At 40.5% G+C, this 60,948-nt stretch overlaps 4 protein-coding genes across 9 annotated transcripts; 3 read left to right on the plus strand and 1 right to left on the minus strand.

The window, feature by feature from the left end:
* The first annotated feature begins 5,381 nt into the window (after positions 1-5,381).
* On the plus strand, positions 5,382-6,744 carry MC3R (melanocortin 3 receptor). Its single transcript, XM_008497848.2, has one exon. It carries the CDS (start codon positions 5,529-5,531, stop codon positions 6,504-6,506), a length of 978 nt encoding a protein of 325 aa, XP_008496070.1. The 5' UTR covers positions 5,382-5,528; the 3' UTR covers positions 6,507-6,744.
* Positions 6,745-36,372: 29,628 nt separating this feature from the next.
* Positions 36,373-43,538, plus strand: FAM210B (family with sequence similarity 210 member B). Its single transcript, XM_030463333.1, has 3 exons — positions 36,373-36,674; positions 39,241-39,413; positions 40,491-43,538. Exons 1-3 carry the CDS (start codon positions 36,492-36,494, stop codon positions 40,705-40,707), a joined length of 573 nt encoding a protein of 190 aa, XP_030319193.1. The 5' UTR covers positions 36,373-36,491; the 3' UTR covers positions 40,708-43,538.
* A 486-nt stretch (positions 43,539-44,024) lies between these two features.
* Positions 44,025-50,320, minus strand: AURKA (aurora kinase A). 2 transcript variants are annotated; one of them, XM_030462937.1, is made up of 9 exons: positions 50,291-50,320; positions 49,648-49,735; positions 48,494-48,776; positions 48,081-48,183; positions 47,448-47,639; positions 46,687-46,825; positions 46,163-46,311; positions 45,379-45,553; positions 44,025-44,753 (listed from the first exon to the last, which is right to left on the minus strand). In XM_030462937.1, the coding sequence occupies exons 2-9, from the start codon at positions 49,723-49,725 to the stop codon at positions 44,562-44,564; spliced, it is 1,311 nt and encodes a 436-aa protein (XP_030318797.1). In that variant the 5' UTR covers positions 49,726-49,735; positions 50,291-50,320; the 3' UTR covers positions 44,025-44,561. The 2 variants fall into 2 exon arrangements, with proteins under 2 accessions (XP_030318797.1, XP_030318796.1); XM_030462936.1 differs by lacking the exon at positions 50,291-50,320 and adding an exon at positions 49,983-50,002.
* A 124-nt stretch (positions 50,321-50,444) lies between these two features.
* CSTF1 (cleavage stimulation factor subunit 1) lies at positions 50,445-58,933 on the plus strand. 5 transcript variants are annotated; one of them, XM_030462931.1, is made up of 8 exons: positions 50,445-50,523; positions 50,775-51,366; positions 51,929-52,099; positions 52,824-53,019; positions 54,340-54,617; positions 55,428-55,625; positions 56,200-56,590; positions 58,040-58,933. In XM_030462931.1, exons 2-8 carry the CDS (start codon positions 51,247-51,249, stop codon positions 58,297-58,299), a joined length of 1,614 nt encoding a protein of 537 aa, XP_030318791.1. In that variant the 5' UTR covers positions 50,445-50,523; positions 50,775-51,246; the 3' UTR covers positions 58,300-58,933. The 5 variants fall into 5 exon arrangements, with proteins under 5 accessions (XP_030318791.1, XP_030318793.1, XP_030318790.1 ...); XM_030462933.1 differs by having other exon boundaries at positions 50,453-50,523; positions 50,803-51,366; XM_030462930.1 differs by lacking the exon at positions 50,445-50,523 and adding an exon at positions 50,584-50,675.
* Positions 58,934-60,948: the final 2,015 nt, after the last annotated feature.

Consider the following 60,948-nt stretch of genomic DNA (forward strand, 5'->3'; position numbering starts at 1 on the left):
AGGAATTGCATTGAAATAAAACTCACCTTTAGGCAGCTTCTTTTGGACCAGGCTCTGGAAAAGCATCTTCAACAAAAGAGGCCTGGAGGCACAGTCCTGGGCAGCAGCAGCAGAAAACTTAAATGGGCTAAATGGAGACCCTGCCCTGTCAATTTTCCCTTCAGGAAGTATTCATCATTATCCTCTATTTTACAAGGTAGGGAGCACTCAGCTGTACTCTCTTGTATTTTTAGCCATAGCTGTTATTTAGAAACCTTAGCTACCAATGCTTGCTAGTGAAAAGAGCTTTCTGAAATTCCAACCTCCGTGTCACTGAGTTTTCATCACCAAGCTATTTGCTGGGTGTTGGAAAGAACAAGTGGAAGTCTGCAGATCTTAATGGTGTTCAGTCCTCACTTCTCACTGAGGATGGAAAATGAAGGAAGAGGTTTCAAGAAAAATACCTGCTCAGCTCCAGAGGAGAAACAGGAAGCTCAGGCACAGAGATGGAATGAGCTTACTTCTCTGCCTTTCTCAGTGAGGGGGAAAGTAGAATTACACCTGGAAAAAGAAGTATTTTGTGATTAAGATGCAGGAATGAGGTACCTTGGCACTGAACTTCATATCTCCACTGCAAAATGGTAAAAGCAGTATTTTATTCCACTTCTTGCTCTGACATTTAATTAGCCAGCACAGGAACAATAACCCACTAGGCAGGAGTATGTATTTATAGCAGTGACAGATCTCTGGACACCCTGTTAGCACATGGTGTCCTTCCAAACAGCCCACACAAACCTTTCAAGCTGGTATTCCCAGGAGGTGAAAAGGCAGCACTGGCTCATATAAAGAAAATCCTTAGGAATATTAAACCCAGATGTTGTTAATAGATTTAGACAAGTTTTTAATATTTATATATAAAAATTAATTGATAACAACCAGTTCAGAAGACAAGGGGAACAATCAAGCACAGATTGGAAGTGAGTGGAGTCAGGGGAAGCAGGAGGAGTCTGAAGGTTCATTCTGGCCCTCTGCAAAAGCTTGTTGGATACTGGGACAATATGCTTCAGGTGACTATGAAAACGGAAGCTCCTGAGGTTAGGCTTCATTGCCTCAGGGTTCTGTGTCCCTTTTCAGGCACCTGTGTCCTCCAAGGCTCTGGCCTAGAAGAACAAGGTTACAAAACATTTTGAGAAGTTTCTAAGCAGTCTAAGTGTCCCTGGTGAAATCAGCTCAAATTCAATTATTTCTGCCATCAGAAGCTGTGTAAGATGAGACAGATGTGATGTTTTCATGACAATACTTTTTCTCATCATAACAATATTCAGTACAAGCTCAATACAATCACTTCTAAAGCTTACCAATAAGTCTTACATTTGTCTTTAGTGCCAGGAATGATGCAAGTCAGCAAGGTTGTATTATTAGGTTTGAAAGGCCAAATGCACCCACTGCTCAGCACCAGCACCACAGGACAATGAGATTTATGAAGACAAGGACTCCCAGGGAGATTAGGAAGATACTCCAAGGATTCCTGGCACTGGTGAAGCTGAATAGAAAAATCCATCTGGCTCAATCACGTCTGCTTGTCTTTCACTGTAAATGAGAGGACAAAACTGATACTGAATGTTAGTAGTGTGAAGCACTTGAAATTCCTTGAATATGACAAAGCACCTGCAGGTGCTGGTAAGTGCTTTGCAATCAGGTTTGCTTTGTCTCTTTTTACCCTTGGATGAGAAGAAAAATTGTATATAATGTCCAAAAGTTGGATCTGTTGAAGTTAACCTGTTAACTGGATGAAAATACAGAAACACTCATCTAAAAGCCACCTCACTGCAATCACTACTAGATATTCCTTTTCCTCACTAATCAGAAAGGTTGGCAGGCCACCTCTTCCTTTGCAGTACTGGTGCTTTTTGCCCCAGCTAGAGTTTAAAGAAAATTCAGTAAAAATTCATCCTAAATGAAGCAAACTGCTAGTGCTCTGCTTCAACAGGATTTCAGTTCATGAATCAGGGGAGGATCTACTCTTGCAGTCTGAAAATCTCTTCCATTATTCTGGTACAAATGTGCAACTTCTACTGACCTCAGCTGATGCTAGATTCTTTCTTGCCTCAAATGACAGTGAGCATCAGACTATAAAATGAAGTTATTAGCTGTGGCAATTACTATGAAGGATATGAACCACAACTTCTTGGAAGAGCACAGTTGAAATCTTTCCAATATTGCATCTGATATCTAAAATTGTAAGTGTTCAGAAGTCTCTGATTCTGACAGTATTAAAAATTCTCTTAGAAAGATGTTACTTTGAGACATTCAAGAAAATACACAGCATTTTAGTAGACAGCACTTATTCATCTCAGTGTTTAAAGCAGTGGCTTGGTGTGTTCTCTTTGCCAGATTCTTATGAGGCTCCTACTTAAAGTTTTGTTGGAGTTTCACAATCTCCAGGAACAGCCCAAACCACACTCCCAGTATTTATTGTAACTAGTGATATCTTCATGACTTCAGATAAAAATACCAAACAGTTTTTTTCTTTAACTAAGAAAATACTCAAGAGGTTCATGATCAACAGACCTATGGAAAAGAGGATCTGAAGTTCAGCTTATCACATTTGTGAATGCAAATATTTGACTCTATTATAAAAAATTAAAAGTCCACTAAAGCTGCTCTTCAAGTAATTCTGTATGTCAGAAAAGAGCCAGGTATGCATCTTGAAGTGCCAGGTGATGAAGTGATTGAAGTGCCACATGTTTACAGATATTTCCAAATCAAAGTCTATAAGGTAATAGGCACTCCAAAAATGTGCACAGAATTCAAAATTGATGTACTTTGCTTTTACTTTGCTAAAATAAAATATTTGATCTGCTAAATCCTTTCCTAAAAAAGATCAGAATTGAGGAGAGGTCTCCAAGGGTATTTTACTATTTTATCTACTCAGAACTTCAGGAGAGTAGTAATTACCTGCTGCTTGGGAGCAATGGGTGCAACCACTTGTTTATTATCTTCTCTCTTCCTTTAAAATTTCCAACTTAATCTGGAACAAGCTATTGTTGAAAAAGAATGAAAATAAAGTAAGATTATATGCATTTATCAACCATTATAGTTTTTTATTTTGTGGCAAGTGTTAAAATTTTTCACTCAACAACCTCACAAGGCAAGTCTCTCCAAAAAACCTCCATTATCCACTTAGCAGTAGATGATACTTTTTTCTAACCTTCCCTGAAAATGAAAATGTTTAGCTAGGGAAGAAAAGGGTCAAAACCACAGAGATTTCTTATCACTTATCTGATTATTAGAGATATAATTGTCTAACTGAATAAAGCTTGTGCCACAGTTTCCCCTCCATCTACAAGGAAAAATACAGCTCCAAGATCTGGGGCTGGAAGTCGAAAGAATAAACTATGAGAATAAGATTATATAATTGTCAGTTATACCTAAGAAAGCAGGAGATTGATCTTAATGCTGAAACAGATGCTTTCCCTTCCTTTTGCACCTATTGTTTGACCTAGGGCCCCAGCTGCTGTCTGACTCAAACACAGCATCATGAGCTACAGAGAGAGGAGGTGACAGTTGCATAGCAACTACTGGGGCAGAAACCAAGGACTTCTCTCATTCAGCACACCAAAAGATTAAAAAACAATGTCAATATTTCAACAATGAGTTTGTGTTTTGAGTCCAGTGAATAAACAAGAACACAGCAGAAAGATGACACCATTCCCTAGGTGTCAAATAAACACACTTTCATAACACCTGGAGAAAAGGCTGTGAAAAGTAACATTAATCATGGAGTCCAGAGCTCAAGACAAGAGGTGAGAAGACTGTTTTACTCAGTGATTTAAAATAGAAGATAACACTTTCTGTGAATTAACAGAGATGCAATGAAACATTCAGACCTACTGTGAGCTTACTGGCTCACTATGACTCAGTAAAGCCCAAAGATTTGAAACCTAGACTGATCCCAATCCAGCCACATGATTTCCATTCTCTGAAACGGCCTGAACACATCCCAGGCAGCAGTTTAGAGTTCTTCCTTGAGGCCTTGTATAGAAGAGGTAGGAACAGATATGCAAAAGGCAAAGTTTGTATTTCTAACTTTCTAGCTTTGTGCAAACACAGCTTCTACCCAATTCTGCAAAGAGTCAGTTTGAACTTGCAATCAGACACACGAGGCTCTAGCTCACTATTTTTATCACATAATGAAAAAGCTAATAGTGCCATTAACTCACTTTGGTACATAACATTCAATTTCCACTTCAAAGTGCATCTCAATGCAAATGGTAGCTTGTTTCCTGTTGTCAGATACCTTCAGGAACTCATGATGAAGCATGATTCATGACTTCTAATTGTCAGATTCAACTGAACTGCAAGGAAATTTGTAGCATGCTTTTGAAACTGGGGGAACAAGGGATGAAGCATCCTGGAGTCAATATTTACAGAACTAATGCACGGTGCTGCTGAGGATGACAGGACCAGGATGGAAATGGCAAAGCACTCCTGTGAAATGGTTTACATGCAGGTGCCTAAAACAGAAGTGCCCCTTCATAGGCAGGTAATGCAGAGCCAAACCCAGAAGGATGATGTTTCTCCAGGGTGAGCTCTTCTCCATCAACGGGAACTCTGCCTTTGATCCTGCCCTCACCCAAGGAGGATACAAGCTCCAGCTGCCACTTCACAAGACAGTACTCAAGGACAGAGCCTTTATCGTGACCCATACCAGGACACTTGGCCATCTGTCCAGCTTTGCAAAACCAAGCTTCTACTCAGCTGGTAAGACAACACTTAAAAGGTCAGTGATAGTAATTTTGTCTCGAAATTACTGTCTCGAATGCACTCCCGCGGGCATGATCTGGCTGCTGAGAGCACGCATAAAGTTTTGCTGAATGAAAATCACATTTTTCGGAGGAATTTTAAGGCAAATCCATCTTATTCACTGTCTGCAGAGGGCGCCAAACAGATTTAAATCTAATCTGCTGCCGGAGCCGGCGGCGGGGATGCTGTACCTGGTGCTCGCAGCTGTCACTCAGAAAGGTACTTGCTCTCTAATGGCCACTGCTCTGCACCGAAGATTAAGTAGGAGTTGTTTTTTCTTTCAAGCATGTATAAATCCCTTAGTTCTCTTTTCCTTTCTTGCCACTGAAATAGCAAGAGATACTTCACTGAGCTGCAGCATACTGACAAAACTGCACTGGCCCCAGCTGATGATAGCAGATGAGAAAACTCCTTGCTTTTCATCATCAGGAGAGCTAGAACCAGCAATGTGCTGCAGATGATTTTTTCCTTCAGAGAACAGTATCTGAAGCCTGCAAGATTTCAAGTTCACTTTCTTATAAAGGAAAAGAGCAGCCTGTGACTGAGACAAAACTCAACGTTAATGCAGATTTTTTGTTTCTACTTGTAAAAGTGACTAAAGAAAAGTCCTAATTGATTATATCCCATGTGCACAGCAACAGCTTGGAAGGACTTCTTTTCTTTTTTTCCCCCCTTTCTGTTTTTCTTTAACCTGTGCTCTTTCAGATCCATACTCACTTGCTAATTCAACTCCTTTTCTGACTATGAATAACACACACTTGGCATTTTCATTTCAACCTGTGCTGCTTAATGTCACTGAAGACTTCAATGACTCCATTCTGAACAACAGAAGCAGCGATGGATTTTGTGAGCAGGTCTTCATAAAAGCAGAGGTCTTCTTGACTTTAGGGATCATCAGCCTACTGGAAAACATCCTGGTCATTCTTGCAGTGCTGAAGAATGGAAACCTGCATTCTCCCATGTATTTCTTCCTCTGTAGCTTGGCTGTAGCAGATATGTTAGTGAGCATGTCAAATGCCTTGGAGACTATAATGATTGCAATCCTGAGCAACGGCTATTTGATCATTGATGACCACTTTATCCAGCATATGGACAATGTTTTTGACTCAATGATCTGTATATCTTTGGTAGCCTCAATTTGCAACCTCTTGGTTATAGCCATTGACAGGTACATAACTATTTTCTATGCTCTCCGTTACCACAGTATCATGACTGTGAAGAAAGCTTTAACCCTGATTGTGGTCATTTGGATTGCTTGTATCATCTGTGGCATCATATTTATCGCCTACTCAGAAAGCAAAACTGTCATTGTCTGTCTCATCACTATGTTCTTTACCATGCTCTTTCTTATGGCCTCCCTTTATGTCCACATGTTCTTGTTTGCACGCCTGCACGTTAAGCGGATCGCGGCCCTGCCTGTGGACGGGGTGCCCTCCCAGCGCACCTGCATGAAGGGAGCTGTCACCATCACTATATTACTAGGGGTCTTCATTGTTTGCTGGGCACCTTTTTTCCTTCACCTCATCCTCATCATCTCTTGCCCAATGAATCCATACTGTGTCTGCTACACTTCACACTTTAATACCTATCTGGTTTTGATAATGTGCAATTCGGTCATTGATCCACTCATTTATGCTTTCCGGAGTCTGGAGATGAGAAAGACTTTCAAAGAAATTGTATGTTGCTGTTCTGGCATGAGTGTGGGACAGTGCATGCTGTGAGCCTCTGGCTTTGTGTTGAGAATAGAGAGGATACACACAATAGGTCTATGACTATATATATCTATATATATATGTACCTTGATACATAGTAGTTCAACTTTAAAAGCCATGCTCAAAGGAAAGGCACAGGAAAGAATAAATAACCTTGATGCCTTGATTCATACTTTTCAAAATGAAAACCAGATTCAACTAAATTATTCAAAATTTCTTAAATAGTTATGACAAGAGGAAATCCAGAGTAGCTTACAAAATAGCTTAAGAAACTTACTGGAAAAACGAATCCGTAAGAGGAATATCACCTTAGAGAGACTGATATAATATTCTCTCTACCATTTATTTGTACCTTTTGCTTTCTCTCTAAGCCACTAAAAGAAAATCAGTGTTTTCTAAAAGATTCCATTACTAACCTCTTTGGAAAGACACAAGACAAATCAAAACACCAACAGGGAACAACATTGCTCTACACATACTCCTATGCCTCCACCTTTTATTTAAATAATGGATTGATATTTTTGCTGCTTGCTATAAAGCAAACTGAGTAAAATCTTTGAAGGGTGAAAGTAAACATTGCTCTTGTACTGAAATACTCATACAGGAGAAATTAGCTAAGGGAAAAGGAACAGCTCCTATGTCAGTGATTTGATTTGCTGATTTGAGCAGCCTGATAGAAGTGACTCATATGAATAAGGCATTTACATCACTTATTGTGATACAGCAGTGTTATATCCTGAAATTCGTAATTACTTTTATCTGAAATGCACTAATCAATTTACAATTTGATATGTTAATAAGGTTAGTAACAGCAATCTCCTTTTGATAAATTGTCACCAATGAGAACCATCCCTAGAAAATTTTGAAGGCTCCACTCCAAACAGAAGGAATTGCTAAAATGCAAATGCTTTGTGTAAAAGCTGCACGGAACGGTTAAAGAGATCCATTCAGCTAAGTCGCATTCCTGGAAGAAATAAGATCTGTATGGTATTGAGAAATACATGTCATGTGTCAGTCTGTAAGTAAAAAGACTGAGTTCTGTGGATGGCCACTCCTGCACTGGAAACAAGAAAGGAAAATGCTGTTTGCAATCATTTTCAAACTCTGTGTGCAAGTTGATGGCATGTAAAGCCTGCGACTTCAGCTACAATAATTTAGGTTTTGCCTCTGCTTTTATAGGAATAAACTATCTAAGTGGACTTCAAATAGCTTATTGTAACTGAGCAAAGGTTAACATCATTTGTATATAATACAATGTATAGTCAGTAGCACAGGCAGTGCCAGAATAAGAAAATTCTAAGCCATTCAAAAGTCTACTTAGAACCTTCCCAGCATCTCACTTTTAGGAAGGGCAGTAATCTAAAACCCTTGGGGTTGTCTGTAGCTTTCAAAAATCTAAAAGACCTTTTTCTTACTACTTTTTTTTTTCTCCTTTAAGTTGCTAGGTGGTTATTTCTGGGACTCCCCTCTGTTGGTTTAGGAACAGTTATCCAGACCAGAGCTCCTGAGTCTGCTCTGCCTCTGTATTCACTTGTCCTGGTACAATCCAGGCTGATGGTGTTTCACTGCTGCTGACTCCAGAACCCTGTTCTGGACTGTTCATGGGGAAGACTTGTCTCACAGTTCACAAATACTGCCCCATGTTGGACTGTATTTTATTCTCAGCATCCTAGAATCTATGTAGGGAGTGAAATAACTTCCCAGTTGTTTGGAGGGTGTAATTTTCATGGGGCCAAAACCATCTCTCCCTGTGCTCTAGCCACAATCTGCCCAGACCTCATGGTCCCTATTTTCCTTGTCCTCTGATGACACTACAAATTCCCTAATCAAGTTCTCATTTCCTCTTACAATCCCATACTCCAGACTTCCACCTTCACAACACTCCCAGTATTCCAACACGTAACTAATATAACAATTTTTTTTAAAATGAAAAAAAAAACTTAAACATAAAAAAACCAATAAAGTCACTGTAAAACATGTGGCAGAGCAAGGACAGAAAAATTATCACATGTTTTACAGACCAGAGAAAATCCAAACAACTGGCAAGTAAACTAAACCTGTATGCTTTCAGCTTTATCTGTGCCTCACAAATTACAGCTCAGCAGTACTAAGATTTGTTCTGTTAGCTCAGCCTGTCTTACTTCTGCAACACCTGATGTAGTGCATTAAGATGAACTGAAACACATGAGCATAAGATACCACACAAGTGGCCTTTTGTGGTGTGGAAATACTGTGCCTACTGTTGTAAAGCACCTCTAACTGTTGTCAGTGTTATGTACCTTTATACTCTGGAGTATGGCTTGCCATGATATTCTGCCTCGGGTTACTGTGTATTTATTTAGCTTTCCTTGTACCTGATGTCCTACTTTTTTCTAGAAGTGATTTTAGATGAGACTGATTCATACTATGCTTTGTCTTTAAGCAAAACATACATCTCTTGAATAAAAACTGAAGACATCACTTAGAATCCTGTTTGATTCTGCCATAGCACCAAGCCACATCAAGCCACAGTGCTGGTGGTCTGATTCACAAAACTAGAAATAGAATCTAACACTGGGCAAAAAACTAATTCTTCATGCTGTCCACAGAGCTAGACAAAAATAAGGAAAAAAAAATTCAGACTTCTCCATCCCACGAGCAAACATGATGGAAATAGGATCCATAAAATCCCTCAAAAATCTCTCACACTTCATGGCATGAATCAGTGAAGATGCAGCTCCTCCCCCCCAGTTATCCACAGCTTGTCCAGCCCCCAGTTTCAGATTCCCAATTAACTCATACTTTGGAAATCCATGCTGCAGTCTCCTGCACAGCAGCCATCACCAGCCTGTCCATGATGGGAAAGGGAAAGTCTCCTTAGGACTGAACCCCACAATAGGAGGCAGCGAATAAATACATAGCTCCAGCTCCAGGTGTGAAATGGAAGAGCAGGGAAGAACAGGACAGGACCCTAAGGAAATGTTACTGCAACCAGCTGCTGTGTGCCAGATCTTAATGCTTCACTGAGTAGGGAGGCCTGGGACTGGTGTTCAGCCACTCTCAGTCCTCAGGGACAGAGCTGAGGCTCCAGTCAGCACTCAACTAAGAGGCATACAAGGACTGGCACATCAGCAGACACCCTGCAAAACATTTCCCAGCAGTGTTCTCTTTAGATGTGTACCTTAAGCAGAACAAAGACATCAGAGCAACACATGCTAGCACAGGGCAATGGCCCTTAACATAGGCTAGTAATCAGAACAACATTTCTGGCTGCAGAGAATCTGTTCCTGTTTATAATTGCAGTGAAATGTGAATGCTGCCAGAGTTGTTACTATTAAGCTAATGTACAATACAAATCATAAGAAATGTTTCCTCCCTGGTGAAAGTGCTGGGCTGAAAAAGATAGACACAGTTCTCCCAAGATAATGCAAGGAATGACAGAATGAGATAATATCCTCTTTATCTGAAGGTGCCATTTATATGGATTTATTGATTTGTGTTTTCTGCAAGAAAATCAGGCAGTTCACAAGCACTGTAGGATCACTATTTGCTCAAAGAATTCTTAGAGAACGCTCATATTCAGACAAATATTTGAATTAACAAACCAGGTTATCCCATTAAGTCAACAGGATATTCTGCAAATTACAGCCAGATTTGCCTCTTTCACATAAAATTCAGCACTATGTATGCAATTGTCCCAGCAATATGTGTCTAAATATAATTGAAACCATTTGTCCTAGTGGATAAATTACAGGGTCCAAGCACAAAATTCTGCAACAAACCAAGGTCATCAGTGGAGTGTAAATACTTTGATTATCTCTTCAATGAAATAAGATGTTTCTATTTGTTGAAGCCCAGTTTGAGACTAGGGCTAGCTCTTTGGTTTGGTAATTTTACCAAACCATCTCAACTCACAATCCTGCTTCACAACACACACTGGAAATCCCTTTGCTGGGCAGCCCAGCCCAAACTTAGTTCCACACCTCTGAGACAGCATGAGAGAAACCAGTTAACCTGGGCACTGAGACACCCAGCATGGGTACAGCAGATGGAACAGCTCCAGAACAGCTCCTTCCTTCCTGTCTCCACCACCCAAGAGTAGAGGCAAGGTGCACTCAGACAAATTGATCCAAGATGACCCCTTCTGAGCAAGGCATAAGAATTTGGACAGCATTCAGGGAGCTACAGGTTGTAGCTTGCATTAGCAATCTGTGAGTCAGACCCAGATATCACTGTAAATATTGCTAACAAGTCACAACAGGGCTGTTGCTTCCCTCTTTAGAAGAGCTCTGGGTACAGGCATGGATGTAATTCTTTATCACACTCTGACACAATGCTCACATTCCATAGGCTTCAGGTGGAAGGTGAGGGAAAGAAACAGCTCTCAGAAAACACTACAAAAAACAATAAAAACTCTTGCCCAAACATATCTGTACCTGTGAAGAGCATTCATATGGTACTGTTCTGCTTATTTTCGAAGGTTAACATTTGAAAGGTTAAAATACAACCCTGCTTTGATGAATAATGCACATTAAGTGGCTCTGAGGCATTGAGGAAGAAAGATAAAGCAGATTTTTAAGGCTAGAGCTACAGGTGAAACCCATTTGCCCAGGGGAGGCTCACTACACAGAGAACAGCACAGCTGCAAATTTCATTGTGTTCTTACCGAGGCTGCCACATAATGGAATCACAGCTCAAGCCAGACTTTACACTGATGAATGAAAACAGGCTCCATCAGAATCATTCCAAAGAGAAAAAAAAAAAAAAAAAAGCCTTTTGAGGTTTTACATCTACTTGGAAAAAAACATTTTTGTGACCATGTATTCCATAAGAGGTAACATAATGATCTTAATATCCCCCACTTGAGAAACCAGCTATCGCAACTCTAGCACATGTGTAGGAAATGGGAATGTCACAGAATGAGGTCTAAAAAAACAAATAAAATCAATAATTTACATACACATATGTATATAACTGGCACAAACTTGCTATTTCTAGAAATAAACCTGTGACTATGTGGCTGGAGTTCATATGTTGGGATATCATCACTATTCTTGCAAAAAAAGCAGGTGTGTCAACCATAGGAACTCTGAGAAGCTTCCTATAGAATAATGTACTTTGAAGTGTACAGAAGCAAACATTTAAAATCAGCTTAGGTAAATGCAATTAGTCAATAAAACAACATATGGGATTATTTATTAAATTGAAAAAGTTGCCATTGATTAAAATCAGATGAGATGAAGCAGAAAAAGTTCCCCAAAAATGTTAGTAAGTGTGTGTGTGTGTACAAACTGATAGTTACATATTTCAAGAGTAAAAAGCTTTTTACTAAGGAGCAATTTTTCTGCTAACAGTGTTTAGATCAGAAAGTGTGGGGGTTTTTTCTTCAAACTAAGCAAGCTGAGGTAAAACTGAGATTGTATTCAAACATGAACAATAAGAGCATACACAAGTTGACTTGTGGGTGTAATAAAAATGCAAACATTGTTTCCACCACTGATTCATATAATTTAACCTTTCCATGGGTGATCTGGCATGCAGTTTGATAATTCTATCACATCATTATTGCCTAAACTGCATATATTATTTAGTTAAAATTATTTTAAATTATAAACCAGATATGTCATAACTTCTGCTGCAATGTTAATAACTATGAAAGCTTAAATTTTAAATCAAAGAAGAAATTGGAATGACATTGGAAAAAAATCAAATTCTCTAGGGCCCTGGCTTTCTAGAAACAGAAAAAAAAAAAGATTGGTTTGGGGTTTGGGTTTTTTTAGAATTTCCACAGGTAGGCAGTAATTATTTATAGAATCTATTGAAATGAAATTGTGCATACATGGAATCAGATGGTGCACATATAAGTTATTAAATGTGCTTTTTAAAAATTAATTCACCAAGTGGAAAACCATTATTTTCTCAGTTTCAATTTACTCTCTCATCTCCTACAGTACTACTTTAAACTGATTTAGGTAGATTCTTGCCACCTCTGAGTATTTATGGTGTACATAGGTGTACATGTACATGGTGTACATAGGTGTATGTACATGGTGTACATAGTATTTATGGTGTCACAAGGAGCTGACATGTTACTATGATTTCACGTTGTAAAGACTTTTTTCTCTTGGATTAAAATAATTTCTTTGGTGGCTGACAGAGAACTATGTCAGACGCACTTTTCAGACTCATGTATTTCCCAAGGCTATCATATAAATGAGCCCATTTATATGACTTTATGTAATTTTACCAGAGAACAACAGCTTCCAGCTGGATTGATGGGAATTAGTTCTAACTTCTCCTGACTCCCAAAGGAACAGGAAAAGAAAACCCCCAAGGAATAGATGAAAATTTTGCCCTGTAGCTTTCACTTCTATTTCTAAGTATTCTTAATTTGTGCTAGCTAAAAACACATTGTACTTGTAAGGGTTAAATGACAAACAAGCCAATAACATCCTTTAACACTTAAAGCCTACACAATAAAGATATTTATGGCAACCAAGACCAAATAACAATATTACTTAAAGTGAAATATCCACAATATAAATTCTGTATGATAACACAAGTGCAGCAAAAATCAATGCTCTCTCTCTTAATGAGACAGGGTAACCAAAATGGACCTAATTAATTCTCAGATGTGATGGATTTTAAACATACTTTTTTTACTTAAGTGCACATCCTTATTAGAATCTAAGAGTAGTGAAAGTAATAACAATCTGAATGCATGAGAAATATGCAAAGCCCACACATTTATTATCTGAAAAGAACCAGGCAAAGATGTATTGAATATTGTGTTAGATACTTTTGTTTTGTTTTGCTTAAGGAAAACTGAAGTACAAGGCTTTGTTTGTCTGGCTTACAGACCAGAACACTACTTAATTGGTACCACAGGCAGAACCATCTTTCGTGTACTTTCCCTGCTGTTGTCCCCACGTAAATGAACAGAATTTCTTATTTAGCCGCCAAAACACATTGCTTGTGAGTTTTCACCTTTGAAGGATTTGTACAGCTCAGGGAAGAGACAGAGAAAGATGCAGAGGGACATTTCTTAACATCAAATACTAAAGACTGCAAAGCCAGCAGGAACAATGTTTTTTTCAGGGAATAGTATGTTCAGATTGTAACAGCCAAGAGGTAGCTCAGGGAACAGAATTTTCTAGGATAGCTGGAGCTATGTGACAGTTTAGTGTTTTGTTTCCTCACATGCTGTTCCTTTGGTAGTTCTCCTTAATTAAAAATTATTCTGATATATTGAAGTAACACTATACTTCTAATGTGACAGTTATTCCCAATTTGTTGTATAAATACTAACAAGAAAAGAAAGGCAAATAGCTTCCTAGACATATGCACAAATATTGCTATTTAGAAAATTAATTCTCTTATGAACTGCCCACTTTCTTGTTCTATTGGAAGCTGATAAGGGTGGAACATGTAACACAAGGTTTTAACATTACTTTTCCTGAAGAGATAAGTGCATTAAGACAGCTCTGTAAATGGTGAGCAAAAGCTCTTCATGATCAAAACCACCAGAGCGAAGAACTCTGACCAACAGGATTTTCTGAATAAAGAAAAAGATTGAATTAACTAAGAATACAGGTCCCGTGTTGATATAGCAATTAATACCAGATTATTAAGCCATCTGCAGAATGGGTGAGACTGTATGAAAAGAAAAAAGTTATTTCTGTAGGAGAGAAAAAGTCTATAAATAAGCTGTATATTACAGCTTATTACTCTCTACAAAATATGTATTTCTTTCAAAATATTGCTTAGCATGGTCACGTTAATGTTGCAATAAATTAATTTTACAAAATCTTCTTGTTTACACTGCAAATCCAACAGCACCTTGCCCATTGTGACAGCACCTATGTAATCAGACCCACACTGGCTGGGCACTCATGGTGTCTAAGCTAAAATGTGTACTTTCATCTCCTACAATTAGTAGCTTACAGTAAAGTAAAAGTAGCAAATCTAATGCAGCAAGTGAGCATTTCTGAAGAGCCCAACATCCTGTTTTGAAATAACAAAGAAGTGACAAGCCTTCTGAGCAGCCTGGCACTGCTCCTCAGAGGAGCACAAACCTGCAGTCTAAACTTAGTGGGCAAGTGCAAGGCAGAGAAGGATGATCTGCCTTTCAGTACACACTCATCTGCAGAAGGTTTGCACATCTTTTCCCCAGATTGTCACACATCAGCCTGTTCACAGATGGCCACCACAAGCAGGTTGATGCTGGGAGCAGCAGAGGCAGGATCAGAGGCACTCAGCAAAAGCACTCACAGGAGGTGCCTGAATTTGAACAGATCTAATCAGCAGCTCAGACAGGGCTGCCTGCTCCACCTGGCCAGAAGGATTTCTAGAAAAAAACAATATGCTAGTGTATCCCTGACATTCATGCTAATAAACTGTGGAAGGAAATAAGCATTAGGAAGCAAAACAACATATAATTGCCATAGACAAGTACTGCAAAATAGCCAATTTGTCTGTGATTCAAATGAAAAATTACTATTACTCTGCCTTCATTTGCTACCTTCTGTATCAGAACCTGTTATTAATCATATTACTAGTCCAGACTCCAGGAATAATACAGTTTAATATCCAGCAGGAAGTGGTTATGCTGATATAATAACCAAAGTGTATATTTTTTGACTGAATAATTAGTTTCTTTTAGGAGAGAAAGGTGATGGAGCCTTGTGAATCTAGCTTTGACAAAAACAGCTTTAAACAGACTCCTCCACTATGGGAAGAAGCATTCAAATGGAATAATTATTGGATGCAACAGTGTACATTAAACTGTAATTAGAGAAGTTTTATATTAAATAATTAATAATAATAAATAATAATAATAAAACAACCAAAGCCAAGACAAAAATGCAAACCAATTGCCATTTACTGTCAAGCATATGAAGCTGTGAGACCATGGCAAGTTTTTTTCTGTTCTATATAAGCAAATGCTTCAAGCCCTGTCCATTTCATAGAATCATAGAATTGGCTGGGTTGGAAGGGACCTCAGAGATCATCAAGTCCAACCCTTGAACCACCGTTGCGGTTGCTAGACCATGGCACTGAGTGCCACATCCAGGCTCTTTTTAAATATCTCCAGGGATGGAGATATTTCACTGGACACCTTCAAACCTCCAAATAACCTCCAACAGCAGTAACAAAAATGCTTGAGAATGTCACCTAAACTCAAACAGGTGAGTTATTAATTGAGACAAACATCTAAATAATCAAAAGTCCTCCCTGGAAAAATTACCATGCTCAGTGGTCTGGTACCTTGCTGTCAGGGGCCTCTCCATCCCATTGTTCAACAAGATATTTCTGAAAACTCAATCAGTGGCTGCTCCTTTGCCTGAATTTGGGATTGATCCACACTGCTGCAGACTGAGGCAGTCATCTGCCCACATGGAGCAGCACAGAAATTTCTATGAAGAAAAAAACCCTACCTACAAACAAGTTAGGCTCCAGTGGTGACATCTTTTAACCACCTGCAGCTGCCAAATTCCACGAGAGCAAAAGGCAGGAGCAAGAGTTTAGAGAGAAGCACATAAAACCAGCCTGCCTTGATTCAAAGCCAGTGACACTACAGCATCAGGGGTCTTTCCATTTAGACTTTTCTGAGCCAAGTTTTTCAAAAAAGAACAGCTCTGATCTAAGCAACTAAACAAAAAGTTCACTACTGACAACATCATCACTGCCCAAACCTGTCAGTATGCTTTCCAGAGGTCTCAGTCTGCTTCTGGAAGCCTCACTGGGAAAAGAGCCCTGTCAGAAACACTAACCAGTAAGAGTGAGATGAGCTAGAAGACACAACAGCACTACAGGTGTCCCATTTCCCTGTATTATTTGATTGTTAAAATAAAAGTATCTACAACTGCTTTCTCGGAATAAAACTAAACTGCCTGCAGCTGATTGCCAACTATGTTGAAGAAAATGTCCATGGTGAATGGAGCAAAGACATTTTCAAGGCATCCACATTTCTTATCCTCAGTGATTTCTTTTTGTGAAGCTTTTACTCTCTGTTGATATCAATTCTACCTTTCTCATCTGTTCAGAAAGCAAAGATTTGTACATGAGTTATCTCCTAGATGCCCTTGTTTATAACATGCTGCCATAATCCCAGAGTCATGCTGCCAATTCTACTGTTCTTGTTAGCATAGGCTTTACTTTATCACCTTCTCCCTGGGGTGCTCCTGCAAAGCAAAAAGACAGATGAAATGAGGCTTGTGCTGTTGTTTCAGAACAGGCAGAGGTGATCCATGCTCACTATAATTTACTCAGGCTACATCAATCTGCTAACACATTTCAGAGGTGTTCTCACTTAGTTTTGACATAATGCACTTGAAAGGTGTTTTTTTTTTCTCCAGATAGTTAAATGAGAAAAACTGAAAAGTTACTGCCCTTTCTGTAGACAAAAGCAGGCTTCATACACAAATTCATGCTGAATTTGTTCCAAGAGACCTTTCTGGTTCAGTATGTTGTTCCAACTGCCATTGCAAAACAACAGCAAGAGCTACAATGCATTTGGGGCTAGGAGGGAGGAGGAAGCACTTTGTAGATTTTCTGGTTTTGGATGGTTGGATGGTTGGTTGGTTGGGTATTTTGCAACACTCCTAATGACATTATTTGGTAGCCTGATGAGTTAAAGGTCAGCTCAATTTGATTATCAGTTTTCTATAAGGGTCTGAGATAGCTCAGTTCAAGAGGAGCTGCAGGAGAGTTCCCATTGCATTAACTAGAGCAAGTGGAGAGACACAAAGCAACAGCCCTCCAGCCCCTCCAGAAACTGAAGAATTAACCATTTTCCTGCCCTTCCCAAGGCTTTTGGTGGTCTTTGACACCAAGAACTCCTCTCTGATAGTTGTGGTTCCAATGGGTTATGTCCTATTTGGAAAAGCATGACTGTTCCCAGCCTATCCTTGATGGTACAGCTCACATCAAAGACACATCTCCTATCATGCCATGTCAAACACCAGCAGTTTCATATCAGGACTGGATACAGTTATAATGCAGATAGGGACAGTTGCAGGACACAGATCATGAGTAAGCATGAAAAGCACATATGGTCCCCTCTAGTAGATTTTTAATCCTTCTCTTCTTGCTTTATTTCTGTCATTCATTTAATTGCCAGCCTAGCATTAAGCCAGGACAGTTTCCCCCTCACTCAGGAGATAAATTCATGTATCATGAAGGTATTTCTATGCTACAGGGATAAGGACATAATGACAGAGTAAAATACTCAGGAGAGGCTAAAAATTCAAAGAACCATGAAGTCTTGGTTGCCTTCTTTTCTGGGATATACTGAAGCAAAATCCTGGAGTGTATGTTTGATTTTAAGACCTCTACTATCAGTGGCAAGGATCTTTCACCTAGCAGCTTCATCAGTAGAAGATAATTGGAGGATGTAACATAGCACAGTGTCTTCAGGGAAAACTTTTTTTTCAGCTACTTGCTGAGCATCATAAATACATTCACTCTGGTTATGCTGACACAGTCAGTCAAGCACAGACCTCCAGCAGGGACTGTTCTTCTCACTGACAGGTGCTGAAGATGCTTTCATATCATCTTTGAATGTAACTCACTAATGAACATTACTAATTTTCTGCAGTTGCAGGAAAAGTTGGTTTGGAGTGTACACCTGGTGCCAGATTGCACAGCTCATTACCAGTGCGTAGGAAATAGAAACAAGACAAATAATTCATGTAGATTGGTTTTCATTATGGTGAAAACATGATTCTTCATGGCACCTTCAAGTCAAACACTGCCTCAATAATCATGAAAAAACTAAAGATGAGGAAATACTTGTAGTCATATAGTTATATTGCACAGCACAAGTAATTGACCTCCACAACAAGAAAACCAGATTGGTACTCAGCAGCCTCATACTGGGCCTCATACAGCCTCATACAGTCAGGTGGTGGAGCTTTGGAATGTGTCTGGACCAATTTTGGAGACTGCATCCAGGTAGTATCTGCATTATTCCTTCACCAAAGAAGTGGTTTCCTATTGCTCTGAAAACCTTCCAGCTTCTCTTGCATCAGCAGAGGCCTTGACATAAAAATGACAAGTGGCCTTGTCATTATGTGAGTCACCTCTTTTGAGGACCTAGAGAGGGAGCACAGAGAAGTCCTGGTCCCTGTTCTTTTCCAATGGCAAGCACCCTCACCAAAAAGTGACACCATAGTGTATCACTGCTGTGTCAAGACATGGTACTTAAAATGTTATCCACCAAAACTAAGTAATTTTCTTTATTTTGCTCATGCATTTTACTGGCTGTTCTACAATTATTAAGTGCATCTTTCTTATTTCTTTCAGAATCACAAATACATTCTAAGAAAAAACCCTTTTTTTTCTGTTTTGCAGCATCTACAGATATTTTTAGTGTAAAAGTCAAGAGCTAGGTCTTCCCAATGTCTTTTAGATTAATGGAAATGTTCCAAACAATAAAGCTTTTTGTTTCCTGTAGAGATGACATAGATGTTATGGCAGACTGCAATCTAAGCCACTTGTAGTAATCATGTAATGCTTCAATTTTTTCCATTATATGTAATTTGGGACTACTGGGCAGTAGGGAGTGCATGGACAACCAACATATTTAAAAGCTTTGCAATTAGCCCAGTACACAGTCTGATACAATAAATGTTAGAAAGAGTTTGGACTTACAGTTTTTTAAGCCAGCTCCTGAAACATCATGAAGTAGTTCACTTAAAATAATTTAAGTCTTTTTGTTGTCTCAAAATTCCCATTGTAATGGGGAAACTCTGAAGTAGGTTTCTTTCTACTAGCATGAGTGTAATTGTAGTTGCCCTGATACTGCTGCAGAAAGTGTTGGGAGAAGAATGTGGACCTTTGATTTTCTGTTTATTTGAAACCTAGGTCAAGTTATCAGGCCCTTTTACCCTTTAAAAGCTTCAGAAAATTGGGAAGTTTTATGAGAGAAGTGAAATAATAAAATGAAGACTTGTTAATCCTCTGACCCACTACATTTCTAAACTCACCTAGAAATGACCAGACCATTCTTCTTTGTCTTACTGAGCTAAACAGCCCTGCTAAAAGCTGCAAAAGTTACCAGCAAAGCCTCTAAAAGCAATGCTAGATACTGTTCAAATGTTTTGAATTATTAATGAGGGAGGAAAAAGCAGTTCATTAAATTTCATGGCCCAGTTAGAAAAAGAAGCAATAAACAGATCCAACATTCACACTGCTCATAAAATATGGGATCAGTGTGAGTTTGTCTAAAGTCCTTTTTACCAACTTGTCACAATTTCTGCTACTCTTTCTGCAACAGAATTGGCCATTCAGCTCCAACTAATGCTCTGCTTTTATGTGCTATCCCCTGGCTGCTGCAGCCTTGTCTTTTCCTCACAGAACATCCCTAATTTACTCTGTGTTGTATCCAGACTACAAAGGGATAGGGAACTAGAGGTAATGCACAGCTTGCATTCAAGCAGGGAAGAAGCCAGAAACAAACTGCTCGTGCAAAGTCAGACATGGAGTGTGGGAAGTGGGAGCTGCAGACATCCCAGCCATAAAGGAGTGAGTAATGGCAAAGCTCAGAAGAAATCAGCAATGTTTGAAGCATTTTGTTGGTGGTACAAAACAGAGTAGCACCAACCCAGAACAACAACAGTAAACCATAAGGCTGTCCTTTAAATCTGCATGTCCCAAAGAGCAGCTATGTACAAGAGCTGTTCCTTACCCATAGCCATGTCTGCAAAACTTTAGCTTAACAATTACACTCACAGTGATTACAGCCTAACTAGAACTTCCATTTTTTAATCTTTACTTAGTAAACAAAGTGCTAATGAGCTTTATAAATCCATCGGAAATGAAAAGCTGAGTCACCTCTACCCTGTCAGTTGGATTGTAGTCTTCAGACACTCAGCTTCATTCTTTGTTCCCTGTGGACTACATGGAACTCTTATTCATAAGAGGGAGAGAAGAAATAGCAGGAGTGCCCTCACTGTCAGCCACTTCTGTGGCAAGAGCCCACCATTGAGAGCTCTTGTTAATTCTGAAAGAACTTGTGCAATCTTTCCCATTATTTAGGAAATGGCCTCCCGAACACACCAGGTGCCTCCTTCAGAAGATGCAGCATTACCAACAAGCAGAATATCAGACTCAGGAAATGACACACAAAATGGAAAACAAAAATACTAGGAAAATATTTTTTCCAGACTTAGTAAGGTACTGCTGGAAAGACAGCTAATCAAGGTGTCAGCACAAGCAAATCCAAGTTTGCTAGTTCAAACCACTTATATGGCTCCTGGATGCAAAGTTGAACTGATTTGCAGTGATGTGCATTAACAAACTTCTCAAGTAGTGCCCAGATCGACTCAGAAAGTTCAGTCTTATAACTAAAAATACTCTCTCTTGTTCTCATCCTCCTCAAAGTTTTCAGCAACTCTGCCCTCATAAGGAATAGCACTAGGTTGCTTGAAACTTAGTGGGAGGCATCTCAGAGTGGGGACAGCTATATGGATTTAAAAGATTTCTGAATAGAATCAATCAGAATGAAGCAGACAAACTGAGGTGAGTATGAACTCATCAGCTTAATCAAAATAATAATTTAGGCACATTAAAATTCAGACAGAAATAAAGCCTAGCATGTGAAGCACTGTGCAATTAGACATCCTTTCAAGTAACATTGATGTTTCTAACAATCTGGTTAACACAACTGCTTTAGTCATTTATGTATGCAAATCTAATGGTTCTATTCTCATTAATAAATTGTAAAAGAAAATGACAAAATATGTTAAAACTGATTTTATACAAAGTAAAATACACAGCATTTACTGCCCTTTTACCAGCTTAAGTTGAAGACAGATTGAAGCAAGATCAGTCAATTGTTGCAGGTATTGGCAGAAGAGCTTTAGGACTCTTGCTTAACCTAGGAAAAACAAATGGGGTTTGGCCCTCATTTGCTGTGAGTGAAGTCTGAACTACCCACTAATGGCCTAAGATTCCTGCTGAATCCTGAATATGCTCAAGATTTCACATCAAATGCCCACTGCTGGTTTTCAGGGAAGATGAGATTGTTTCTACAGAACATGATGTTAAAAGGGTGTTCTAAAAAGCAGTAAAAGAAATCCTCCATAGGTCCAAAGAGTGTGTGGGGACCAGAGGAGACAAATTCATCAGACCTAAGATGAATTTACCATACCTACAAAATAAACTTCACAATCTGATCATCACATATAATCATCACAATGGAAAAAAAGTCTCAAAATAATTAAGCCCATGTACATATCAGATTCTGAATCAAGCAATTATGCTGAACTGAGCCTAGAACTGAAATTATCTTGTCTGTGTATGACTAAAGGTTACTGCCCTCACAATTCAAATGGAAAAATGTATTAATCAAAAACATATCTATTAGCTTCACAATAGTAAGCACTCTGTGAATCCAAAGAAGTTTCTTAGGAATAGGTAATACTGAAGGCTTACCCAGAAACTAGATAGCTGCCAATTTTCAGAAACTATTACTCAATTTGCTAGGAAACAGCTTTTCTCTTGGTGCTTTGGAAGGAGAGGCTTGGTTCTAATCACACACTAATGTCTGTGTTTGCAGCTCTATATACTTTGGTATTTTTAATTTTCTGGTAACTCATCTTGATATAATTTTAGAGAGTCTATTAAGTATTTTATATAGCATCTCATTGTAAATCAATCTGCAACATAATATACTAGTATTTCATATAAATATTTTCCTTCAGCTCAAAAACATTTCAATAAAGCTCTAAAAGCACTGGCAATGACCATCCACTGCTGTGCATCACCATGGTAATGCTTCAGAAAATAGTTTTGATTTGAGGTCAGAAAGATCAAACATTATAATGGATTGAAAGTACAGAGTTCATCTTGATACAACATAAAACTATCATGCTCTAACTATCATGTTCTCAGGTGCTGAGCTTTGTGCAGGAGGAAAGATTCAGACAAGAATGCTGATAGATGCTAAAAGGATTCAGACCTTCAGTAAACAAGACACATGCAGAAATTCTGGGAGTGAGGTTTCCAGTTTCCCAGAGCTAGGCTTGAGAATTTTGAGACAACCTGTATCAAAAGGCAGGATTATACTTCAAAAGAATGATTTTATGGATTGTCTGTTTCTTCATGTATCATTTAATCCTTCACTTAATCCTTAAACTATTCAGCTGTACTGTGCTGGATAAGTAAGCACAGTAAGATCTATCCTACATCCATGTAAACTGAGATAACAGAGGTTAAGCATTTCTCTCTGCCCTACTCAACACCCTATCTCAACACTGAAGCCAAGATTTTGTCCCTTAATTTCCCCAGCCCCCAGCTAGTTTATTAGACAACAAGGTGAAGGACATTCAGTGGGTACAATCTTTGCCCAAAATTTAAATGGCACACAGTGTACTGTCACCTGAGGATCACATCAGGCATCTCAGCCTTAGAAGTGCTCATGAGATGTGCTTTCAATCACTTAAATCCATGCAGGATTATGATTTATTTTGTCAGCTTTACTGTACTGTTCTTTCTAGTCTCATTACTTGTAACTCCAAACTGGATGATTCACTGTCTTTACTCTGAATCTACAGCATATCTTGAGAAAGCTGCTTGGCCTTTCTTTGGTTCTTCACCTATAAAAGAAGGTTAAAGATTTTATACATCTCTTTAATACATTTTATAGATTTAATACATTTTATACTTTTTTTTTTTATTCCTTTCAGAACTATAAGTGAGAAAGGCTACAGAGTGCTGGCAATAGTATTGCAATGGTATTGCAGGAGAGGGCTGAGACATGGTGCTTGGTTTGGATGTGAAAGTCATCCATCCATGTCCCTTAGAAAACAGCAAGTTATATTTAACACTTTTGTTAAACAGCTCCCTTTTCATAAAGGGATCAAAATATCAAAAAAAAAAAAAGGTGTGTTTGGGCTTATAATAAAACAAAGGTTTTCTTGACCAGAATAGTCTTGGTTTGCACAGTTCACTTATCGTTTATCTCCCTTTCCTCTCAGCCACACTGCTGAGCTTCTCCCCCTGGTGGAACAGACGAGAGTGACAACTACGACTGGTTGCAGCTTTTTCTAACAGTCAAGATTCGGGAGAGAACAATTACACCATTATTATCCCAAGCTGTTTGTCTATCTTCCAGATTAGCTGAAGAAAACACAACATAAAAGACTAGTGCATGCTGCAGACCTCTAAATTAAGGAATTAATTCATTTTTGCAGCCAGATAGCTGTGTGATTATGTGGTAGCACATCACATCATTAGAGGACTGCCAAGTTATTTATATGACTGAAATGACAGGATGCCAAATGTTCTGTTTGAATACTGATTACAGCACTGAGTCATTTAGCAGCTATATTTGTATGAAGTACCAGGGTAGCCACCCTTAGACAGCAGGAGCAAGATTTCATCAATGCAAGATGAGAATCAAACACAATAGACAAAGAAACAAATTATCTGCAAGTGATACAAGAAGAATTAATCAGAAATGTTTAACTTCAGGTTGAGGGTGATTATGTTCCAGAATACACAAAAGAAAGATGTCAAGCTCCTGGAAAATAGCATTCCATTAAAATACTCACTGTTTCTTCCAAAAGTTTACAAAGTTTTTCAGTAATATATTCCTATATAAATAAAAAAAATAACCAAGATTATAAGAATTACCTTCAGCAGTATGTAGGGCTAGGAAGCAGGAGAGTTTAAAGTGCACTTTCCAGGCTACATTCTCATCCAGACACCTCAAGTGAAAGATGAAACTTCTCATCCATTATTGTCAGCTCTGTAAGATGAAGAGATGATTTATTTATTAATACTCTGTAAGATTATGACTTCATCATGGAAAAGCTAGGACTTAGTATGAGCTTTGCTGTGAAGAGAGTTGCAGGATCAGACATTCAACTTCTCCCTCTCTCCCCTCAAGGTTTTTTAGGTACACAGTACAGCAATATGGAAACCAATTCTTTCCCTTACTTGTTCCATTATAACTGAGTGGCTGTATGAAAGGGCCTTATTAGTGAGAAATCCTTGAAAATAAATGTCAAGGTCCAACACCACATAAATTCTAGTTATTTCTGATTAAAACTGTTGTGCCAGTCCACAGAGTTTGCTAACAGCACTCAGACTACAAGCTCCCACTGCTCTTTAGTTTATTGAATATGAAAAGCCAAGAGATTTTAGAAAACTTAAGTTCTAAACATCAGAAGATGGTCCATGCTGTTTTAATCAGGATACAACTGATTAAACAGAAACAAAATTTACAATCAACAGATGGCAAGCCATGTCAGGTGAGCCTCTACTCCTTTTAACCACTAAAACAAGTCCAAGAAATGTTCATTTTATAATTATTATTTTTGAAGGGAAAAAAAGAGAAGAAGTTAGGTTAAAACAAACAGCCAGGTATGCCAGACATGGCCTGTTATTTTGCATTCAATTAACAAAGAAACTGGAAAGCTCAGCTCAATGCATGGTAAATCAGATTTCCTTCTGATTTGCTTCCACTAAGCAGCCCAAAGAACCCAGGGTTTTTTTTAAAGATTGAAAGTGTTCAAATAATTTAAAATACTTTGCTTATTTCTATGTGAAGTTCTCTCTGTTCTGGAAGATAGTTTTTTGTCTTCACCTCACTATATTTGAATAATTCCAGCTAAAGGCAGATTATCTCATAATGGATGAGTCACCTCTAGGTCATTACCAACTATATCTCCTAAATTTCTCATTGAACTTAAATAAATTTTAAAGGAAATTGTGTTTTTCTCCTTCACCTTCTCTGTCTGGTGGTAAAAAGAGTGTACATACACTAAGCCAGGACCCCAAAAAATAAAACACAGCACTAAAAGAGGCAGTTGCCTTCCCTAGAAGCTTGAGTCAAAAGCCTGACTTTTGTCAAGGCTTCTGATGCTCAGCCACTACCAGATCATTAATATTTCATTAAAGCTCAGGATCTGAATATTTAATTAGCTGGCCAGCAAAAAACTGTCCCACAGCCCCGTGTTAAAGCAGCAGAATGAAAGCAGCTCAGCACTATAAACATCCTGGAGAGAGCATTCTAAACCAAACTTGCTTTTTTAAATAAGAATAAAATTTCAGATGAATGATGAAGGAACTAAGTTCAAAATATTTTTCAGCAGTGGACAAGTATTGCTTCTTTTTTTCAGAGCCCCAAATACTGCTATGAAGTACCTGCTGACCAAAATAATTCTTATGTGAGTTAAGAAATGTGCAGAAAGTCACCGAATCCTTGAGGCACAATGAAACATCTGCCTGAGAGCAGCACAGAGTATTTTCACACTGTGTTTTAGGAAAGAAAGTGAAGAAGAAATCTGTGTCCTTTTGAAACCACAAGACAACAAACCTGTTAATCAGACTTTTCCCCACACAGCTTTGTAGTTGCCAAGGTTCCAAACCTTTGAGCATGGAAATGTACAACCTTCAGGTCCTTTCATACTAAAACAGATAACAGGGATGGAGGTGTTACAAATTCTGAAATATTTATAAAATGTACACCTATATGTTTGGAAGAGAAAAATATTTGGCAGTGTTCCATGATTTTCAACAAATTTTTAGAAAGATTAATATCTTTTGTGCTAGGCATTCTTGCACCCAAGTAGTAAACAACTGCAGAAGGAAAACAGCAAATTGGTACCTGGTAGTCTACAGCAGGAAATATCAAGCTGGACAAGGTGGTGGGGGGGATAATTATCCTTAAATTTTTTTCGTAATAGCAATTTGCAGCATTTCTAACTACAAAAAATAAACGCATGCAATACAGATCATAATTTGTGAGCACACATGGTTAATGCTTCTGGAATGCAATTCAGATGTTGATAAAAAAAATTTAAACATAATGTACCTGCAGGAGGAAATTATTCCAATTTTTATCTTCAGTCAGTTCCATTTAGAAGATTTCAGAAAATTATTTTTAGCCATTTTTTTTAAGCTTCAGTGGCTTATGCAAGAGCTCCTATTGTTAACCTAGATGGAAAGTATTTTTCTATCTAGCATTTTACAAAGTTTTTTAAAAAATCTATTGCCAAGCATGAATTTCAATTTTATTAGTATTGTTCACGGAAGTACATACTGCAAACTGATTATATCTTCATTCCTCTAAATAAAGATCTGAAAAGTCCCAAGGTTTTTCAAGTGTCTCTTGGAGCACACGCTGAGCTTGTCACAAGGTCAGGCCCTAATTGCCCTGCTTGGCAACCTGTACCAAGACAAATGTTCCCATGTGCCTCAAGGGTCACATTTCTGTATCTCTTCCATCATAGAAGAGAAACTTTCTGAAAAAAGTGAATTTCCTCTGGCCAAGTTTCCAGCCTGCATGCAGGCAGGAGATGCTGTATGCATGGCTGGGTGCATGGATGCTGGACACAGATAAAGTTGCATCTCTGCAGAGGCAGTTCTGGACCTGCATCCTCTGATGCCTGAGGAGAACATCCTATTGCAAGAGAATGAACTGTAAGAGAAGAGAGTACCATAAAGTCAAGAATATTTCTTTCCAGTCTCTGGCGGTGCTCAGAAAATATATTAGGTAAGTTACTGATCTGGAGTCTATAAGCTCTTAAAAATTAGTGTCTGGCAACGGGATGTGAGAAAGTCTATTCAGGTATTGCAGCTGGAAGACACTGTCACTAATAGTGAAAGACAGCTGACCTGGTTCCTAATTAACATTCCTGGTTTCTATTAGCTTCATCAGATCGAGCACTAATGATGGTAGTGGAGCAACAGTGACCCAATTCAAAATGACAATGACAAGGCATTTTTCAGATCTTGTTGAAATAATAGTTACATTTTCTGTCAGCCACTATTCCCTGGCAGCTTGTAACAAGATTCTGTTTCTTGAATCAATCCTGCTCCCCTTTCCCACTCTGTTCTTTCTCTTCCTTGCACCTTGCAGTTACCCACTCTACAAGCAGAGTTACTGCTGTTTTTTCCCCTCTTTGTTCACTCTTGGTTTACATGCTGGTTCATTATTTGAGGCTATTTGTGAATGCTTAATGCCCCAGCTTATTATGCCTGTGCCATTTTCTCAACTTAAAAAAAGTCCACCTAAATTCCTGGCTTTATCCTGATAACAAAAAAGAAAGAAATTATCTTAACTTAGCCTGATCTCTTTTGTTCATTTAGAATTAGATACTAATATTAAATATTTGCTTAGAAAAGACTGCAGTGTTTATCAAAGCAGTTTGTCTGTACATCAAGTGAAGATAAACCAGAATGATAAATGTTCATATAACTTCTGTCTGCACAGTGGTTGCCTGTAACAAGTACTTATAAATACTTTACCCCTAGCAAAAGCAGAAATAAAAATCTCTGTGTGGCACTGTGTCAGTTTGTGAACTGCTTCACACAAGCTTTTAGAATTGATTACTTTCTATAAAAAAATATATAAAAAGACATGCTCGTTTTTCTTTCTTTCTTAAATAGCTTTTAATGCTGTTCCATGGAAACTGATTACAACCACATGCCTAATGTTTGTGTGTTCAGGCATTATCCAGGAAAAATGCCAAACCCCCAAGGCTGCATCAAAAAGCTGAACTCATACAGACCATTACCAAGAACTGATAAACACTGATGTCCATTTGCTTCATGAATCAGTCAGTACAAAACAGCCCTGCTCAACCTAGTGAAGTTTTTAGCAGACAGTTATTTTCTCCAGTACAATTCCATTTGCCTGCAGTCCTGTGGCTAAAGGCTTTTCAAAGCCTAGGCAAAATTAGTTTTTTAGAGCCCCAAAGATGAGAAACACCTTATTTTCAGGCCAGCAAAAGTCAGTTCCACTTTGTCAGCAGAGCAGCTTCCCCAAAATCATCATCTCTTGGCTACCTGTGGTATACCCTTTAAAAATCTGACACTTCACAAACAACTAAGAACAAAGCAGATAGCACCATAGGATGCTGATTATTTCTGATTATTAGCAAAACCTTCACTTTTTCAAGAGCTCAACACTTCTGACCCCCAATTAGAAGTAAAATGGACAACTAATTTATTATTTTTCTTAACTTGGAAGTATTTCCAGAAGATAAGTGATCTATTAATATGTAGGAGATGATGCACCATAGAAACCACTGGGGGTTTCCATAGGACTGAGTCTGCTGTTCTGGCAGCCTGGTAATAAAGGCACAAATCAATCTTTGATTTATGTCAGTTTTATACCATTGCAACACTATCCACTTAACTGCATCCAGCTAAACAAAGAATGTTATCAGGCTGTTTGTTGAGGAGCTTTTGGAATCAGGTTTGTTTTTTAAACATCCAGGATTCCGGAATAAGAGGAGCTGTTCATAGACAGCTTTTCTTCTAGACCTTCCCTTTCACTTTTTTTCTGTTTCTTCTTTTCTTTCAATCTTAATAGTCTTTACACAAGATCCTTATTGTTTTCAATTTCTCAGCTCTCTTTTCTGATTCTCCACTTAAATTCACATTGCTCTATCTTCTTGTTCTTCTCTCCTAATTTACAGACTCTAGACTTACAACAGTGCAATTAAGAATTTGCCTCAGTGAGCTCAAGTGATAAGCAGTACATAATAAATAGGTAAACTTGGTAAATCCATGAATAATAAGTGAATTCTCATGTATTATCCCATAGGAGATCAAATAATGAAGAATGTCTTATTATTAAGAAATAATGAATAATGGAAAGTAATACAGTGGAAGAGCTTTATTCTCTCTTTCCATAGTGCTGAGGACACTTTAATGAAAATTCCTTGAAGGAAGGAACTCTGAAGGAGAGTTGATACTGTAGTAAATTTTATATAGTGGTTCTTGAAAGAATATTTAGGCAACTGGATGTACATCTGAAGAACAAGTAAAGAACCTTCTGCAGCAGTAAAAAAGCATACAACAATTTATTCTCAGCAGATATGCTCATACTTGGCAGTGGCTCCAAGTTTTCTTAGAAACCAGGTAACCACATTAGCATGGCCTCAGGCCTGAAGTAATACAGCTTTTTCTCAGCAGAGCTCATTAGCTCAGAACAGAACAGCTCCATGACTTACTGTTGTCTCAGAGCCCAAGCAGGTTGAGCTCTTATTAGTAAAATGTACTGTAGGCCTTCTCAATTTAAAAAAAAAAAATAAAATCCCACTCTGTTTTCTGTACCCACACAGGATGAGGTGCAGCACCCTTTTTTCCCAGTGAGAACCTAGGAGTGATGAATGAGGACTGGCTGAGGACTTGGTTAGATTTCCCTCCTACATCTCTGCACTGGCCCACAACATCTGCTCTGTCTTTGTTACAAGGCAGTTGCCTGCATAACTACTACTTTAGTAACCACTTTGCAATAGCAAGTTTTCAGACATGGTTTAGCCTGAACAATGAGTCATAAATACTTTGCACAAGCCAGCTCCCAAAATGAGACCAGCTGTGAAAAGGTCAGCAGTGCCATCCATTGACCAAACCCTGTAAGGCATGTGCTTGGCAAGGGACAAATACCCATCAGTAACCAAGCATCATCCTTCCATTCTGCCTTCTTGCTATTCCAGATAATTTGCCAAAATCTTTGTACATTAAAATCTGGTCCCAGACAAGTTCCTACAATGCCTGCTTACCAGCAACATCTGCCAGACCTGTTAAAAGACTTCATTCTATTACAGACAGAACTTCTGCATTCACAGTGGTTAACTGATGATGGATGGGTGCTTGCATTTAACAAACACCACCATAATGCAAGATCAGATCAATAACATGACACTAGTAATACAACTAGTAACAGGGTGATCACACACCCAGAGCCCAAGAAAAGTCTCTTTATTTTGTAAGATCTCAAAGTTGACAACCCTATACAGAATGACTATTTATATTGGTCCTACTATACCAAATTCTGCTTAAAAATAGCAAATATTTTATAAGTGATAGGTTAGATGCTTTAAAATAATATTCCCCATGTTTAGGGATTGTTACAAAGGTCAGCAGGCTGAAAGGCTCCTTAGAACTGTTGTTTGTATTTTACAATACTCCATAGCTAGGGGCTCATATTTTATGCTACTCACACTATTAAGTGCCTGTATCAATGCAAGTATTGCTATTACTATTTAAGGATTGATCATTTAATTTTGGGTGCATCTCAAATTCTGGCTGAAAAAAGCAGCAGATGAAGGCACCAAATGATGGCATGTTCTCCCTCCTGACAAAAGCTTCTCCTAAGTACTGGCTCTGTGGAGCAGGCAGGAGTTAAAGACCACCTTGGCCTCTGTGCTTTTAAGGAAGTTCACAGAAGGTTTTTTTCCTGATGGCCAGTCATATCAGAACTTCTTTGGCAAACCAAAGGTGTGTTTTTAAAATCTGCAAGGTAAACTCACTTGTATTAGAGTAGAGAATGAGTTCGTCACGCACCTTGAAAGGCCATGTTCCAGTGCAGCAGCACAACCAGCTGAAAGATGTAGGAACAATTTCCAGTAACCTCATATAAATAGGGGCTAATGACTGCGTTTAGTAATTCACATCAGCCTTTTCTGAGTACACTGCAGATTGAATACTGCATTGCCCTGAGTTGTTTGGCCTGAATCTCATTATGGCATTATGCAGTGAGAGGGAGGAAAGCGGGAACGTGGCCTTGACTGTTCCTTGTTTTGTCTAAACAGGCTGACAATTTGCGTTATTGCAGTGCTGGTCAGGAGCAAAGGGCAAGAAATATGCACTTGAGAATCTGAGTCATGGGTTGCTACAACAGAATGTTATCAACTATTTACTTAGCCTTTAAGCCTGGAGAAGGAGAGGACAACTGGCAATTTGAAATTGCTGAACATTTAGAAGAACAAACACAAAACACGACCCTTGCATAATTTTTCCTCTGTTCTCATGAAGCTAAACTACTAGTGAGACAAATAAAAAATAAATCTAAAGGAGACTGTACATATCTGAATGCGCATGGCAATCAGAAGAGGTGTAAAACAGCTTGAGGAGGCAAAGCAATTGAAATATTTGGCTTTAAAAATTCAGTACCATATTTTTTCACTTCCCAAAATACCACTTTAACCATTTTAATAGCAGCACACATAAAAAAAAAAATAATCAGTAAACAGTATTGTTTTTCATCCCTCTCTCTGTTATATTCATCAGAACTTTCATTGCGATAACTGACTTCATCTGTTTTAAAAGTCTGGCAGCTCTTTTCCAGAGGTGTGGGTCTAAAGCCAACACCTCTCCTCAGAGTAGACTGCACTGAATGATAAATTAAATAGCCAGCTGGAATCTTATCCAAATGCCAAACCCCAGGTACCTGAATGAATTGTTTGCACTACACTGCAAAATAAATATCAGCCTAAGGGTAGAAGATGGTAACTTCATCACAGATATGAGGAATGGAAATTTTGCTGGATACCAAAAAAAAGGTGACTTAAGGGTTGAAGCCTTGTGAGTGTGAGTGGGTACATGGTTACATATCTCAGGGAACTAGCACTGAGTTCAGCAAATGTTGATAATCACCAAAAGGTGAGGACAGTGACTTCTAAGTAGATTTTGTGTGTCTTCAGTGGCAGCATTGTTATGCAGAGATAAAAAGAAAAGGCCAAGAGCAGCTTGGACAAGGAGACTAAGATACCTTCCATGTTCAGGTGAAACATTAATGGGTGCTAAGGAAGATTATCCCACCACATCTTTCTAATCTGGGCCACACATGGTCCTGGGGACCTCAGTCCCAAACATTCCAGTACAGTCAGGGTTACAGTTCAGAGAGCCACAAAGCCTACAGCTCCAGGGAGACTGGGTCTGGAAAAGGCATGCCAGGGGGAGCACAGCCATTCCCTGTAGTTTATCTCTTCTGTGAATAAATAACCTAGCTTTGCTGGGGCTATCAATCTAGCAGGAGACATTGGATGGAATTTTCACTCACACATCCAAATGGCTGTACAACACAGCATTCAAATGAAAAAAACCATCTCATCAGAAGGTTACTGAAGAGGACTCCTGTGTAGAGTAGCACTAATGCTGCTAAGGTGCTGTATCAATAATGCTTTCTCCATGAGAAAGAGAGCAGGGACCTTCCCTGCTCACCAGCAACACTCTGCTCACCCACACGTGTGCCAAGGATGAGCACTTGAAATCATCATCTGGTCACATAAATACAAGCAATTTGGGTGCGTTCACTTCTCTTCTGTTTTTACTTTACAACCCTTTTTGCTTAGCAAGACTGGGGCATCAATGAGCAAAGAGCAAGATCTAGTTAGTAGATGAAACTCACCTTTGTGCAGAGGCTCCTACAGCAAAGTGCAAGATTTGCTTTTAAAGGGTTGAAGCCATAGTTCCCCTTGCTTGGACAACCAGAGCTCCACAATGGAAGTTCCCATACATCCCCAAGGCACTGGAATGAAACAAGGTTACACAGCCCCACTTTTCAAGGATTCCCCAGTAATTAAAGCAGGTAAATCATTCTCTGCTGTCTTGTTTGGAGTTTATTCTCATTCTGAGTTCCTCTCAGAGACAAAAATAGCTGGGCTAGCTTCCATTAGATTTAACTATCTTAGCAGTGCAGGGTCCTCCCACTGAACAGAAGACACCAGGTTTTCAAATACCAATAAACAGGTGCTGTTTGATACTTTGCACAGATACAAATTTTAATTTCAAGGGAACAAAATTTCCTGATATTCCTTTTCTGATATCATTTTACTTGATGTTCACCTTATCAACTACCCACATTACCTCATCTACATAATCTAAGCACCCTTGGAACATGATGTGAAAAAAACAATGTACTAAAGAACTAGGCCACTTAAAACTAGTTCACATGCCATGCCCTTAATTTACTGTAATATAAAAAAAATTTGCCTTAGCTTCTTTTCTAAATGAGGTTCATGATAAGTTCCTAACTTCTCTCATTATATTTATGTACATGGCATTACTCTATTTGTAATAATATTATATGATAGAGCTTCTATCACGCATAAGCAATTGCCTCTCACTCTCACACAGGAACCATCTCCTCCTTGCCCATTAGAGGGCATTACATTCTAGAACTATCACATTCATGACCCCAAAATTATTTTGGGATTAAATTATTTGGAAAACATGTAATGAATTTGCTCTCATGCAATTTATAAAACTTAGACTTCTAAGACTTCTTCATCATCAAAACATCGTTGAATTTTGAGTAAGACATTATTAAAAGTAACTATTGCTGAATCACTAATTACACCTATCCTTACAAATAAACTTAACTTCTGAAAGAGGTCACTGTGGGGTCTCACAAGCATCAGTGGCAGTACTTAGCTCATGCTCCTGACAGACCTTAGAATGAACAGTTCTGCAACATGGATCTCTAGTTACATTTAGAAAATGGTCACAATGGAAAATTTTAGCCTCACAGGAATCTAAGTGCATCTTCTGGTGATATTATACTTACTGCCTCTTTGGCAATCTCTCATCTTAATTCCCATCTTTATTCTTACTGATGATAAACAGTAACAACACAATAACAACAAACAGCATTAATAACAAAACCAGAGCAGCATTATCTGGCTGTTGGAAAATTACAAAAGGAAAATCATAGCAAATCTATGTAGCAACAGGCTGAGATGAAGCTGTGGTTCAAACAGAGCACAAATGCAGCAGGTCAAGTTCATCATCAATCCAGGTCTATTTTTAAATAATAACTCCTTAAACCATCTTGATTTGGGGTTCACATCTCAACACATCATGGTCTTGTTTCAGGACAGTTGAACACACTTGGGAGAACTGTAAATATCTTGAGATGTCTTTGAAAGTCATCCCTTCTCCCCTTTGTCTTAGTTACAGTGAGCAGGATGGAGCTAATGTCTTTTTCATTGCATTTGTAAATTATCTTTGCATTAAGGTATCTTAAGCCCAGGCGTTTGCTTGGTTTTCAGTGAGCATATATCATTTGATGTTTGTGGTATTGTTCTTCCCTGCTTCTAAGTGAAATTATCCACTGAAATTTTGTATACAGCAGCCAGACAGACTGTACTTAAAAAACTGCCAACCCTGATGCTTTTATGGCTCATTAGCTGACCTGCTCTTTTCTGTGCTTACCCAGGTTTTCTAGACATCCAGAAGCAGCTTAACACATTTGCCACAGGAGAGCAGTTCTGTGTTCCCTACCTTTCAATGGCTCTAATGTGTCTGCCAGACAAACACAGTGTGTATGTGCAGAAGCAGATGGTGGTCCAGCCCGGGGAACTTGACTGACACCTTCTCTATGGAGTGAGACCAGAATTAATTCCTGGAATTTTTGATCATTCAGAAAAATAAAATTAGAAACAAAATAAATAAATAAAATTGTAGTGTGCTATGATTAGAGCATTGCCATGTTAACATCACCTGCCTACTCAGGTGGTGCTGGTGTTTAAATGGTCACAGAAAACACATTAGCAAATTGTTTTGGCATAGTAATAAACATAGTAAGTATGGCAACATAATAAATATGTAAAACTGTGATCCAGGAAACTATTTTTCTACAAAGCATTCAGACAGAGATGAAATTTATGAAGTAAGACCTAAAGGAAGTACAAAACCCCAGAACTGGTAGTGCTGTTTGTTAGGACCAGTGTAGCCTTTATAATGCATGCAAAGCTCACTCCTGGTCTTCCCCCAAGAGACTCCTTGAAACCCATCTGTTCTGCAGTGCATTGCACTTCACAAGAGTCCCCCACCATGCAGTTTTAGCATTGTACCATCCAATGTTTTCCTGTCCAGTTCCAGCTTGTGCCCCTAAACTGCACGCTCTTCTAGAGGGAAAACCTCCTCTTTCTCTGACACAGTTGTTGTACTCAGCCCTGTCTGCTTACACCACGGTAATAACAACACCGTGCCTGAAGAGGAAAGGTTTAGTTATCAGGAAAAGAGAAGTTAAGCCAGAGCTTAGCATTCAGATGCATTTTTTCAGTACATGAATATGGTGAGGCATGACTTACCCTGCCCCAGAGGACAGCCTGCTCACTGGTGGCATTTCAGAAAGCTGCAGCAGCCGCAGTTATGTAAGCTCCTGGCATTGCACAGGCCAGCAGTCAACTTACAGATAGTGAACTGTTTAGTAACATCAATAGTGAACACCACAAAAGGTCTGGAAATTCCCGCAGTTATGTACCAATCCTGAAAAGTACCCTAAGTGGAGAGATCTTTGCCAACAAGCAAAGCCTCCCAGAGCTGTGGAAAACAGCTCCTCAGGATGCTGGGATTCACCTTCCAGCAATATCCCCACAGCTCTCCCCACATCTGCAGTTCTCCTACAGTGATGTTATACTTCGATAATATTTTTATTTCCTGCTTTTCCTGTTGTGGTTTTAATAGAGAAACCAAGCTAGACATGGAAGACCTTCTTGGTGCTTGTCAGAAAGCTGCTTCTGGTCCCAGAGATGTTACGAACCCTTTTGGGCTGGAAAAGCCCTACATTTGAACTCCACCTTCTATCACCGAGTTCTGGCAAATGACCTACAGTTCCTCAAGATACTCAGCAATTAAATAAACCACCTGCACTCTGACCCCTTGCACCACAGCTGCAGCAGCAAGGACGTTTTTACCACCTCTGCACTTTAATGGACACTCAGACCACGGGAGCGCTCCGAAAAGCCCCATGCATCACCTCCTCTCCATGCTTACATCCCTGAGCACTGCCGAGGGGGTGACAGACACGGCCCGGGGTGACATAGCAGGGGGTGACACGGTAGGGGGGTGACACTGCAACTGTCCCACGGCCAGCGAGCTACCCTGAGGGGCAGCACGCAAGAACTGGTGCAGTCACACTCCTGCAGCTCCCTCCAGGAGAGCTCTGGAGGAGGTTCAGCCAGACAGGACAGGGGAGGGGGCTGCCTCACACCGCCCCAAGGGGCAACACACCACACTCGCAGACCTTTTCCCCTCAGAGCACACGACTACAGCCATTGCCCCCTCGCCCTATCCCACCCCTCCCACCTCAGGGGGCAGCGCTGCCACTCGCCGCCCGCCCTCAAGTAACCGCCCTGCGTCGCGAGCCCTCCTCCTTAAAGGGGCCGCGTCCCGAACCGGGCCGGTGTTCGGCTGCTCAGGTCTGGCCCGCCCGTCCCGTTCGGCACGCAGAGCTGGGGCTGCGCTGTTTTTTGCGCCGTTGTTATGTACTGCCTGGTGCGCCTGGGCCTGCTGCGGCCACCAGCGCTCCCGCGCATCCCCCCGACCCGCTTCCCCATGGCCACCGTCCCTTCGGGTTTGGGCTGCGGTCCCCGACCCGCACGGGTTGGTCTGGGTCCGCCGCCGCCTCTGGTAACGCTGCGATCCGCCGCCGGTACCTCTCCCAAGGTAGGGTGGAGGATGGAGGGGGGGTCCGGGATTCCTCCCCTTGGGGTAACTCTAGTGTGTGAGGGGCAGCGCGACCTCGGGGCCCGCCTCTGGAGGGAGATGTCTTGGGATCATGGAATCGTCTTGGTCGGGAAAGAGTTAAGATGACCGCGTCCAAGCAGAAAGTTAACCCCGTCGAGCCTGGTGCTAAACCGCGTCCCTGAGCACCGCATCTGCGGCTTTTAAACACCCCCAGGGGTGGGGATTCAGCCACCCTCCAGCAGCCTGTGCCCTGTTGATAACCCTTCCAGTGAAAAAGTTCCCTATATCCAATCTAAACCTCTCCCGGCGCAACTTGAGCGGTTGGTAGCGTAGATTAAAGCACAAATCGTCCTGACCTGGAAGTGTTTTAACAACTCTGGGGAGTGTTTTAAAGACGAGGGGTACAGTGGTCCCGCACCGCCTCGGTGGTGGGGGTCAGGCTGGGGTGGGTTTTCCCTTGGGAGCGCACAGGTTTTGTGCACTTCAGGTAAGTTATGGAGGGGAAAGAAAGGGGGTTTCATTAATTCTCAAAGTTTCTGGTGGCTGCCAGGGTTTTCTACAAGTGCCATATGTCCCTGTCCCTGGCAGCGGGGTGGCAGAGGGGTCTTTTGCCTGCTCTGTGCTTTTTTCTTTTAGCTGAGCGATGAAATAAGAACATGCACCTGGTTAGTTATATGCTTACTGTGCTTTCAAGGTTAGATGGGAAGGACAAATTTGTATGTCTGTCATTCGTTGGTTTTGATGAAAATTTGGATTAACTCGAGGAGAAAAGACAGATAAAGGCCTTATACATAACTGGTATTTACATTGCAGTAGAGTGTTAAATCATGTTTATACCTGCGTGTGTGAAGGTTGTGAATGTGAGCTTTCCACACAAAGCATCATTTGATTTCTACAGCTTAATTTCCAGGTCAGTTTCTGTAGCCTCATTACAATGCATAATGCATAACATGATGCTTCAGATTTGTTTTCATGCTTTTGTTTTCAAGACTCTTTGCCTAAACAATGGGAATGAAATTTGCTTTTAGCAGAAATATTGTAGCCTAATTATATAGAAAATAAGTAGCTTTCTTTGCTAAATTGTATGTTTTTCAGGACTTGACAGTAGGGGGTAGCCCAAATAATATCCAAACTGTGACACTGTTGAATACTTTTGTAAAATCTTGCTTCCATACCATTCAGAGAATTTGTGAGGCCACAAGTGAATAGAAGTGTGGTTGAATGATGAGAACAAGCTATTTTCCAGTCCTTATTCTCTGCCTTGCAAGTGTAGCTTTAAGACCAAGAGTTCCTCTGATGCTAATGTACCTTTGTAGACTGTCAGTTCCTATTTTCACTGTAGCTATCTAAAAAAAGTCTTCGTATTTGGCTTCTTAAATAGATAATAATTTTTGTTTGGATGAAAAATTCACTCTAAGCTATTAGATCTTAAAATACCAATCCTTGGTCCTTATGAAAGTCACACTGAGTAAATGAGTATTCTTGGTTAAGCATGTGGTGTTAATTGAATTGTTAGGGCAGCTTTAGCAGAAGGAATTATGAGACTATTTTGTTCAGTTTATTCAACTGAACCATTCAATATTTAAATTTGGTATTTACATTGTACAGACAGAGTTAAAAGAGCATTCTTTCTTCTCCCCTTCTATAATAAAACTGAAAAGTAAGAGAATGAGGAGTTCTGCAACAGGGTGATGTAGCAGCCATGTAGTACCAATTAGAGGAAAAATCCTGAGCTCTTGGTGGAAACATTTTCTTTCCCTACAAGGTATTCAAGGGCTGTCTTAGTACCAGCAGTGTATATGCTGTTCTTTGCCTGCATTTGGGTATACTTTAGCAGGCACTTTAAATTTTCCTGGATGAAAAGCTGGCAATGAATTTAACATTTTCAGTGAAATCAGTCTGTTCACACCAGCACTGGCGTGTCTGCAGAGCTGTTGTCTATACCATGGCAACAGTATTGCTGTTTTCTGTCACCGGTAGCAATTCCCAGTTTCTTCCTTTTCTTTAAACAGATCTACAGAGGATGATTTATAAGACCTGGAATGTTGAACTACTTCTGTCAGTAAGTTGTAGTAAGGCAGCAGCAGTGTGGGATCACATAGGCTTCCAGTGTCATCATCCTTAGCCCTGAAACAAAAACCTGTGCTACAAGAATTGCCTGGGTAAAGTTGAGTGGTGGGTGTGAGCAAAGATTTCTCTGGCACCTGAGTCTCCTCTCTCAGGCAGCTGTGTGGGTGTGCCTCAGCACACAGGGGAGCAAATGGAAGCCTGGGACTGTAGTAACTAATGAAACTTGCACTAAGAACTCACACCCAGCTCAGTGCATCCCTTTGATATGAATAGTTGGGTAAAAGGAGTTTGCATGGGCTCTACCACAGGCACCTGCTGTCCTGATATGAAGGAGCAAAAGTCTGTTAATCATCTTTCCCAAAGCATTCTGAGCAGCACTGTCTGCAAGCCAGTTCCTTCGTTATTGGGATTGGTTCAGCTGACTGGAATATGGCATTGTGATTAATGCTAAAAAATACTTTTGTTCTCATTTTAGGATGCAGGTGTATCCCCAGAAAAGACAACCACAGATCCCAGTGGTGAAAACAAGAAACTCAACAAATCCCAGCAGCTGAAACAAGTTTTTAAAGAATATGGTGCTGTAGGGGTTTCATTCCATGTTGGAATTTCATTAGTATCTCTAGGAATCTTCTACCTGGCTGTGTCAAGGTGAGGTTTGTACACTGATCTGTAGCCTTTGGTAGTAATTTAGCCAAGAAAAAAACCTCTTACTATTGTATTTTTTTTTCTGGAAGGAGATAGGTACTTTATGCCTGTTTGATCTATACACAGAAATCTTGTGAAATTTTATGAAGATGGATCCATTAATGGAACTCATCTCCCAACAGGCATGAGAGAAGATAGATGTATGTGGTCTTTTTGCATAGGTTCACAGTCTATGGTGGGCAGGTGAGAACAGAAGAGTAGAAATTAAACCAGAATAATTAGCCAGATGAGTAATTTCTTTTAGTTCTGCAGACATATCTTTTGTTTTCAAACAGTATTATGGTCTGTACAGATAGAGCCATACAATAGGGCTGGAGCTTAGAGATAAATTTTATTTTTCTGGGTGTTAAAGTCAGTTTCTGTAGTTGAAAAAAAAATACAGTAACAAATTATCTTGGAAAATTACTCTAAAGGTGGGAACCTTGATGAAATATGCTATCAGAGAATTAAAATATTAATGGATTTGGTGGATAATGCTTGAGACCTATACTCTTTCCTTCATGTACTAAATTTTAGCTAAGACACTTCTTTTTAAAAGCTTTGTATTATTCTTTTGCAACACTGTAAGACTAACAACAGGTACCTTATGTGGTTTGAGTTGATCTGTGTTGATCTATTTCACCAAGACACAAAATAGGCTTTATTGTAAATTTTGGGAAGATTAATTTCTGACACAAATTCCCAAATGTCTAACTTTTTTTAAAAACTCAAAAGCAGAGAAATAGGTTATTTTATATCTGAGGGCTGAGCATGGGACTGAGTATTCTCAATGCACATGCTGCAGCTATAGAGTTGTAAAATGAAGAACATAATTAAGAACTTCACAGGGAACTTGTCAACTGAAGAACAAGAAGTGCATCTGAAAATATTACGTGTTGTTGCTAGAGAAGTATTTAACACCTAGATTTAAACATAAATCCCAGAATTGGAAGTATGCCACATTAAATTCCCTGGGAAAAATAGCACTTTATATTTTTTCATCTTACAACCTTAAAGAAATCTTCTTTTCTTTTTCCCCAGTGGTGTGGATATGACTGCAGTTCTCTTCAAACTTGGTTTCTCTGAATCATCCTTGCAGTCTAAGATGGCAGCTGGTACAAGCACATTTCTCCTGGCATATGCTGTTCACAAATTGTTTGCTCCAGTAAGGATCAGCATCACAATCATTTCTGTGCCATTTCTTGTCCAATACTGCCGGAAGATTGGTTTCTTCAAACCTCCTGCCCCAAAGCCATGATGATTTCTTCCTGGGTTTTACTGTTTTTTAAATGTCCTATATCCATGTAGCTTTTCAGATTGTGAAATTTCTTTAAAAGACTTATTTGGATTCATTTTAATGCTGATCTACTCTTGCATTCCCTCCTTGTTTTTTCAGGTAAATGGTACACTGTGAGAAGTACTGTCCTTATCTTCCTTCCCTTTTGCCACCTCTTCTTTAGAAAAAAACAAAACTGTTAAATGCTATCTGCTTTCCACAGCAAGTAGTAATACAAATATCTGACAGGGAGCAGTGAGTCTTTAGAAGCCACAGTTCTGGGTCTTAGATCTAGCTTTTTCAGCCTTAATTTTTTACTTGTCAAAATAGAAGAGTTTATTGCTGTATAGCTGGGAAACAAAATAAGATTCTCAAGTCTGTGGAATAAACAGTATCCTACTATGTGAATAGTTCTTTTGGTAAGTGTATATATTGGAATCTAAGGTGGCAGGTGAATGTTTCTTTTGTTATAAAAGGCATATATTATGACCCCAGTCTTGCAATTGCAATACTAACTTAAGTAAGAGTACCTGTGTACTTAATCATTGCACAGCAATTATTGTTTTAGCCAGAATGAAACATGCAGTGTTCTAAAACTAAAGCTCCTTTGTGGTGCTTCTAGGTTTCAAGATTTTATTGTTTGAAAATGTTTTTTTATTTATAGGCTAAGAACTGGCATTACTAAAGTCCTTTTTTTATTTTTTTTTAATTTTTTTTAATTTTTATGCCTATAGACTCAGAAGGAATCCTTAGTCAGCTGAAATCAGTGTAACCAGAATTACCTCCTATATGAACATATTCCAGAGATCAAGTCAGAGGCAAGGTATCTGTGGGGTTTTAATGTATTGAGATCTGGCTACTGAAGACATTTTAATCTGAAAAATAATCTTTGCAACTTGCTGATTCTGTAGATGAAAATCTGCACCTCAAGTACAGATATTACAAGTTGTAATTTCTCAAGAGCAATTCTTGTGGTTTTGTCAGACAAATGTATCAACAAGAGGTGCTTTTCATTTCCTTATTGGACACTTCCTATTAAAATGTAAATTCTAATGCAGATATTCACACCACATTTTGGTTAACCTTAAGACTGAACCCCCAGACTAGGTAGAGTCAATGTAACACTCTGGCAAACCCTGGTTTCAGGGTAAGAACTCTGCTTCTGTGAGATAGCTCAAGCCAGATGCATCAGCCTTTTGGACCTCTGCCTTCTTCCAGGTCTGCTCATTTTAGTCTTTGTGCTCACACTTTTCCCAAGGTGGCTCTGACACTGATCTGTTCATACAGGAATCTTATTAAAGTAAAATAGCAGGAAACTACCCTGCTGATCAGAATAGTTTTACTTTTTTTTTTCCCTGAAGCTTAATGAATTGAGAGGAAGGAATCACATGATTAGGATGAGAAGTGGCTAAGGAAAGGAGGAGCAAGTAATTAACCCCTTGGTTAATTGAAGTGGTTTAAGAGATGTGGTTTATTTGATCTGTTAAGAGATGACCACCTGAGAACAAAAAACTTTTTGATGAGGTCATAGTTTCAGTGAGGCTGTGCTGTTAGCTCAGATGAGGGTTCAGTGTCTTAAGATGAAGTTACAGCAGTGAGCAGGTACACATAGTAGAGGCTTGATGTATACAAACATAGCCATATGATATAAATGTACAAATTCCATAATTAACCACTGCTCAAAGTACCAGCTTCAGAAGCAGGGCACACTGATAATCAGCCTTGCAGTGTGGTGTGGCTTCCCTGGGAGCTGTAAACCACATCACTTATGTCATCCTCAGCTCCTTGGGTTTGCTTGGCAAATGTGGAGCCAATGCTCTGCTGCTTCCTGATACCCACGTATGCACAGGAAAGGGCTCTCAAGTTAATTTTGACTGGCTGCTTAATTAAAAATAGAATTTTTTTCTTTCCCTGCCTGCTTTGCAGTATGGCTGCTAAAGCTGGCAATTTATCTAGACTCCTACCTTCAGCTTGCTGCTGGCTGAGGCAGCTCTTATTAGAGCATAAATCTCAAACCAGCTTGTCCCTCTGCTTTTACCCTTGATGTATACTAAAACTATGTGATAAATATGCCTCCTCTGTGGATTAAAGCATACTGAGTTTTTGATAGTCGGTTTTGGGGTTTTTTTTACCTATCTACACAGCAGTTGAAGGGTAACTATAGTATGACAACATGCAACCCAACTACTGTATACTTTTCTGTGACCTACTACATTGTAGAACAGCTGGAGTCTCACATTTAAGAGTGAGTCTTACTTGCATTTGTCTTTTACCCAGTTCACAGAAGCCTGTGACTGTGTTCTCCATGCATCTTTAAACACACCCTTATCAGCTAAGGGCAATGTTCTGTTACCAAGGACAGCAAAAGAATTCCAGAATAATCAAAGGCATCCTTGTTTTCTTCATTTAAAGAGACATTTCTGATATGTTATGTTCTGTAGTTCATAAGAGATCCAAGCTTTTGTTTCTTTCTCAAAACAAGAAACAATCTTTCTGTAAAGCAGGAATCATTTAAAGCAAATGCACCTAAAACTTAAGTCACCAGCACTAGCTAGAGCTTTTCTTGCAGTAAAGAAACAGCTACATTTAAGTTATGACCAGAATTTAATTACCTACTAAAAGAGAAATATGGTTGTATAAACTACTGGCAGCTTGTTTAAATGAAGTTTTGCTAAGTATATTTTAAATTAATTTGAGATTATATTTTGAATTCTAGAATCCTTGCTTGTAAAAGGATAATTTTTAAATGTTTTGTAAAACAGTGGAGATGACCTTAAAGTCTTATAATGAAAATACAATAAATTGCTTTCTCTTAGTTTGCTTGAAGTTTTTTACTGGAAAATAGTTGCTTTGTATGTTTTGGTGGCAAGTGGCCAAACCCTTTAACATTTCAGGAAATAATGCCTTATAACACCAGATGGTAACATTGGTTCCTGCACATACCCTGTTTGAAAACAATACTTTCTAGACCTCTCAGGAGTGCTTTCAGACCATGCTGTCTTTGAATAACTACATTAAAAAAGAAAGCTAAGTTTCAGTGGTTGTAGAAAACCCACAAGGTAAGTAGCAGTACGTTTGGTACTTACCTTATAATCCTGTGTTGTGATTATAGAATGGTAAGTGAACACTTTGGGGTGTCAGCACTTAGAACAAGAACTTTAACACCTTTTTGACAGAGGTGAGAAGCAAACTTAAGATCAGATGGGAGTCAAGGTGATTCTGTGCTGATGGTAAAGACAAGTGGTTAGAGGCAGCCATTAGAAGTGATACTGCCAGAAGAAACCTTACCATGCTAGTAGCAGTACGTAACAAATCTTTATTTTAAAAGTTGAGTGCTCACATTTAAGACAAAACAGAGACACAAATAATGCACACATCATTTTTAGGACACTTAGAGAAATGCATTCACCTCACTCAGCTTCAGATTACACCACAGTTATGATACCCTTAGCAGCCCAGTTTTTAGGATTTAGGTAGGCAGGTATCTCTGGGATATTGCACTGTTCAATAAGCTAGAACCACAGCTACCTGTTGTTGTTGGGACAACAAACCATTACCAGGGCAGACCAGATGAAAAGAGCCTTGAACAGCTTAATACTTACACCAACAAACCTGGTCCATATGTAACTGGATTTCAAGTATATTAAGTATTCCACAACCTCCAGCTAGAAGTCAAATAATTTTACATTGCAATTAGAGTTTAAGACGACAGCAAACACAAGGATTTGCATTCCCAATTGCCATTGGATTCCAAGACCTGCTTTTCCCATTGTAAGCATTATTACAGTAGTCACAGTACAAGACTCCTCTTGTTAATCACATGAGGTTTCTCCTTGCTAAGACTGTGTCCTGGATGAGGCAGCAACATCACTTTTTCTGCTGTCAGGCATTTTTGTAGAGTTTGCTGTAATCCAGGGATGGAGTAGTACATCCTTCAGGGGCAGTCGATAGAATGGGTTATGCTTCAGAAGCTTTGAAATTAAATCCCTTGCACCTTCTGTTACAAATGGAGGAAACCTGAATTCCACCTAAATAATAGGAAAGACACTAAGGATGATGCTACAGGTCTTTAGGAATAACCAGACTGGGGAGATAAAGGGTTCTACCCTCCAAGATGCATCTAGAAAGGAAAACTGTCAGCCTTCTGGGCTATATGCACCTGCTGTGATTAAGTCATATCATAATCACAAAGAATCATATCATAATCACACGTTTTCACTGCTTTTAGAAGCTTGTGTATTTTAATGCCATTCAAAACACTATTTGCTGGAACCTTTCTAGGGTTGGCAACGGGAAAAGTTAAGCTTATGTATTTTTAGTAACACCTTGAATGTTGAATACTCAGTTTATAAATTGGAAAAGGAAAGAAATGGCAAAGATTACTTGCTTTATGAAAGAGGTAGAAGGTTAAATGCAGGCAGAAACAGGGTAAAACCAAGAAAGGTAAGGCAAGGTATCTTAACCTTAAGGTTAATAGTCATTATACTGAATGACTGAAGACAGTTTTGGGGATCTGGTTTTATGGATATTATTATTCCTTGCTGCAATTCTAGATATAATACATGCCCTTCTTCAAAATTACTATTTGTTAAGCTTCAAATAGAAGTAAAAGGCAGTGTGGTTCAGCTAGTCCAAATAAGTGTTGGCACTTACCCTGGAAATAGCTCTGTAGGTTTCCTGGTATGTTTCTGCTTCAAAAGGTGGTTTCCCTACAAGGAATTCATAGCACAGAACTCCAAGGCTCCAAATATCCACCTTTTCATCATGTGTTCTTCCCTCAATCATTTCAGGAGGCAGGTAGTCAAGTGTCCCACAGAGAGTTGTTCTCCTAAAGAGAAGTATGTTTAGTGATTATGGCAATTATAAGATCCAGCATTAGCTTCTATCTGACTTCTAAACTGTACCTCAGTGAATTTTACCCTGGATAGACTCAACACCATCAGAATACCTGGTAAAGAAGTTGCAGCAGCAAGTTTTCTACTTTTGCTTTAAAAGCATAAGTCACTACATTCAGTCTTAGCCTTCCTTTTTTCATCCCACTTGCTAGATCAAATCCAATCTTCCTTTGCCAGGTGCAATTCAGACTAATTGAGGAAATGGCTTAAGTATATTGCTCATATCATGTTTGAACACAAGTGCTGGCCTGTCACATTGGAGACCACTATAACCCTACAACAGTACACCAACACTCTTCACCTGTTTCAGGTTCAAATTTTGAACTACATAAGTTTAAAAAAAAGATAAGTCTCTACTGTACCAGCTGACTACTTTTGAGACCTTTGCTACAGTAGCACAGTTCTCAAAGGATTTTTTTTTCCCAGTATTTTACCAAGTTCACCTTTACCTCCATTCCACAAATGTAAGGGTTATATGCAAGAAAGCTCCCATGTTCACTACAGAAGTGTATCACTGTATAAGATATACATTGCTTTCTCACCTAGAAGATGGAGCATGCACAGACCATCCAAAGTCAGCAATTTTTAACTCTCCATTTGAGCCAAGCAGCAAGTTTTCTGGCTTGATGTCTCTGTGAATCACACTCTTTGAATGACAGTATGATAGGGCATCTGCCAGTTCTGTGATGTACTGTATTTAGAAAAAGAACAAATCTTTGAAGTATAAAGACATTGTCACTCCAGCTTATCTGGCTACAGTATAACCTTTTCTAGGCATTATTAGTAGTTTATGTTAACAGCAATTATCCTTACATTCTTGTAATCTGGCAACACAGACTCTGACATAAGTGACCAAGCACTTGAAATATTAAGCACTGCTGAACACAAGTACTGTGCAGTAATCTCTTTCCAACTTATTCCTTGTTACAGGTACACAAGCAAATTAGCATGTAAGGAATCTGTTTCACACAACAGAATATAGAACTTTATCTGAAGTGCCAGCTTTATGCTGCAGATATTCCAGCTATGAAGAGCAAGTAATGTGTAAGCAGCTAGAACAACCTACAGTAGCAGTTCTTTGCTCATCAAACTTGGTAAGCTTCTGAAGTTCTTTGTAGACTTCTCCACGAGGTGCATACTCTAGAATAAGGTAGACTCTTGTAACATCATGGAAGTAGCCATATAATCTAAGAATGTTGGGGTGCCTGCAAAAATATTTAAATACTCCTCTGAACCAAAGTATTTGTCCATATAACTCAAATTTCCTTCACCACCCCCCTTTCAAGGCCAGAGTACAAACTTCAACAGCTTGAAAGCATTCCTTCAGCTCACAACATACCCATTAAGAGACCTTCAGAGCAGATAGATGGTATTTATCAAGCAGCAGCTCCCTACTAGCAAGCAGCTAGCCAAGAGTTTGGCTAGTGCCTATTTTCCCAAGCAGCTTTCTCTACAGCAGCTGGAAGTGTAGGTTACCATTGAAGATGCAGATTTCTATGGGAATTTCTACTTCTATTTCCATGAAAATTAATTTTTTCAGAAAGTTTGGCTTATTTTCTGAGAAGCAAAATACCCACAACAAGCTCAGACACTTGAGAAATTATAGTTACCCACATAAAACCAAGCAAAAACAGGGTTTTTTTTTTTGTTGTAACAGGAAGGTAGACAAAGCTAAATATTGATTCAGAAAAGCAAGAAGCCTGGAAATTGCTAGTTAGGATTCAGGTGTTTCAAAAGAAATTTTGCTTTCCTTCAACAGGGTATGCTATGGTAATCAAGGTTACTTTGTTCATTTGAACACAGAGTATAATAGCTCATTAAATTTACCTAAGATGAGACTGTATTTCAACTTCTCTTCGTAGCTGATGTTCTACACCAGCTTCCTCAAGCTGTGTTTTAAAAAGCACTTTCAGGGCAAGGATAAATTTACTCTGCTTTTCACGTGCCAGGTACACATTCCCAAATTTTCCTTTCCCCAGAGGGCGACCGATTTCAAAATCATCAAGAGACCATTGCCTTCTGCAAGAGGAAAGAGAAAGTTGTGAGACAGATATTTGTGTAGGCTTTGACTCCTAGGTTTATAATCTGTGATGTTCAACAGATACCCAGTGGTCTGAAACACAATTTACTCTTTAAGAGAACATGAAAGGGGTGAAGATGTATGTAGCCATACTGCAGCTCTTAACTTCATCCTTAGATTTCAGTCTTACACCTATGGAAGAGGTTTTAAGAGTACATCTTGTGTTTGGAGCAGTGGCTACCACTGGTGCTTCATGGGAAGAGCTATTGCTCATTTAGCCAAAAGTTCTCTTTAAATTACAGGAAGTCTTTGTTCCCAAGAATTATCAGGTCAAAGCTGTCTGAAGTGTAGGGCCACTTTAGCACAAACTCCTAGAAAGTGAAAACAAATCTAATCCAACAGGATTTGGTTAGATAGAATGATTTAGGCATAAAACTTACTTTTTAGTCTCTTCATTTTTCTTTTTAGTAGTCTCTTCATTCTTCTTTTTACCAGTCTCTTCATTTTTCTGTTTAGAGGTGCTTTCTTCTTCAGAAGTCTTTGCTACGTATAGAGAAGCTGATTAAGTTTATGAAACAGACCCAGGAACACAATACAAAAATTTACATGTGCAAGAAATCTGACCTCTGCAACAGCTCTCAGAGTACATTCAGTAACATTTTAAACAAGCTTACTTGTAGCTTACTACAGGCAAAGCAGCATAGCAGTGTTATCAAAAGGGAATTTTAAAATCTTTCTTGAAATTAAAATAACATTAAGAAGCTTTCTCCCCTTCTGCACTGCACTCTTCTTCACAAAAGTATCCCAAATGTCACAAATGTATAAAAACCATGTATACCAGCTTCAGAATTACCAGATACTGGAGCCTGTTGAGGTTTTTCATTGTTCTTGTTTGAAACTTGAGGCCTAGCAGTAGCATGGACCAGAAGTTTTGGTCGGGGCTGCTGCATTGTCTGGTTATTAGAGAGTTTTTGGTTTGAAAGTCCAGATTTCTGGGATTGCACAGGAACACGCTGGGCAAAGTTTGAAGGACACAGAACACGTTGTGCTTGAACCCCACTGGTCAGTAACCGGCTCTGGGCAGAATGCTGAGACACAGGGACACGTTTGGGGCCATCCCCAATGGGATTAGAAGTCTTGAAAAAGAAAATATAATAGGTTAATCATAGAAAAGCATATTATAATTTTTACAGCCCCATTCAGCACAGCAGGAAAAAAACCCACAAAGCAGATTAGGGTAATCTGATTTTATGTTTTGGGAATGAAAGCTTCCTTAAATTTCTACACTGACAAGAAGCTTGTAATTTTCTACATCACTTATTCATGGCTAGCAGAACTTCACACACATCTGAAGAATACCTACTGCCTAAGGTATTAAAGACAGCAGATCCTTACAGTAAAAACATATTATTGGAGCTATTACTTCCTTTAATGCTGTTTATCTTAATTTATCTTGCCCTGCAATGGGAGTTCAGGCAAACAAAGCAAGTTGATTTAGCAAGGTTCCACTATCTGCTTTTAATGTTTTTTACCCAGGAAGGGAAGGTAGTTTAGGCTTCTATTTAAGAAATTCTTACTTAATCTAAGACATTTTGCCTACAATTAAGTTCAAATGCTAATGACTGCCATCTCATGTTTTTGGCACACTAATGAAACCTATGCAACAATTTGTACTTTTTTTCTTCCCCTAGATACCATTCACTCTTCTGGTTGAGTTCACGAGAAACACCATATTGTCACCCTTGCTTATGAAATTATGAAAAATAACCAGGAAATATTTGGTTTAACATTAAAACAGTGATAGTGTCTATGTTTATATATATATATATATAAATTAGTACTGCTACCAATAGACAAAATTGGCGATTGTTTCCTGCACATGGAAAACATTGCATCGAGACAGTTTTTTACCCTTTTTACTATTCACTACCGTTACTAATTACCCCAGACAGCTGGAAACCTGTGTGATCAGCAGAAACGCACCCAGCAGCCTCAGAAATCCTTTACCTTGGTAACGCGACTGGGGTACCCCGCATGGTTCTCTTTCGCCTGCCTGTCCATAGCGCCCGAGAAGACAACCCACATACAGCTTAGCCTACAGATAAGACGTAGCACAGAGGGGTCAGCTCCACAGAAAACACAGCGTTTGGCAGTACTGAAAAACCTCCCCTCCCGCCCTATAACTGCAGCGCTGGAAGGCCCCGCGGCAGTGCCCGGAACGGCCCAGCCCGCCATCCCGCCGCAGCACACCGCCTTATGACCCTGCCATGCAATCATCAACCCCCAGCCTCCCCCTGGCCACCCCCTTCTCGCCCCATGCCGCAACCCAATCCCCGGCTCACCCGAGGCCTCCGCTCCCTCCGGCCGCTGCTGCTGCTGTTTGAATTCAAACCGCCCTCCCTTAAATACCCTTTAAACCATCGCCGCTCGCCATTGGCTCCTCTCCTGCGCACCGCGCCCGCTGATTGGCTCCATTTCAATCGTCCCGCCCGCCCATTGGCTCCCAGCGCGCTGCGCTCGTTGCGAGGCCAAGCCTCGTCGCCGCCGGCCTCTGGGGCGCATGCGCAACGGCAGCCTGCTGCGTATCCCGGGTAGGTCCAACCCGCCCGCCCCGAGGGCGGTGTTTGCGCTACATGCGTATTTTACGTACCGTCTCTCCGCCGCTGGCTCCTTCCGTACTCCAACTGCGTGGCTCGGCGCCCCCCTTACACACTTTCCTCCGCAAAGTCTCTGCCTGGCCGGGTCTTCCGCTACGCAAATCGCGTACGCCCAGACCACCCACCTGTGGCAACGCTACTACAAGTACCATCCCTTGCTCACAGCCACCGAGGCCTCGGAGCGTGCCGGCGGCAGCGGCGGCGACAGCGGGGGGAAGGGCGTCAGGTTAGTCCCGCATCCTGCGAGGCCAGCAGCCTCTCCCCTCTCCTTCTCCGCACACGCACCCATCGCTCCGGGCCGAGGGAGAAGCGGTGCTGCCACCTCGCGTGGAGCCGAGCGTGAGTGGGGCCGGGGGCCATTGTGTCCAAGCCGGCGAGGTAGGTGCCCCCGGGTGGCAGCTCGCAGCCCCGAGGAGTCGGGAGTAGGGGCGGAGGGGTGAAGCAGGCCTCTGCCTCGCACTCTTCCCGGACGTGCAGCCCAGGGCAGCGCTCCACGTGCCCTCAGCTCCTGCGGACAAGTGCGAAGGGGACTCCCGCCTCAGCACAGCACATCGTGGCCCCAGGTACCAGCACCAACCCGCGGACCCCTCGTGTCACACCGGCGGAGACCCACAGCCCCTGGCAGCTTCCAAAACCGCAGAGGTTCTTGAGGAGACGCTGAGCGGACGATCCGTGAGCGCAGTTTTGTGAGTAGCGGCGTAAGAGGAGCGTGAGGCTGTGGTGCTCTCTCACTTGCCAGCTGCCCGAGTGGTCCTGCTCGCTCCTGTGAGGGGGACCTTGGCCGCTGAGTGACAAGCGGCAGCTAAAACTCGGTTCAGTACTTCAGGCCTCTGAAGAACCGTGATTGAACGCAACTTTTAGCTGTCTCTGCGGTGCTGAAAACAAGTGCGAAGGAGACCCTGTTGTGTGTGTTGGTGTTTACAAGCGGTACAGGATAGGTAAAAAGAAGATGTCAGGTCGCCGCGTCGCTGCTGCATGTGATAGACGTCAGCTACCGCGGGGCATGGGTAGCATGGCATCCCCCCTCCTTGACCCACGTCCACTTCGACTACCGTTTCTTGAGGCAGACGTGAGTAGGACCTTGGGGAGGGGGGTGGTGTGCTCATGGGACAGGCTCCGGGCCTGCTGACAGCCCCTGCAGCCCGCCCGTGTGAGATGCTTGCGACTGTGCAGCCCCAGTGGCCGGGGAGGCCTTGCAGCGCTCAGCAGCAGGGCCGGCAACTTATTTCACAACCCGCTCACGTCCCCGTGTTTGGGATCCCGGTGTCTCGGCGGAAGCAGCAGCAGCAGCGGCGTTCCGGGGCTTTGCAGCTGGGACACAAAAGAACCCAGCCCGCCCTACCCCACCCCCGGTCCCGTCCCGCCCCCCGCCATCAGCCGGACCCCGCAGCTGCGGGGCCTAACTCCCGCATCCCGCCCTCAGCGCGGTTCCGTAGGCTTGGGCCAAAGCCCGGCCTCCTCCAAAGGGGTGAAAGGGGACAAGGGACCCCCCGGGCGCGGCTCCTGTCGGCCGGGCACACACACCCCCCCTCCCCGAATCCCCCCCCGTTTCCCGCCCCTCCCCGCCGCTACTCGGGGGCTTCCTCCTGGCGTCACTGGGGTCACGTGACGCTGCGCTTCTCTCCTTCAAGAGTCGCCTCCAATCGATCTGCGGGCGCTCGATGCAGCAGCCCTCGCGGAGGAGCATCCTGCGCTCCCGGCCGCCGCCGCCGCCTCCTCCCCTGCCGCCGCCGCCCATCGATGCGCTCAGGGCTCCGGTCGCCATTTTAGGGGGAGAGCGAGGGAGGCAGAAGGAAGGGACGGTAGGTACCGGGGCCTCACCGGGCTGCCCTTCGCTTTCGGCTCCTCTGACCGGGCCGGATCTCGCCTTCCCGTAGTTCCCGCCCCGCACCACCCTCAGCGTTCGGAGCCCGCTTTCTGTGACCGCCGCGCTCCGGCTTAAGCACTCCCCGCCCTCATTCAGCGCCTTTCCCCCACGCCCCCTCCCTGCCCGGTTATTGGTCCCCAGCCCCGGTGATTGGTCTCGCAGCCCGGGGTTGGGAGAGGGTGTGCGGGGTCTGCCGGGCGGCGGGATGCGGTGTCCCGGGATGGAGGGGAGGGAGCGGGTCGGGGCTGTGTGCGGGGCTGTCTGTGTGCGGGTGTCCGGCAGAGCCGGTTCACTTCCCGGCACCTTTTCCGTTTAATCGCTTCCCCGGTGCTCGGGTCTGCCCGTGCTGGGGAGGGCAAGATCCTGACAGAATCATTTTGCTAACTAATGCCGCATTGCTTCTGTCCTCTCTGTTGCTCCTTAATGCGTTCATGTTCTATTTATCGGTGAGATTTTAATTTCTGCAGCAAACAAGTGCAACAGGTTTTTCCTTTTTCTTTCTTTCTTTTTTTTGGTTTTGATTCTGTCTTTCATTCTTACCTGAAATATGGTAGTATTTGGTGACTGCACTGAAAATTTCACCAGGATGAGCTTTATTTAAAGGTTGTGGTTGTTTCACGCAACTCTTGTATGTGATTTTTATTTCTTATCTATTTCAGGCCCCTCCAAGGCATTCCTTGCTCACAATGTATAGAACAAAAGTCAGTTTGAAAGATCGTCAGCAACTTTATAAATTGATAATTAGTCAGCTGCTATATGATGGATACATAAATATTGCCAACGGCTTGATAAATGAGATAAAACCACAGTCAGTCTGTGCACCATCTGAACAACTGCTGCACCTAATTAAGTTAGGTAAGCTGGAATAAAAAGCTAACATAAAAGTCCAATTTTTCTGTCTTTAGCTTAATTCGTGGTGAATGAAGAGGTTAGTGGTACTGAAAAGACATCCTTTATGCATGGGTTATGACTAGTAATACCATAATACTTTGTATATTTAGACCCAGCCTTTCCTTCTGTGGCTTTTTTTGAAGGGCATTCTAGCTCAGTAACACACAAAGTGACCTGCTCTGGGTCCTGGGTGACTGGCAGCCTGATAAAAATACGTGTCAGTGAACAAGCCCACAGACCTTATTGAAAACTGACCCATACAGTTCCCTGCCAACTTAGGAATATTTTCTATATGATTCTTCCTGACAGGGTTGGAAGGGGAGCAGGCTGTTCCATTGATGGTCTGCCTTTATCAGTTTCAAGAAAATAAGCTTCACAGTCTAGGTTCTCAGCAAGGTTATCACCTGTTTCCTTTCTCTGTCTTTCTGAAAGTACATCTGTGCCACAGTGGGTAGTCAGAATATCTCAGCTGCTGTTAAAACAAGCTAAATTACTAGAAGAGGTCTAGCCATAACATCATGTCTTGTCTGTATTGCAACTAAACTGGTTCTGCTGCCTGAACTAGTTGAGTTCCAAGGGTATGAATATGTGTAGCCTTTTATCTCTTTGAAACAAGCCTGCTTTACTTTAATTTATAGATGAAATCAACAAAAACTCATCAATTGCTTTGATCAGCTGGCAATCATAGTTGGGCACAAAGCTGAAATATTCCTCTGTCTGCCCTGTTATCACTTCCAGTGTTCTGTAGATGCATCCTGGAAATAAAAATAAATCTGGAGATGTGGGAGTGAAGAGGAGTAAAAATTTACATTTGCAATGCCAGGAAGTTGTTTGTGAAGTAGGGTTTTTTTTCCTTCAGTACAATAAAACTGAAAGGAAAAGAATCAGTAAATGCTTCCAGTTTTCTGCTTTAAATCTCGTGTAATAGTGTTGGGGCTTGTTTCTCCCTCTGTGAAAAGCTGATAAGAGGCCTGTTGATGGCTTCATAACATTGCCAGTGCATTTATCGTTACTTTCCATCCTAAAATATTTGCTTGTGGTATTTCCACAGTTAATTTTAAGAGCTATGCTCTCTTCTAGTGTAGCCAAAACACTTCACTCCTCTTGAGGAGTACTGCTGTACAATTAAATCTGTTCTGCTAGCTTAGCTTTGTTCTACAAGAGCTGCCTCTCTTAAAACCTGGCTTGTGGCTGTTACAGAAGTCTGTAGTGTAGGTCTGGCCACAGCCTGTGTTCAAGGAGAAGGTTATCCTGTTTTAAGTGCATCAACTTCTCTCTTTTCAGGAATGGAGAACGATGACAGTGCTGTTCAGTATGCAATTGGACGGTCAGATACAGTAGCTCCAGGCACAGGAATTGACTTGGAATTTGATGCAGATGTACAGACCATGTCTCCTGAGGCTTCTGAATATGAGACTTGTTATGTCACATCTCATAAAGGACCATGTCGTGTAGCTACATATAGCAGAGATGGACAGTTAATAGCTACAGGATCTGCTGATGCCTCAATAAAAATTCTTGATACAGAGAGAATGTTGGCCAAAAGTGCTATGCCTATTGAGGTAAAATATGACTTGACTCGTAACCACTTTGTGAATTCTTGAGGTGCTGTCTGTTTCATGCCATGTCTGTGCCTTGTGGCTGGCTCTGGGTTGGACTAAAATATCTCTCTCGCCGTATTTCCCACTCCAACAGAGGCTCATAAAATACCTTTGAAGAAAAGGAAGAAGAAATAGGGCAAGTATACCCATGTAACTTCTGGTAGCAGTCTAGATAACAGAGCCAGAATCTGCTTCTAATAGTTCCTGGTAATTGCTCTATTACATGAACACAGATAATTTCTGACCCTACTTACACTTTTGGCCTCTACAGCCTCCAGTGACTGTGTGGTTTAAAACTGTTTCACACAAATTTGCTTGCTTGCTTTGTTTATACTCCAGTTATCAGGTAACAATCTAAAGTGGTGTTTTTTTGCACAGAGTGCACACCAAATTCTCTGCAGCATCCCAGTGAGTAAAGGTGCAGTTTTCCCACTTTGTACATATTCCCTTATTTCCTATGTCAATACAATACTCAGATTTAGTCTGCTTATTAAGAAGGTGATAGGTTTTCTTTTGCCAGTTTTCTGCCACTGAAACTAGTTTGTCCTTGATCACATCATTTCCCTTCTGTAAAGACACAGGGATCTAATCTGATCAGTTTCTTCACACATACAGTGGCCCTTCATATAACTCAGATAATAGTGATGATGTTCCTAGTCGTGTCAGAAAGGTACCTGTTGTTTGTCCACTCTGGCAAGCATAAAACCTACTTTTCCTGTCAAAAACATGTTCTGCTTTCTAACACTCTGACTTGTTGGATGTTCTTTGTAGGTCATGATGAATGAGACAGCACAGCAGAACATGGAAAATCACCCTGTTATTCGGACTCTGTATGATCATGTGGATGAAGTTACCTGTTTAGCTTTTCATCCAACAGAACAGATCCTAGCATCTGGTTCAAGGGACTACACACTTAAATTGTTTGATTATTCAAAACCTTCTGCCAAAAGAGCCTTCAAATATATACAGGTTAGATTCAATACCAGTTCAGAGCAACCAAAGCTTGAATGTATCAGTCCTGAGGTATTAGTGAGCTGAATTTTCTGAGTTTATCTGTGGGTAGGTATGTAGGAGCATGCAGTTACAACATTTGCAGGCATTGTGGTCATTGGGTGCTATGAGTTTGTGCATAATGGATACCTATAGTCTTTAGTGCCTGCCTGCTGTTTTTGATCTAGATCAAATCTAGTATGGGTAACTGAAGTCAGTTACATTCCTTTTGTTTTGGAGGAGAGATTGGGATTATGTGGTGGTGGGCTTCGGGGTGTGTGACTGACTGACAGCCTCCTGTCACTTTTGTGTGATATCCCAAAAATGAGCAGGCACTGCTCCTCTACTGTTGGAGGGCAAAAACTGTGATACATTTAAAGGTAGCCTGTCCTTTTAATCCTATGGAAAGCATTTTCAGTTTTGCAAAACCAGAACACGTTATTTTAACTGATAATATAAGTAGTTTTTTATCACTTTAATGCCACCAGAATTGACACTCCCATTTCAGATATTTTTTCTTTCTTACACCAATTATGTATTTTTGATTAAACAGGAAGCAGAGATGTTGCGCTCAATTTCTTTTCACCCTTCTGGAGATTTCATACTTGTTGGCACCCAGCACCCTACCTTACGACTCTATGATATCAATACTTTCCAGTGTTTTGTGTCTTGCAACCCTCAAGACCAGCACACTGATGCTATCTGTTCAGTAAATTACAACGCAAGTGCAAACATGTATGTGACAGGAAGTAAGGACGGATGCATCAAACTGTGGGATGGTGTTTCAAATCGCTGCATCACTACTTTTGAGAAGGCACATGATGGAGCTGAAGTCTGTTCTGCTATTTTCTCCAAAAATTCAAAGTATATCTTGTCAAGTGGAAAAGACTCTGTAGCTAAACTATGGGAGATATCCACAGGTCGAACACTGGTCAAGTATACAGGTATGTGGCAGTGACCTTCCAAGTACCCTCTTTTTCAGGTATTAATGCACAACAGGGGTGGTCATACTGTCAGGATATTCCTAAAGGCAATGGGAGAGTGTTGCTTTGAGGATAAATTGTCCTAAATTTTTGAAAACATGTAGATTAATTCCAGAAGAGAAACTGTGATTCTTGCATGTCAGTCAGGATGAACATGTTCAGTCTGAATAGATTTTGCAGACTTTTCTGATGTCATTACTTCATTGCTTTGGAGGGAAGTTATTACTAAATTAGGGTATAGTAAAAAGGAACACTGCCTTTACAACTAGGACATCTGTGCAGAGGGTTTTGTTCTCTGTTTTTTCTTCAGTCTGTTTTGGGAACAGTGATCACTTTGCAGCATCACCACTTTTCTTGCTGATGATCATCTTGATTTTGGGACTTTTTTATTTAGTGCTAGACCAGGGACACAATTGAAACGGGAGGGTCAAAACTAACAATCCACTTCTGGCTCCTGGAAGAGTATCCACCCAGACAGGGAAACTGAACTTCCCTTGGGGCAGTGATTTTAACCATTAGACTCTTGTAAGTCTAGCCATAGTAATTCTGAAAAACAGCAACAGCTGGTTTGTTTCTTTTCTTGTTTGTTTTTTTTTCTTCAAGGGTACAATTGTGTGCAAGGTAGTCAGACTGGGAGCATGCTGATAGTATCATACTTTGATCTCAGCAGGACTTGAGAGCTGGTGAAAGAGATAGAGGCATGGGAACAGCTATGTAACGGGGGAAGCTTTTGGATCAAGTAGTAATGTGCTTAAGCATTAGGAATCATAGCATAAAAGAGGGGAGGATGTTAAAAATCTGTGTATTAGCTTTTGGCATTCAGACTTTTTTTGTTTGTACACTATCTCTATTCTGCTCTCAACCAGCAGGGTGCAGCACCTCCTTAATATTTTTAGCAAAATACCAAGTAGGTGTGTGGTTTGCAAATTAAATGCCTATATATGAAACATGAATTTTTTTTTGAAGGGTATGAAAGAAAGGTGTGGACAAGGTTGGTGATAAAATGTGCCATATGGTACATACTTTACAAACAGAACCAGATTCTCACTGGTTATGAGAACCACAGTATTTTACTATATGGGATCTTTCCTTCTAGTTACAGCTGTCAAAAATCACAAGAATTATAAGGCAAAAGTGCTCTGAAGTGATTGCACTCATACTGAGTTGTTGGATTTGACTGACAGCTGGAGTACTCAATCTTTCTCTTCTCTAAGAAATGTTAGAATATACCATGTATATAAATACCAAAAAATGTTTATTATTTATTCACCTGTTTTATGTGGAAGTGGTTAACTATCCATTAAGAAAATAAGGCTTCCATGTAGATGGAAGAAATTCATAGTTGTGGGAAGCTTATGGTTAGGTCTTTAGAAACTTCCTAAAGCTGATCCTGTGTTTGCATGTCTTTAGGAGCTGGGCTGAGTGGACGACAAGTACACAGGACACAAGCTGTCTTCAACCACACAGAAGATTATGTGCTGCTTCCAGATGAAAGGACCATAAGTCTGTGCTGCTGGGATTCAAGAACTGCTGAACGGAGGAATCTCCTTTCTCTTGGCCACAACAGCATTGTCCGTTGTATTGTCCATTCTCCTACCAACCCTGGCTTCATGACCTGCAGTGATGACTACAGGGCTAGGTTTTGGTACAGAAGGTCAACAACAGACTAAGGACAGCTTTATAAAGCAGTGATTGTCCAGCTCCATTATATCATCTTGTATTGATTGTACTGCCAACAGATGCCTAGAGGAAAGCCGTGCTGTGTCTGGTTTTTAATTCTGTCAAACGTGACAGAAAAATATAAAAATACTGAGTTTTGCCCCACACTAATTTTTTTATTAGTGTGTGTGGCATTAATTTTTGTAAGTCATCTCTAATTTTACTCAAGGGGGGGAGGATATAATGATCCTTGCAGGAAGGACTTAAACTTGTTCTCCGCTCTTTCTAAATCCTGCGAAAGATAATGTGACTGTGTCTTGCTCAAACTGGGCAGTATGAGCCAGTTTTGCTCTGCATTGTATCTGTGCAATCCCACTGAAGTCTGTTTAAAGAAAGGATTACACAAGTAACAGCAGAATGTGGCAAATATTTTAATGAAGCCTTAATCTGCCTTCAGTCCTGATCATTCTTTGTAGAGCTCTGTTCTGTATCTTTTAGACCAGGGTTGGTTTTGGTGCTTTTTTTTTTTTTTTTTTTTATTCTGAGCCAGTCTTGTGCCATAAGAATTTGAAACAATATTTTTTATTCTATAAATGAATTCAAGAATTCGTGTTCTAGTCCTGATATTAAAGCTCAGACTTGAAATCTTGTCTGCTTTTGAATTTATCTTAACAAGTGGGACCCTCAAATTAAATTAAATTCATAGTGTTTTTAAGGAATATTCACATGGCAACTGTAAAATGTGACAGTTCTGTAGCATGTGAAAATAAGAATAATTTTGCCATAAAGACCTTTAGTGTTCCCTCAAGGGCAGAAACTGTGTATATTATTTTTTGTGTACGTACCTCCAAAGTGTCACTTTGTTTCATTTTTATTAAGAATTTTTCATTCTGTGTCCCCTACACATCACTTGAATTACTTTTTTTTTTTTAATTACTCAAGAACAGATTTACTGTTTCTTCTCCCTGTTATCTGTAATAATCCAAGTTCCCCAGACCTCATCCTGTTCAACAGAAACACAGATCACTAAGAAACTCTTTGCTTACACTTCTGTAAATCTGAAAAGCCCCCACTTATTTTTACAGATAGTTGCCTGTGCAAAGCTTTAAATGTTTTCATTCAGACATCCTTGTACAGTGCTCTTGGGCTCCTCATTCAGGAGGCTTTCTTTAGTCAAAAGCTCAGCACTTGCTTTCATGAGGATTTTTTAATGTAAGATTGTTCTTACTTCTGGATTAACTTTCCATTACCACTGATGAAGTGTCTTGTCAAGGGCTGATGAGGGTACAGGTTTTGTCTATATTTAAATAAAGATTACCCTTCAAAAAGTTATTTAATATATAAAGAAGAAAAATGTATTAGTTTTTCTTTCTGTATAAGAGAAGAAATTAATTGAATATTGGAAGACTGTCTTTGGGGACATGTTAAAGTTTGATTAATTATGTTAATAAGATACATCTATAGATTTACAGCATAGAATGTGGGATGATTTTAAAGGTAGAGAATGAAATTTAATTTTCTTTTAAAAGCTACTGCTGTGCATGACATTAGCAATCCTCTTTGTTCCTTCACTGCCTCACTTCAAGTTTCTAAAATTTTAGAAATCTGGGAGGCATGAGATAGCAGTTCTGGTGGCTTTTGGGTGGAGAAACAAGAAGAACCAGAGCTCAGTGGGAGGGAAAAGGTAAGTCCTGACACTGGAGTCATTACTGGATGCTGTATTGGCTCAGCCCCAGCAGTCCTCTGTAGTGGAACAAAGCAATCAGACGCCTCTGATTACCGAGAAGTGGGTGTGAGCTGGTATCAAATCCACCTGTGCCCAATTAGGGCAGGCCCCCTATTGAGCATGTGCAAGACCAGGGGCCAAAAAAAGGTGAAACTCACAGCCACAGACTAGCTCACTCCTGAACACTGTATTACCTTTATTGCGCCACTAGCGCTCATCGCCTCCAAGGTGAGGCTCTCGTGGCACAGCTGGTTAAGACCCAGTACTGCAATGCCAAAAGCCCCGGGTTCGAGACTCCACAGAGAGCCTCACCTTGGTCTTGCACATGCTCAATAGGGGGCCTGCCCTAATTGGGCACAGGTGGATTTGATACCAGCTCACACCCACTTCTCAGTAATCAGAGGTGTCTGATTGCTTTGTTCCACTACAGTCCTCTTGCCACCCTGCTACACTGATAGTGGCAGCTCCTTTGGAGTGCACTGCAAGGAGGAGCCATAGCTGCATCTTGAAGAACAAGGTTGTGCACACGTAGTCAGCTTTAGATCTGCTTTTGATTGGGGGGAAACATTGTACTGAGCAAGTCTGGAACGAGGTGATCCTGCTGAATGATCTGAATGCTAGAGAAGATTCACACCTAGAGGGTTGGTTTGATCACTTACAATCCCAGTGCAGCCACTTGCCCTTCTATACTTCTGCAGCCTTGTACCTTTTGGTAACTACATAGCAGTGAGCTGCTCTGCTCAGAGAAGCACCATCATCCTCTCCATTTATCACCTCCAAGAAATTCTTTATCACCTCTCCAAAGGTTTTTGCATCCATTTAGCATGTGACCTACTCTGACCTCTCCTTGCAAGAAGCTGTCATGGAGCAATAAATGCCCCAGCTAATGCAGGAGGGCAACAGCCATGCCAGCATGAAAGCAAAGCACCTTCAA

This window comes from Calypte anna, chromosome 20 (assembly GCF_003957555.1).
Source record: "Calypte anna isolate BGI_N300 chromosome 20, bCalAnn1_v1.p, whole genome shotgun sequence".
Taxonomy (NCBI): domain Eukaryota; kingdom Metazoa; phylum Chordata; class Aves; order Apodiformes; family Trochilidae; genus Calypte; species Calypte anna.

Coding starts and splice junctions, on each gene's coding strand:
- MC3R (XM_008497848.2), top strand. CDS start 5,529: ATGAATAACACACACTTGGCATTTTCATTTCAACCTGTGCTGCTTAAT.
- FAM210B (XM_030463333.1), top strand. CDS start 36,492: ATGTACTGCCTGGTGCGCCTGGGCCTGCTGCGGCCACCAGCGCTCCCG. Junction 36,675..39,240: donor CCGCCGGTACCTCTCCCAAG/GTAGGGTGGAGG, acceptor TTCTCATTTTAG/GATGCAGGTGTATCCCCAGA. Junction 39,414..40,490: donor TTCTACCTGGCTGTGTCAAG/GTGAGGTTTGTA, acceptor CTTTTTCCCCAG/TGGTGTGGATATGACTGCAG.
- AURKA (XM_030462937.1), bottom strand. CDS start 49,725: ATGTGGGTTGTCTTCTCGGGCGCTATGGACAGGCAGGCGAAAGAGAAC. Junction 46,826..47,447: donor GAAATACAGTCTCATCTTAG/GTAAATTTAATG, acceptor ATATTTTTGCAG/GCACCCCAACATTCTTAGAT. Junction 44,754..45,378: donor CCTACAGAGCTATTTCCAGG/GTAAGTGCCAAC, acceptor CCTATTATTTAG/GTGGAATTCAGGTTTCCTCC.
- CSTF1 (XM_030462931.1), top strand. CDS start 51,247: ATGTCAGGTCGCCGCGTCGCTGCTGCATGTGATAGACGTCAGCTACCG. Junction 52,100..52,823: donor GGAGGCAGAAGGAAGGGACG/GTAGGTACCGGG, acceptor TATCTATTTCAG/GCCCCTCCAAGGCATTCCTT. Junction 55,626..56,199: donor GAGCCTTCAAATATATACAG/GTTAGATTCAAT, acceptor TTGATTAAACAG/GAAGCAGAGATGTTGCGCTC.